The sequence below is a fragment of the Chanos chanos genome, chromosome 8 (assembly GCF_902362185.1).
Source record: "Chanos chanos chromosome 8, fChaCha1.1, whole genome shotgun sequence".
In the NCBI taxonomy this organism is placed as follows: domain Eukaryota; kingdom Metazoa; phylum Chordata; class Actinopteri; order Gonorynchiformes; family Chanidae; genus Chanos; species Chanos chanos.
The window spans coordinates 26,895,145-26,967,233 of record NC_044502.1 but is presented as its reverse complement, the minus strand read 5'-3'; the positions used below and the strand labels follow the sequence as shown (position 1 = coordinate 26,967,233).

Sequence of the window (72,089 nt, the reverse complement as noted above, 5' to 3'; positions counted from 1 at the left end):
TCTAAAATCAATTACGTCAGGGTGGATTCTCAGGAACGGGATTCTAAACGCATGTTTGCAACAACTTACATACAGACGACCGCCTCATATTCTGGGCTGTTAACCCGCGAGGGAGAAAGGGATGAATATTATTGGGTTAAGGGGCTGCATGGATTTTTGCAACTCAAAAAAAACAAACAAACAAACAAAAAACAGCTTTTCCCCCACTACGGTTTGCATCTTGAACTATCAATGGGGACGCTGTTAATTGTTATGTGCTTAGCAAAGTTAACGAATGAATTTGCAAGTTCATTATATGTTTTGTATTCCTCGCTTATTTTTTAATCCAGTCCAGATTTTATGGCAGTCCAACCGCGTGTCGCGCTCCTTCCTTTTTGGCCGAAAATTCCAACACGGAGATTGTGAGGCGTTTGCCCACTGCGTCCAAACGCACACGCACGCAGGCAAGCACGCGATGACTCACTTAACACAGTAAAGCCTGAACGGACACTCCTACCTTTTACTGCGTAAACGATCACGCGCACGTGACCACTTCTATGGAAATAAGGTGGGGGAAAATAAAAATCTTATTCAGAATCATGTCCGCTCTCTGGGTATTACCCGGAATTCGTGAAGATTGCCTAGTCTAAATTATTAGTCACTATCTAAATTATTACTCTCGTGACGTTTCCTTGGAAACATAAATGCATACGCGTAGAGCCGTACTCCTCACAGGAGAATCAAAGCTTTTGAATGAGCGCGCGTACCTTGCTTCGTGAGGAAACCTGTACATAGGCCTATGTGTAATTTACACCCTGACACAGTCCTTGCAGTGTAACATAGTATGCCCAAATGTCTATATGTTAGACCCTCAACATTTACACGGACCCAGGTCACAGTGAGAATTATCATCCAGAGACCATTTACTGCTGCAAACCATTAAGTGAGGCAAAACATTATACTGTCACAGTGGAGACCCAGAAGCTTGCAGGGTAAAAGAATGTTCTGTTAGTCCTAGCATTCCAGATCTCTTTGATCTCTTTATACTCTTCAGCGTTTGAGATTTAGAACTTCAACTCCCAGCAGAATCATCAAATGGTTCGACGATCTGGAATGGTGTTTACTGAAATTTCTGTGTACATTTGTGTCCAAGATGTAATTTCTCAATAGAAAGTGATTCCAATATTTTTTTAAAGACTTTAAATCAGAAGGTTTAAATGATTTAAAACATGGAAAAATAGCAAGAGTGTCCTCATATTTCTTAGGCAAATTCCTTCAGAACTACCTCAGACTTTCTGTAACTGTATGTTACCAGACTGGTAACAGGAGGAGAACAGAGAAGACCAGCAGAGTCAGGGGTTGATGAGGGATAAAAGTCCAACCTTTGCATGACTCTTGACCTCCAAAGGACTGAATGAATATTTCATTAATAGTCCCAATAAACTAAAGAAACCACTTAAATCTATGAGTGAGGACCATGAAGGTTGGTATTTTGGAGACATGAAAGCATAAGTGGAATTTTGATTGTATTTTCTTTTAGTAATGATCATCATCAAGGATTCATTTGCCTTCAGTACACCACCCCGGGATGAGGCAAGCAAATAGCATGGTCATAAACCAATCCCAAACACTCCACAATGATACTTATCAACAACTCACATTCTTACTACTCACATACAAAACAAAGCCTTTCCCAGTTGAGATTACCATACTCCAAATCAGCAAGGCTATATCTATTATATCTGTGAATCTTAAAACACATTTTATCAGAAAACAAGTCATTAATCAAAGCACTTTTTATTTGTCCTGATAAACCTCCCTCATAACAGGTAATGCAAAAAAACAGTGTCACACACAATAGCCTGCTAAAGTACCAAACTGAAGTTCAACTGAAACTGTTAAAATACTGTTTGGAATAAAGGACCTGTCAGAAGACACACTCTGTGGCGTTTTGTTCCTCATTAAGAACATGAAGTAACGTGAACTGCATTCCCTGCAGAAATGTTGCCGACAAACAGAGAAACCTGTTTCATTTTTTCATATGCAACATACCATCTTCTTTTATATCTTAAAGATTTAGTCTTTTCTCGCCCTCTCAGGTTTTTTTAATATTCTGCCAAACAGCCCTCCTTTAAATTTGAATACCTAGCCTGCTAGAACTCAGGTGTCTAGGTCACATCCAGGTAATTAGAAAAGTAAGACATACAACATACCTGGGCAGCCGTGGTCTAAAGGTTAGAGAACTGGGCTTGTGACCGGAGGGTTGCCAGTTTGATTCTCTGTGTGCCCTTGAGCAAGGCACTTAACCTTAATGCTCCTGGGCGCAGAGGAATGCTGCCCACTGCTCCTGCGTCTGTTGTGTGTTCACTACTGGTGTGTTGGATGGGTTAAATGCAGAGACAAATTCACTGTTCACAGTGTGTGTGTGCACAATCATGGAGACTTAACATAAACTCTCATCTTCCCCTCTTTCTTTAATAAGACACTATGCCTTACTGTCTTGTGTAGTTGTGAATCATGCCCCTCCCCCTATGCCTGATCGTCCAAACAGAAAGCACTAATTTTCCCCTCTTCAGCTCAGCAAAGATCAGTTTGACCGATTCATAACAACTGACATTCTGTCTCATTGCAATTCTATGTCCCAAGACAGATCACATAATCTCTTAGAGAAACATACAGTACTAGTCAATGGAAGGGTATACCAGAGCCTCTTCTATATCTGAGGTTTGCTTGCTTTAAGTCATAAGATTCTTTTACACAATAAACATTGAATCGAAGCTATACCCATGGCTTTTCGCAGCCGTAAACCCACTCAGACCTCGCTTTCTCAGAATCGGTGACACAGTTTAGACGTATGATTATGTGGTATGAGGTAACACGAGTCAGCAGTTAGAGTCACTGGCGGTGTAGTGGGCTGGCATCCAATCCTTGACCTAACATGGCAATAAATTTCTAATCTAATAACCACAGCATTGTCTTGTTCAGAGACATGCTTTATAATGTGGAGACCAGAGCTGGGCTGAGACTGAGACAGACAGAGAAAGATGGAGGGGGGAGGGGAGCGGGATGACAACACTCCTTTGCCTTTGGGAGACATTCAGGCATAGACTCAATTAGCACCCAGTGTGGTATGAGTTTGTTTTCCTTTGAATCTCTCTCTTTCACACACACGCACACACACTGACATCTGAGCTCCAGCACAACAGAGAGACTTCTGCCGAGTCTATTCTTTCATATAAAAATCCCTCAGGATCTGTAAAAACAAGTCTGACACTCTCCAGCTTTGACTATAAAGACATATTTGGTTGAAGGACTTGGGATTGGTGGATGTACGTGTATTTGTGTGAGTTTGTGTGTGTGTGTGTGAGGGGGAGAGAAAGAGAAAGAGAGGGAGAGAGAGAGAGAGAGAGAGAGAGAGAGAGAGAGAGGAGTCAGTTCTGTGCAGGATTTCAGCCAAATACCATTGTATTTTTGTTTTCCTTCCCTCTGCAAATACACTCCAGATGTGAAGAATTTTTTTAGAATGACCGGTGAGGTAAGGTAGATAAAAAGAGAAATAATATGGACACAACAAAGACATCACAACAGGATGTCAAATACACAGTGCCCATGCCCACACACACATAAACACACACCTGTGCAATCCCATACCAGATCCCAGTCACACATTTTGAATGACATCTTACCACAGGATTGTCTGTTCAAGCATGTGCAGATTATATTATACTTCTTCCATTAAAAAATATATATATATTATTTGGCGTATGTGTATGAATGTATGTGTGAATGTGTAAAGTAAATTGCTTCAGTTACATTTAACATACTGAAATATCTAACCTTAAAACTTGAAGAGTGAAACCTAAAACCTGCACACAGCAGGGTCACTCTAGACCTGCGTGGATGTTACTGGCTCTCTCTCTCTCTCAGCTTTTGCTATACACTGCTTTCTGCTGACTCAAATACACTGGCCTCCACTGAGCTCCTGCAAACGAATAGCTCTGAATCTCCCTTACAGAAGCGTATCCCTACAAAACGCTGATAGCAGAATTCCATACACAGCATACTCAACTCTGAGTTACCGTCTCAGCGGCCTTGGAAATGAAACCATCTATTCGCACAAACGCCTCCCAGCACGTCAGGAGTTACGAAAAACTCGAACTGCCTTAATGTGTATGACTAAATCAGGTTTTGCTTGTTTTGAGGAATAATTGTGCAACCGTCCTCAATCACTCTATGTTGTTTATGCAGTTTCAAGTGTGTATATCTAGAGGAACTCTATAGAACAGCATGCAAAAGCACACGTCTAAACAAGTGGGAAAAGCTGAGAGATGCAACGTGCATCATCTCCTCGCGGACCGGTGAAGTTCACGTTGCCATCAATAATGTATCTGGCTCCAAAAGTGGACCAAAAAAAAAAAAAACAAAAACAAAACTCCAGGCCGCAGAAAAATAACTTGTACAAGGTAACTGTTGCCATTAAGTGTGCGAATAATTTGCCGTGATTAAAAACATATTTGAGTAGACTACATTAAAGGGAACGTAATCAAATAAAGGAAAACATGAGAAATTACATAAAAGCATCACGAAAAATATGTGGCAACTTACGTAGGCTATTATGAATTTATGATCCTCTTGTCATATCCAAAGCTGCAGGCATGCCTTTTAGTTCAATATAGGCCTACTCTGGATGTTAATGAAAAGTGTAATCGTTGTCCGGATAAATCTGTCCAGTGCCAGAAACAATTTGTTGTGCATTGGCACAGTGAGCTTCATCTGGGACCCGGCGTTCATAACGGTCGCCGGGTAACTGCCCATTGTTAGGGTAATCAAGGGGCCCACGAGAAAGGACCATGGAGGGCGCTCCGCCCAGATTTAAAATCGCCTCAATATATTGAAGCGGGCGTTGCTAAGCTACCGTGAACACATGATGGATTGCAAGTGGTTATAAGCGTGAGTGCGCTGTTGACATTTTGAAAGAGCGAATAAAGAGGTAAAAACGACGGTTAGTTCACACATTATAGATGCAGGAGTAGGATTTGCATAAGCATTTGAAACCACCCATGCGTGTTCCGTTACGTTGCAATGCTGGGCTAATTGATACATATATACATGCATACACACATACACACACACACACGCACTATAGAACCACCTTCATGAAAAACTCTGTCTACCTATAGTAACAGTATAATCTGACCAAGTCTAGAGTATCAAAAATAAGAAATAAGAGGCCTGAACTCCTGGCCCACATTCTCTCAGGCTCGCACAAACACATGCAATCTATCACAGGCCACACATAAAGTGTTTACATTCAAACTTCATTAAATACACGTTCGGCTCCACAACCCGTGAAAACAAGTTAACAAAACCTCTCTGCTGGTTATGTGTTCACTCCACTGATGGGAGTGGAATAGAGAGCTTAATTCACCTTATTCTTAGTGATTATTTTAAAGCTCTATTCCCACAAAGGTATAAAATGGGTGTGAAAAAATTGTGTCACTCTTTAAACCTTTTGCCACATCAAAGGCTGTGCTGAACTGATGGATGTTTAATACCACAACTGTGAGCAACAAGGGTTTTTTAATAACAACAGCAACAACAACAGTAATAATAATAATAATAATAATAATAATAATAATAATAATAAAGGAAACTATGTGACAGTTGTGGAAAGAATCATATAAGTAAAAAAAAATCTCTCACAGCTTGGTCAAAACCACCATTAAGAGGTGGATTGTGTATGTAACCATGAGAACCTGTTTAGGCACCCATCCAAACTGGGTGACCAAGCAAGAAAGAGACTGAGCGAACAAGATGCCACAAGGCTATCTGTAACTTGGATACAGACTGTAGCTTTATGACTGAGACTTGCTAATATTGATTATGCGTATGCAAATAATAGGCTCTATGGAGCATTTCATCACTACGGTTTTTATGACAAGGTGGGGAGGAAGAAGTCACCACTCTAAAAAGATAATCTTAAAATGTGTTTAAAACACAAAAGAGATATTTAAGAGATTCCACAAGCACATTATGCAGTTTTTATTGTGTGGTCTTCTGGACAACATACTGGAATTTTTTTTTTTACCAAAAAGAATTCAAAGTGTTCTCATGCTGGGCACAACCAACACCGCTCATGCCCCAGGCACACTTGAACATCCAGGAAGAAGGCTACTGCATTGACAAGCATGAGCTCACACAGACAGGCATGGATTAGCTGTATTGAGCCAGGGAGAGTTTTAGATGGGCATTTGCACAAAATGTTCCAGTCAATTAGTGAAAAAAAAGTGATATTAGTCCAAGAATTTCTGTGAGACATAAGAGCTCAGAGGCTAATTTCACACTGATTTATTCCCCCTTCACCAGCACTTTCCGTTTTTACTGGACATACAGTTTCTTTGTGACACTGTTTATGGCAGCAAATGGGAAGTCGGCAACGTCATGCACATGAAGCATGACGCAATAAATAATACCACAAGTCAGTTGCGGTGATGTCAAACGTCAGCTGGACTGGGTTATATTTATATACTGTGCTAAACTGGACTGTAAACCTTTTATAAACAATGGGTCAAAGGCCACGAGAGGAAGGGGAACAGATACAGAAATTATACATTTTTCATTATGGTTATTTAAGGCAAGTACGTTCGATTGGGCAGCTGGTATCAGTTGCAATAAATGGGTAGGGGAAAACGGAACAGAGTTTCGAGACTATAAATAGCTGTAAAACACAAATTCGCTCAGGAAGTGTTTCCGGATATGGTTTGACCATTCATAATGATATTAATTACAGTTACATCCTAGCAGTGTCTGCCCATTTTATACGACTAGAACACCCTTTTGAACACTAATATAGACCTGTTTTATATATTCAGCGAAATAGAAAAAACGTCAAATTTCGCGAAAACGTGCGAAAAATACACTACAGTTAAAACAGTGTCCTTACAATACTCAGAGTGAGCCAAAAGCTTGGTGTAAAAAAAGAAAACCTGATGATTATTTGGGACTGGGACGTACAACCAGCGGTATTACTGTGCTACAGCCCATGACATCAAAGCTTTCCCCCACAAGGTCTCTCCAAAGGTGAACAATTTATTGTAACGGCATGTAAAGAGCATCTGACATCACCTGTCACAATACCTGGAAAATGTAAATTAATCCAATGGCAGTGTCGTTGGACAAAACGATCGCAGAGGTACCAACATGGACAAACCAGTAGCCTAGTCGACACTGCAGAAAAGAGGAATTACGCAACTAACAAGGAGGCTATGAACGTGATTAGTCGAAGAATAAACAGTGACGTTATCGCCATATAATGACAAGGCTGTTCTTTTGACTTCTTTTTCTGTGCTTGGACACCGTCCAAACCCAACAGCAAAGTTGATCAAGGTCAAAAGAATGACTTACGTCAGACTTCAAAGTCACCAATGCTGCCATTAATAAGGTTATACCAGCTTGCGAGGGGCAGCGCACCTAGTGATGTTTACCGTAAATGTCGCCCGAGTTAAGGCGTTACTACTGGCAGTTCATTATAATCATTTTGATTTTTTTCACTGAAGTTTTTGTGGTCCACATGTGTAGTGGCCTAACGGTATATCTGCAGGGGCTCCCATATTCGTGTCTGTGTGCAAAAGAGACTTCGCCTCACAAGACCAAATTGTTGCAATCAGTCTTTCGATGTTTGGTACACTGCAGTTCTGGGAGAGGGCGGAAAATAACAGAAGTACAAAGCTATCCCAAAGGTACCAAAGTTTTAAACTGCCTAATGGCACTGCCACCAGATATTAACTTACAGGATATGTACTCTAAAAAGTTTCTTTATTTGAGTCTGGACTTAAAACCAGTTGTTTTGAAACAATAAAAGTACTTCATCAAATTTGTTGAATATAACATACAAGTGATCAAAGTCCCACACAGTAACAACAAAACAACAAAGGAAAGGTAGAAAACAGATCTCTGTTGTATATTTTAATGTTTCAGAGCCCATTTTCAATTATAAGCTTTCTTATTGAGACAATCAGGCTTTTGCTTTCTTCAACTCTGACAGAGGGGTTATCCTGTTCTTCTGTGTGACACTGATGTGTAGCATATGTAGAGAGTGCAGCCAAGTGGAAAAGAGATATGAGGTGGAAGACATCCTTCTCTGAGTGGTTATTCAACAGACAAGACAAACTTCAACTAACACACTGTGTACGAAGGTAATACAAGATACAGATGAACATAAACCTAGTTTAGAAAGTGAGGGTGTGATTAACGTGAAGGATCATGAGTTTATGACAGAAACTTTCAACTTTTGGGGAAAAGAAATAAAACATACAGAACATTTTCATGGACGACTAAACTACCTAACCTAATGAATTAGTATGCCAGATCTGTGGCAGACACATTGTGGGAGGCCACATATTGGACTATATGTTGGGGACTCTCATTACAATGATATCTATAGTAGTTTCTGTGAGCCTAACTTCCTATCTCAGCTTCTCTTCTCTTTCTGTATTCAGCCCCATGGTATGTATGGGCAGAAGTCAGGGGCAGGTCAAAGGTTAAGACCCGATAGGGCACAGACCGGCTTTGGGGGGGGGGCAGAAGGAGAGAAACTGTTTTAAAACGCTTGTTAATCCGGGTCTGTGAATGATGATATGCAATTAACATTACAAGAAATAAATTACAACATATTTCAGTGACAAAGTTACAAGGCACATGTTCTCAGCAAGCAGTGAATATTATTCATAGGCCCAACCTTCACCTTAATCAGTATGCCGCTTAATAATACTCATTTAATTTTACATTCCAACACACACACACACACACACCACCAAAACCAAGATCCAACACTTTTCAGTTACAACATTAAAAAAGACAGATAAATGGAACTTAAATCACACAATACAATTTGTTTATTTTTTAAACCATGTTTTTATTATTCCTAATAGTAGATGTAGATACAACAATTCAACAAACAACTCTTTTTCTCAGTTTTTGGATCAGTAATGAAATGCTCCACAGCACACTGACCTCTTGTGGCAAAGGTCTGGTATTACAGACAAGTACCTCAAAATGAACAGCATAGATAGTAGTAATATACTTAAGTTGCAGTATTAACAGTAGTAGTAGTAATAATAATAGTAATAACAGTAGCAATAATAATAACTGAGTTATAATAAATGACAACAGATGATAGTAGTGGCATTAATAACTGAATTAGTTGAGAGTCACAAAGGGAAGAGCTGACATTCTTTTAAAAAGGATGTGTTTGTGATTTGGGTAGTTTATCAAATGTTTTTCGAAAACATGCCATCAGATAAAAATATCACATCCCCAGCTTGCCACACTTGTCTAACACTAAAAACTGGGAAGCTGTGTTTGACTTCGCCTAAATTTGATTTCAGTTCTTTTCTTTTTTTAAATATCATTTTTTCTCTCTCTCTGTGCTGTTCCTTAATGGTAGAAAAACATGGTAGCATATTGCATTGAAACCATTTCTTGCCTTCTTCAGATGCTCTAGATGCCTGTCTACTGTTCACAAAAAGCACAATGTTCAACACAAAACAGGTGAACTCTGTGTGTACCCTACAGGCCCACTCTCTCAGGGCAACCCCCACTCCAACCCCCAAAAAAACCAAAAAACAAAAACAACAACAACAAAAAAAACCCAAATAAAGCTTGCTTTTGAATTCTCTGACCTGCAAAGGGACGGTAGAGGAAAAAAAAAAAACAGCCCAAACCTGAAACGAGGAAAGCACTTAGTCCCTCAGACTCTCCTTAATGTATGCAGCCACAGAATGAGTGAGAGAGAGAGAGAGAGAGAGAGATGAAAACAATGGAATGGAGCAAAAAACAGAGACATGTGGATATCTGAGAGAAAGAGGGCAAAGTTAGATAAAGAAGGAAAGCAAAAGAGAGAGGCAGCTGAGGGAAAGACTGCATCAGAATCTTTTGTCCTCTAATGTGATGCTTAACCACAATCCAAACCATCTGCCTTACGCAGTAACACCAGCTCCTATTCCTCATTCATATGAAACCCTGAAGACTGCTCACGGGAGCCGACCACACAGGGTCAGTCAACAGCAGACAAAACTTTAAAGGGCATCAGGGTTAGCTCAAGGAACTGATCTGGGATCAGTCTTCCCTAACCCTAGCACACATTTAGAGGAAGAGAACAAAACTGGCCCAGGACCAGCACTCTGTGCCAACATCTGACTCCCAACTTCACGTATGTTCTTATGAGTGATACCTGTCAGTAAAGCAGTGAAGTACCCTCTGTAAAAAAGAGAACCAAACAAACAGACCTAATCCAGTTGACAAGGCTACTGTCCTCACAAGCGTGTGTTTTATTACTGTTATTTACTAAAGAGCAGGTCTACTAAGCCACTGCCAACACACACTCATATTTAAAGGAGGAAACCTCCACGGTAAGCCAACGTCAAACCCTCCAAAAACAACAAAATCACTGAGCTGATACAAAGAAATTCTCATCTGCCACCAGCTTGGCAGCAGCAGCAGCGACTCCTCTGCACAGCTCAGCCAATCAGAGGTTGCCTCAGCCAAAAGAACCAATCATTATCGCTTGTAGGAACTTGTGGGTAACCTATTGGCCATGCTGCTGTGGAGTGAGCCAGTCTAGACAGCTTGATTTTGTCAAATGTCCTAGACACACTGAAAAAATAGTGACTGTTCATTTCCGTTCTGGAGTTTTTGTAGGTTTCATACTCCACTCCCTCTGAGGGAGGGGCTTCACAGCACAACACCCAATGACATTCTTAGACAGTCATCCTCTTAACGGTAATGTCATGAACAGACCAAGAACATGAAGCTAACACACAAATGAACTTCTGCCTACAAAACAGACCATGCCACATCAGTTAAATGAGCAACGAATACCATGCTGTCCTACACACAAATGCAAAAATATCCTCGTTTTTTTTTTTTCCCCACTTCGCTTTCCTAAGAGGAAGGCGTAGGATAGCCACACCTCCCCGATGGCATCACTTCCAATAACCGTGGAGACAAGGCTTCCTGACCTAGAAGGGTTAAATCCTGCATGTTTTGGTCAATGTTCTCCATTTGCAGCGGAGAATAATTGGAACACTCCTCTAGAAAAATAATTGTAGTGGGAGATGAATATAATGTTTCTATTCTGGCTTACTCTGTGTGTGTGTAAGGTAAATTTTGGCCCATTGTAAGATTAGTACATCTCTCTCATTCAGTGTTGAACGTTTGTAAACCTGTTTATTCTTTTCAACCTCATGTCAATAAACCAAACCCCTGAAAATCATATGACTCAACTGTGCTTGAGAAGGGGGAATGTTTGTGTGTATGTGTGTGTGTTTGTTTATTTGAAAGGTCAAACTGAGGCCTTGATGGATAAACTAGAATAAAAACTTTAACTCCGCAGTCAACTTACGGATTCAAACCAAAGCAACAAGAAGAAACAAAGCCCACACAGCTAACTCTGTTTAGTGCTATGATTCAGAATAAACTAAAGTCCAGACTACAGCACAACACCTCAATCTCCAACCCTCAGAAACCCAAGCATGTCTTCTCTTACACATAGACCCCCTCCCTCCTTCCACAAACGCAAAGAGAGAGAGGGGGGGGGAGCGAGAGAGAGAGAGAGGGGGAGAGAGAGAGAGAGAGAGAGAGAGAGAGAGAGAGAGGGAGGGAGGGAGGGAGGGAGGGAGAGGGAGAGAAGACCCACACTGGGGTTAAGGAACATGCTCTGAGGGATAACGTATGGAAAAAAGAAAGAAAAAATCAAACCATTTTAAATGGATAAAATGTTCCCATTATGGTCTTCAAGTCATTTATTCCACACTGAGTACCCCCCCCCCCCCCCCCCCGAGAGAAAAGAACAGAGGAAAAACTAACCTCTCGTGTTGATTCCATTCCACATCGAAAATTGAAAAAAAAAGAAAAAAAAAAAACCACAACCCAGGAATTGGATGAGAGAAAAGAGAAAAACAGAATAAAATGAGGAGGGCAGCGCCCCTCCCCTTTTTTAAAATTTGAGTCCTATTTTGTTTAGTTAAATGGCCATTTTCTTCTTTAAATTCCTCTCCTTTCAAAAAGATAAATAATCATAACTGTTACATCACTGGTCATAAAAATATCAATAACAAAACATAAAGGGAAAAAGAAAAAAATCATGGTCCTTTACAAAGAAATTTACGAGAAATATCGAGAGAAAAAAAAAAGCAACGTTAGAAAGAGAGAAAGAGAGAGAAAACACAGAAAGAGAACACAATTGGGAAGAGCTCCCTCAGCCTTTGCAAACACTACGCTACAGTAAAGTCTGTTAGTAGCATGACCAATCAGTGAAATCCACTCTAAAGATGCATAGGGGTGTGAAAAAATGAACTTTCAACCTGTCTGATGTACTACTGCCACCCCCTGCCCCCCCCCCACCCCCCCACCCCCACCCCAAAAAAACCCAAAAACAAACAGAAAAATAAACTGTGTCATCCAATTGTTAAACCAACTGAGGACCCAGTAGGAAGTCTCACTCCCAATCTCACCCCTGATTGGCTGAAAGCCTTACGATGCCAGGCTTTACAGAGGAGCATCTGTTCAATGACCATTTACGAGAAAGAAAAGATTGACAGGAAAAAAAAAGTTAGAACAGAAGCGAGAAAGAGGTGTGACTTGGAGAATGTGTTACAAGGTGAAAAGAGAAGGAAAAAGAGAGAGAGAGGGCTTTTTCCTTTTTCTCTGACAGTTTCAGTATGTTTGAGTGTTGACGTTTTTTTGTTTTGGTTTTTTGTTCTGTTTGAGTTGTGGGTGCCCCCGGCCGGTGCCTGGCACGTGTATGTGTGTGTGTTTTTGAGTGGGTGTGTGTTTGAGTGAGTGTGTGTGTGTGTGGGGGGGGGGGGGGGGGGGGGGTGTGGGTTTTATTTCTTCTTGCTGAAGAAGCTGAATCGTTTCTCGCGGTCCTTTTCTTTGCCGTCTTTGCTGCGCATCGTGACCCCTCCTGTCTCTGCGGAGCTGGGGGATATGGGAGGCATGGTCATGGCCCGACTCAGGCCCTGCGGACCCCCGGGGGACCGGTCGCCTGCCCCGCCCGCCGGCATGGACGAATGGATGGCCCGGATCCACAAGGACATCTCAGCCTGACAGAAAGAGAGAGAGAGAGTGAAGAAGGAAAAAAAAGGAAACAAGAAAAAGAGCAATTAAAATGAAAATCAACACCACAAACCAAATTCAAACTGAAGCTCCAGCAGGTGAGGACAGTTTTTAAATATGCTGGTGCTGGGAGAGAGTAGATGGGACAATCAAGAAGAGTGACATGGGATTTGTTCTTCTTAAGGTAAGGTAAGACTCACCTCGTCCTTGGCCTGGAACAAATATTCCTTCCCATCTCCCAGCCTGTGAATAACAGACAGGAAAAACAGTCAGCAATTCTTTTTTCTTTTTTTTTTTTAACTTTTCATTTATGATGTGACAGGTGTTTTAGCCTCGCAGTGGCTAAAGGAAGTCTATTAACTATGAGAAAGTATATACTAGCCTATATACTTCGTATCTATATATGTATAGTACATAGTATACAATACACACAAACACACACACATATAGATAGATACATAGATAGATAGATACAGATACACAGTGTTTGTGAGAATCTGAGCACTGCTGACACTAAGGATTGTACCTTACATTACAGATCTCTCTCTATCTCTCTCCCCCCCCCTTCTCTCTCCCCCTCTCCCTCTCCGTCTTCATCTCACCGGAGTTTGAAAACGTGTTTCCTCTTCTTGTAGTCGTGAGCGACCTCACACACAGCCTCACTAAGGCTGATGGGCACCTCTCCGTGGTATGGGATACCATTGGAAGCTCCTTTGTTGTCTTTGTAGAAACCCAGACTTCCTTTCCTCAATACACAGTACACGTTCTGCCACGACCTACAAGCAGAGAGACAGAGAGAGAGAGAAGAGAAATGTCACACATTTACAGGACAGGCTGCCTGTCTGTTCAGGGCAGAAAGCAAGATAGAATTAATAATTAACTCTCTTAAAACCAGCGAGGCTGTAAAAAGTGTCATTTGGTTTTTAATAGTGCATCTGAGCCTTTAGAGTCAGTGTTCATGGGGAGTCACAGTAGCTGTGTGGCGTGACTCAGGTTAGGCTATAAACACTCTGTTCCTCATCCCAGTCTGACCTGCTGGCTGCTTTCTTGTTGTGCGACTCCATCTCCTGTTTTCGACAGAGCATGCCCTCCATTGTCTCTGAGGCCGCCTCCGCCGCTCCCTTCCCTGGCAACGTCGCCGAGGGCTCTTGTCTTGACGACGACGCCAGGCCGCTGTCCCGGCCCGGCCCATTTATGGACTCTGACTCCGAACCCTGATCCAGACAAACGGCTGTCAGAGAATTGCATCACGCACCACTGTTTTCCACTCCCAAAGGCTATCAGTCTTACCACAGCCAACTATCACCTTCATAAAATTTTAGTAGCACTTAACTGGACTCAATGCCAAGTCATCAGCAGTGGACTCTTTACTAATTAGCATTTACTATTGCTTCTTCTGGGTTCACATTAGGACAAGATGAATTTGAACTGGATTCAGATCAAATAACAGCAATAATAGCATCTTTTTTGCAGAAGTAAGACTGCTTTTTTTCAAGCCAACTTCACAATTTCATACTAATGGTCACGTACTAATATGCTTTTTCACAGGCTACTTCAAACACAAAGAGACACACTTGTAGACAGACACGGACAGAATGAAAATACATTTTGGGGAGATTTTTGATAAAGACATGGAAAACCAAGAGGGAAATAGAGAACTGGCACAAACAAAACATGGAGCACCAGGATAAACACGGAATAGCAAGACAAGAGGTGAAATACTGGGAATGACACACAACAAGTCACAAAGGAGAAAACTTATCGACCAGATTCACTGTGGCTGTGAATCGTGGGATTGGGGCGATTTTGTCACTTAACAGGCCCTGTCGGCTTCTAAATGCTTGTCTCTAACACATTCAGTCTAATTCTCCAACACATTTGTTTATTAACGTGTGAGCAGAAGTCACAGAGTTTTACAAAAGAACGTCATTGTCAAGAGCCAAGAGACAGCCTCGTTTCTGCCTCACCATCAAAATCTCTTCACTCAAGCCCAGTAAAGTCACATCTCACATGTTCATTCACCACTTCAGTAGAGGACTGCTTATATACAACATACGGATGGTCGCTTTATAAAGGTGAGGTCGCCGGAGGTGAACATGGATTTGGCAATGTCAAAAGACTAAAACACTGTATTTGCAGAGAAAACTACAGTTCTTTGAGTATATCCCACTAAATGTTACTGAATTGAAAGAGAGTCATTTACATTAGAAAATACTGATTTGTCTCCTGAGAAGACAACACTTGCTCCAAACGTACATCACCAAAATCACAAATGTATGACACTAAACAAGCTCTGTCACTTGGACGTAGACGAAACCATATAAAACAACATTAAACTATATAAAGCAACATTAAACCATATAAACTTACATGAAAAACCCATATAAAAAAACGCCATACAACACCATTCAAAGCTACGTAAACCAATACTAAAAGCAATGCATGGTACAGCAGCGGCTGGTGTGTAAGGGTGCCCTCTAGCAAGCCAAGCGCAGTACTGCACCTCCTCAGCCACTGAGCACAAGCAGAAATGGCGGGGGGGGGGGGGGGGCAGATGCTAATGCTAATGCTAGTGGCACGGCACTTGGGGTTAGTACTCACACGCTCCTGTGCCTTGTAGGATTTAGACACAGGTTTAGAGACAGCCTTAGAGACCGGCTTAGACTCCGGTTTCTTGGGCTCAGATATTGCGACAGATAGTGACTGCAGATAGAGATGTAACAAATATATGTTAATGTAGTGTTAGTCTGCGTGTTAAGTCATATTTGTGTGTTTGTGTGACATATTTTACTGAGCAGTGCGAACAACTGTCCCTTTACTAATCTTTACACTTGTAAACATATAAACTCAAACCACTTGTTCTTTTTCACACACCCACACGCACACACACACACGCGCGCGCAAAAAAACACACGTACACACAAACACATGCACTCAAATTTATCCTTCATATATGTTTACTATCATTTTGCCAAAACACAGATTAGTAAGACAACAGACAGATAAATAAGACAACAGACAGAGGAAAAGGGAAGGACAGTGAACATGAAAGCACAGAGTGTTTGACGTCACTAAGAACAAACTGTATATGGAGCTTATTATCAGTGCTGAATAATATAAACTAAAAATAAAATATTAATAACAATATTTAAAAGTCAATATTTTACTTCTGTATGATGACCAAAACAGTGTGTGTTCAAACACACAGAATCAAACACATAAACACTCACACACACACGTGCACATACACACACACACACACACACATACGCACACACACGTACACAGTAAAGCCTGACCTGTGAAGTGTCCTGGTCACTGTGTACTCCATTAACAGATACTGACTGATTCAGAGTAGTCTGGTCCAGGCTAGTCCTGAAAGAGAGAGATAGAAAGAGAGAGAGAAAAGAGAAAAAAGAGAGAGAAAAATGAGGCAAGACAAAAGAAGGAGCAGAGGGGATAGCTGTAAATAAATCAAACTTACTGAGATCCCGTTGACCCCACAGAATGGTACATTCCATAACTTACCTGGCTGCAGACTCGTGCTCTGCCTCAGAATGTACCACCTCCTCAACGGGTGGAGGTGTTGGAGGTCTCCGTGCCCTCTCCTCCTCTTCTCTCTTTCTCTGGATCTCCTGTTCTTCTAACTGGAGTGATTAGAAAACGTAAGGGTAAAACTAGACAAATTAATGAGCAGCTTTTGTGGAGTGAATGGCTACATCAGACTGGCTTTGATGTAAAAATGATGCTAATAATCAAAGCCATAGATGACTTACAGTTTAACTTGGTAACCAAAGTGAGCTTGTGTCTTTCAAAAGAGCATTTTCTTTTCCTCTTATTTTGATTACCCCAATAGACCTGACCCTCAGCTTCCCACTTGATGACCTTACACAGCTATTCTCCTGTCCACTATCCTTTGCCCTTTGCCCCCTGCAGGGGTCAAAGGCACACCCAACCCTAACGCCTTATACACACTCACCGTGGTGAGTTTCTCCAGTTGGGTGAATCTCTCCTCCCAGCCAGCGGCCAGTTTCTCAAAGGCCTCATGCCGTTTGATCAGACTCTCCACCTCGTCCACATTGGCGCCAAGATCAGCCGCCCGCACCAGGGGCTCCTGCCCCGCCAGCCACGACTCCGCCACTGAGGCGTCACGCCCGAACTGCAGCACCTCCAGCACTGTAGCACGCACAGAGAAATCGAGAGATGAAACACAGACACATACAGACACACACACTAGTTGTATACACACACGCATGCAGCTTATGTACTCAAACACAAATCTACACACATGATGTTAAACACACAAACCACATATGTTGTGTACACAAACACATACACTCCATACATGTTATGTACACAAAAACACACACACACCATGCACATTATGTACACAAACACACATACACCACGCACGTTACGTATGCCAACACACACACACACTCACCTATCTGTAGGTGATCCATCTTGTCTTGCCATTTTTGATTGATCTCAGCTCTTTTGGCCTGAAGCTGGTCCAGTTTTTCTCGGATCTACAGACCAGAGAACAACCATCACTCACACATCACATCACACATCTCCTGGTGTTTACGGCGTAACAGCTGTTTTGGATTTGTGTTTGCGGGTGTGTCTCACCTCATCTGCAGCGTAGTGGTTGTTTTTGATGAGTGTGTTGCCCATATCTGTGCACGCTGTGAAGCTGTCTGCCCGTGTCTCAATCTCACACTTTATGTCCTGATGGTTGGCAATGACCAGGCCTGCCGACGACACGTCCCTGTGACACACACACACACACACACCACACTTTAATTACAGCTCTGTTAAAGCACACACACTCCATAACACACCACCATGCTTTATTCACATGTCTGTTACAGGCCTGTGTCCTGTGAGTGGGGTTTTGTGTGTTACTGTGTGTATGTGTGTGTGTGTGTGTTAATGTGTGTGTGGGTCTATGTGGTTGTGTGTCATACCTGGGGCTGTCGTGTGACTGTATCTGCAGATTAACTCCATCCATCCACAGCATGAGGTCTCGGACCATGTTGAAAAAGCGGAACTTCTCCACCGTGTCCAATAGGAGCAGCCGTCTGGCTTGAGCGGCAGACAGAAGCCCCTCCCAGGCCTCGGTGACGGCTCTCTCGTGCCGGTGAATGTCTTCGGCCTTCTCTCCAGCGTAGGCCTTCTGTAACCGTGCGGCATCATCCTGGACCTGACTCACCTGAGACAGGAGAGGACAACCAGAGCTCAAAGCAGGGACACACAGTGCTCTCAGACAGGCCTGTTACTGTTTAAAAACCTCAGAGAAACTCATAACATATCATATGATCATTACACACAATAAAAATCATTCTCTCAAATGTGTTTCATATCACACTGATGCCCCAGCACAATCATACACTCTAACCCGTCCACTGAGTGCATGTACACACACACACACACGCACACATACTGACCTGTCCACAGGGGGCCTGGATGTCCTGTTTACACACACACACATACACACACTGACCTGTCCGCTGAGGGCCTGGATGTCAGGTTTAAACACACATACACGCATACACAAACGCCCACACACACTGACCTGTCCACTGAGGGCCTGGATGTCGTGTTCATAAGTGTTGTGCTGTCTGTGGAGGTGCTGTACGGTGTTGAGATCTCTGCCCAGGTCGGAGCTCAGCGCCTCCCGTTTCTCTCTGACACGCCCTAGCGCCTCCCGTGCGTCCTGATGGAAGCGGTGTAGCTCGTAGGAGGCGGCCAGCATCTGCGTGCGGGTGTCGATCAGCTCCAGCAGGTCGGCCCAGGCCTCGTTCAGCCCATCCTTCCACTCAGCCACACTGGCGTTCTCAGGGTGACCAGACTCAATGAGGTCATCCGCCTGTCCATTGACCGCATCCACACGCTCTTGTCCGATGGTACTGGTGTCACGAGCAAACTCACGAAACTTATCACGCAACATCTGAGAGAGAGAGAGACAGAGAGAGACAGAGAGAGAGAGAGAGAGATGAATGACGAACATAATGATGTGTCAGAGCCCCATCTTCATCTGTTACATAAAACCAATTACATTTCCACAAATTACAAATTACATTTCCACAAATTAAAATGACATAATCTTACTGTGCGTATATTTCATGTTATTATATCACACATACTCACAGAGACAATTACATTTTACTTGACAAATAAACCATCCAAACACACAGATTAGCCACCGTTCAGGTAAAGCCATCACTACAGGCAATCACTGTTTCAAATCTACTGAAATGGGAATTTAAGACAACCTACTTTCATGCAACACCGTACCCTAACAACAAAAAAGACAGACAGTAATAGTGTGTTAAAAAAAGGGACAGAAAGTTCTAGACTCTCATACAGTGACGTGCTCATAGTCCTGTCCCAGTTCGTGAGAGCCAGCGACGACTTCCCTCTCGGCAATCCACTGCTCCAGATCATCCACCTCTCTCTTCAGCTGAGTCAGTCTCAGTCGCTCCTGCAGTCTCCCTCTCCTCTCCTCCGCCAGATCCTTCAGCCCTGCATACAGCTTATCCACCTGAGCCTGCCTCAGCGTGATTCTCTCACTGAGACAGAGACAGAGAGACCGACAAAGAGAGAGAGAGCGTGAGAGAGAGACAGACAGAGACAGACAGAGAGCGTGAGAGAGAGAGAGACAGAGACAGACAGGGAGAGACAGACAGAGAGAGAGAGAAAGAGGGAGAGAGAAAGACAAAGCGAAAGAGAAAGATTGAGTGTTACTTTAGACATTAATATGAAAATTACACTAAGTACAATCTTTGTTGCAGCCATTTACTTTCACATAATGTCTAGCATTCGGTTATGTTTTAAATCTGTTTGGGAGAATCCTTCTGTTTACATGAACAAATCTGAACGTGAGGGTGTATGTGGTACCTCTCTGGGTGTTCACTGTTGACCATGAGTCGGCTGCTGTTGGCCAGCTGGTGGATGGTCTGTGCATAGTCCTCCAGGGCCTGCTCCAGGATCTGGTGTTTCTTCACCATCACTAATGCACTCTGTTCATCCTACATCACACACACACACACACACACACACACACACACACACACACACACACATACACAAAGACGATTTCAAAAATATAATTTAATATGTTTACAAAATGTAATACTTTTACAAAAACGTGGACATATTTCCTTAATCAAACTGCAATAACTCGTCCAATACAGGTACATAACTCAGGTCTCCCAGTGTTCTCCTCACACACTCCCTGGTCCCTGCCCTCCCCTACCTTCGCCTTCTCCTCAGACATCATATGGAGCTCCTGTTCTCCCATCCAGGCCTCTGCCTCCGCGGCGTCAGCGTAGAACTGCTGGGCCCGGTGGGCCTCGGCCAGCCGGCTGTGACGTTGGTCCGTCTCAGAGATCAGATGGTCCCAGGATTCCCGCAGCTCCACCAAGCGTCCGTCCAGAGCGGCCTGTCTCTCGCTGTCCACTTCCCCGTCCTGCCCGGGCACCATGCTCCTCCCGTGGGACTGGATGTCGTCAATCCTGGGCTGATGGCCCTGGATCTCCTTCTGCAAAGTCTGAGAGATGAAGAAAAAACGAAAAGTATTAAAAGGTGCAAGGGGAAAGGCCCAGCAGAATCTCCAGGTGGCTTTTAAATCTGAAAAGGGATTTGAAAAGGAGAAGACAGTAAAAGCAGAAGGCAGAGTGAGGGAGGAGTGCAGGTAGAGTGCTCTTACCTGGTTCTTTTTGATGAGTAACTGAACACTGGGTAGGTCTTTCCCATGGTCTGTGGACGTGGCCAAAGGCATTCTCTCTTTCACCCACAACTGCACCAGGACAGACAGGGAGAGTGAGAGAAAGCCAGAGAGTGTGAGAGAGAAGGAAAGAGAAAGAAAAAAAGACAGAGAGGGAAAGAGAGAGAGAGAGAAAGAGAGAGAGGGAGGAGACTTTTACATTGCATTGCCTTTAATACATCAGTTAATCAATCTTGACATTGTCCATATTAATTCATTAAAGAGTGATTTCACATCAGATTACATATTCACATGTACAATATTTACTACCACACATACCATGTCTATGTCCCTAAAACCATTAAATTCCATAGTGCAGTCTGACTCACAATCTCGTCCTCCAGGTCTCTGTTAAACTGGTGGGCTTCTTTAGACGCCAACAGGCGTTGTCTCCTTTGTCTCAGAGGATCCTGGAGCTGAGCGAAGCTGTCCGTTACTCGCTGCCGCTGTCCATCAACCTCCATAATCCCGCCCTCCTCCTGGGCCAGAGCCAAGGCCTGAGACTGCAGAGACTGCACCTCCTTCTCACGCACCTCCATCTGGTGCTCCAGCATCTGACAAAGAGAGGAAGACAGAGAGCGGGAGAGAAAGAGAGAGAAATTACCATAAAATGATTGACTACATCACTGTAACCATATTTACAGTTTCCATTATACATCTGTTTTCTCTGTTGGTGTTATTATGATCATAGCTGCCTTGTTGAATAAAAAGGGAGTGAAAGAGACGGAGAGAGTGTGAGGGAGAGAGAGAGAGAGAGAGAGAGGGAGAGAGAGGAGGAGACAGTGGAAACAAATGTAAACACATTAACTTTCATATTCTGATTAATCTCCCTGCATTGTGACTCTCCAGTCGATATAAATGTGTTACAGTAGGCCCTGAGATCAGGTCCTCTCATACATACAGAGACAGAGATGAGACAGAAACAGTCTCTAAGTCATCCCAGCTTTCACACCTGCTGCTCCTGCTCTCAACACTGGCGGCTCTATCAGTCTGATTTGTGCATGGGGACTAGGAGTGTAGTTGTTCACAGGTTCTTGATATGGGGATTTACACCCAAAAATACAGGGGCTGATCGGATATGAGGCTTCTGACCTCTGTCAGTGCTAAAGTTAGACCAGGTCAGTTAAGACTGTCTTTTGGCCTCCTGGTGAGTGTTCACACTAGCGCTAAAGCTTTTTAGAGTCAGGTCTGATAACACTGTGCTGAACTGGACTGGAATTTTAACAGAACATCATTAGCTGGATGGACAAAGATTCGCTGGGAGGTTAACAGAAACAGCTCTAGGGGAAACCCTAATTTAGCCCAATACCAAATTTATACCAAATATCCTATTGTACTGTGGTACAATCCTGGGTTTCTGGGCTTCAGTGTTATCTGCTCAGTTCAGATCTGTTATCTGATAGAGGTGTGAGAGCAGGTGTGAGGGTTCTGACTCAGACTACTGTCTAACCTGGTGTTTTTTGAGCAGGATGTTAACGCTGGTCAGGTCTTTGCCAAAGTCATCACTCTGGAGCTGGGTGGAGAGGTTCTGCAGCCAGCTGTCCAAAGCGGAGCAGCTCTGAGTGAACAGCTCAGCGCGGTTTGCATCAAACAGACACTGAGCTTTGGTCTGAGTGGTGTTCTCCAGCTCCTCCCACTGCCTCTCCAAACTCTCCAGAGTCTGAGTGACCACCGGCTCATGCTCCGGCTTCTCCTTTACCAACAACTGCCCCTCCTGAGAGAGAGAGAGAGAGAGAGAGAGAGAGAGAGAGAGAACAAGAGAAAGAAAGAGAGAGAAAGAAAGAAAGAGAGAAAGAAGGATAGATAGAAAGAAAGAGAAAGAGAGACAATTTCATGGGTCGCTGCTTGATTGTGGTTATAAAACAAAGAGTGTTAAATGCTTTACCTTTTAATGGGAGTGTCAAGTTAATTACAGTTCAAATAAAGCGTGCATCATGGCGTAATCTCTGTGGGGGAGAGTTGGGCGTACCTTGTGGATCTTGTCCAGCCAGTCTTTATTAGAGGCCAGTTCTGCCATGAAGGCCTGGTGTTTCTGCCATTTACTGTGCAAATTACGAGCCTCATCGTATGACATGTCCTGAGCCGTCAGCATCTTCTCATTAATCCACAGAGTCAGCTGCAGAGAAAGACAGGAGAGACACCAGGCAGAGAAAGACAGGAGAGACAGCAGACAGAGAAAGACAGGAGAGACAGCAGACAGAGAGGAGGGAAAGAAGAGTATCATATTCAGAGCTCTTCCATTAAAGTGGACGCAGAATGAAAGGTTGAAACCTGAATGGCTCCAATCTCATGTGGTTTTTTAAAGATAAGAGCTGTACGTGGGTCATGCGTCACATCATGGCACGTCGACTTTCTCCAGAGCTCTTACCTCTTGTCCGTCCTGGAGGAAGTGCTGGAGTTCTCTGTTGTCCTTCAGTTTAGCCAAAAGCTCACTGGCTGCCTGTTTGTTCCTCTGGTGTCTGATGAGGAGAGAAAGCGAAGGGAAAAGACATCATATACATCATACATGGCAAAGTCGTCAAGTTCTGCAAAAACTCCATACATGCAAGAGATGTTAGCACAAAGGCTGCAGTCTCAACCTTAGAGACAGATTCTAGAGGAACTGAGCGCAGAGGGATGTGACATGATGATGATGACGATGATTATGATGATGAAGGTATACAAAGAGTGAACTTCACTTAACATATGTGACATCCTAAAGAAGAGCATGAAGGGACGAGGTGGAGATTTAAGGATATAAAGATCTAAAGAGTAAACTTTATGTTACTCTAGGATCTATGTATGTATCCATCATTTCCCTCTCTCTCTCTCTTTCCCTGTGTCTGTACCTGTCCTGGATGGAGTTGACCTTCTCCTCGATCTTATCAGCGTTAGTGTTGTTATCTGACACAAGCCTGCGACCTGCGTCCACCACTCCGTTGATCTTCTCTTCACTGGCCTCCATGGTCGTCATGAAGTCCTCATGTTTCTTAATGGCCTCCAGCGCCCCCTGCAGGCTGGAGGGCATCTCAGTGTGCGACAGCACATACTCCTACAGAGAGATATTACACTGGATAAAACCACACATTCTCCTACAGAGAGACAGACATTATATTGGTTATAACAGTTACTTGTATTGCCTCCTCTCTGTCGGCCAATAGGCTGAAATTAAAAATGTGATCCATTATATACATGGAGCCTCTTGTGTGCCTGGATGATCAATCATGGACAAAGGAGGCTGGGGGGAAAGCACTGCGCAGTGTCTGTGTGAAGGTGAGGAGCATGAGGGCCTTAAGAGGAGGTAATATATTTCTGTATGACAAATGTTATTTCTATTTTGTGAGTGGGTGGATTGGGAGATCTCTAGAAGATGGGTGGGTGAAGGTTAATAAATTAATGTGACAAAAATCAGAGACGCCGATACATTAAAGGCATTGTAAAAGTCTCTCTCTCTCTCTCTCTCGCCCTCTCACCTGACTGTTGAGGAAGCTCTCAGCCTGCTTGGCATCTCTGAGGAAGGTCTGGAAGTCAAAGGCCTGGGCGAGGAGGCTGTGTCTGTTCTCCCACATGCGTCTCAGCTCGTGCCAGCCCGTGTCCAGTGCCTGGAGCCTCTGAGCCAGGAACATGTGCTGCGCGTCGGTCTGGCCCTGGGTCACCTCCTCTCCCGTAGCCCTCATCTTCTCGTAGTCCTCCCGGTAGTTGTCCACCTCGTTCTTGATGCTCTCGTGCTGGGCGAGGAGTCTCTCAGCCTCTCCCAGCGAGGTGGGGATGTCCTCCGACGCCACCGCCGTCTGGGTTCGCGAGAGCCAGGACTGGAAGTCATCCAGGTCGCGCAGGAAGCCCTGCAGTTTGGAGGCTTCGCCCAGAGACTCCTCTCGAGCTCTCATTGTGGCCTTCAGCTCCTCCCACACCTCCTGAATCTCTGCGAGGCGAGCCTGGATCTCCTTGGCCTGGTCAGGGTGCTCCTCAGCCAGCTTTTCCGCCTCCTGGCGCAGGTCGTCCAGCTTACCCTGTACAGAGAGTAGAGGAGAGGAGAGGAGCTCAGCGTGAGGCATGAGACTGATAGCACTAGGTGTTACTACTTAGGACTCAAAGGTGTTACACCTTTATCATGTGTCAAAACACTACAGTAGAAGTGGGAAAAGGATGTTGCTTAACAGTCAGAAGTGGCCACAGAGCAGAAAGCAGCCACAGAGACAACTGTCACATTTGAGTTAAAAAGGGTCATTTAAGACAATGTCGATATTTCATTGTGTTAGATGTTTGGTGAGAAGTGGAAATTTGGAGGCATCTCTTGGAGAAGAACTTTCATCAGTGTGACTGCATGATGTTTCTGGTTCATATGACAAAGTTCAACTCAGTTTGACGAAAGGCTCAGTGGTCCTGACGTGAGGGTTACTTAAGGCAACAAAACATTTTTAATAAGTGTCTCAGACAAAAGGTGTTTTGGCCACGTTACTTTCAGCTAGCACAATGCCCTGACCATCTAACCTCTGACCTCTGTCAGGGACCATAAAACAGGTACTACATCATAAAAGGAAACCACTTGTTAGTTCTGTCCACCCTAATTCTTGGTCCTTTCCAAAGTAAGCACATTTTCATACATGCATTTTTCTTATAATCTGTGTGTATCACAGCTATAAGCAACACAGCCTCTCTTTCTTTCCCCGCTCTCCTTCTCACTCTCTTTCTCTCTCTACCTGAATGGCCTCCAGGTCTCGTTCCATGCCGGTGAGTTTGCGTTGCAGTGCCATGACCCCGGCGAGGTCGTTGCCGAGGCCCTGAGTGGACTCGATGACTTTGGTCTTCTCCTTCATCCAGGTCTGGATCTCATTACACTCCAGATGGTAGTTCTGAATGTTCAGAGCGGACTCCAGAGCCTGCTTACGCTGGCTGGCCAACTGCTGGAACTCCTTCCACCTGTACACGCACACACACACACACACACACACATAAACACAGAGAGAGAGAGAGAGAGAGAGAGGTCAGTACAGAGGGTGTTCAGGAATGTGCTTCTGTGACTGTTTACCTGTTGTGTGTGAGTTTAAACAGGATGAGTATCTTTATGAGTGAACATGTTAGTGTGTTTTTACCTGTTACTGAGTTCTAAGTCAATTTGTCCAGCCTATTATCGTGTTGGTGCATATATGTGTGAGTTGAAGAATGTGTGTGTGCGTGCATGTGTGTATATTTACCTGTTATTGAGTGTTTGTTTGACCTGTCTGGGATTGTGTTGGTGTGTAAGCACGAGTTGAAAGAGAAAGAGTGTGTTTACATGAGAACGCACATGTGTGTGTGTGTGTGTGTGTGTGTGTGTGTTTACCTGTTATTGAGCTGCTCCTGTGTCTGAATTATCTGCTCTTTGTTGCGGTTGTCTGAGCTGAGCAGCTGTTCGGCCACTTGATTCACGTCGTTTATACGAGTGCCCATATTATTCATCTCTGGCTCCAGAGTCTCAAACCTACACACAAACCAGAGCCCTGCCTCAGACAAAACACACACATTTCCTACAAGACCCCCCCCCCCCCCACAACACAGTCAAAATAAAACCTCCCAACAGCCAAAACAACCTACCTACACCCCAAACAAAACACACTCCAACCAAAACACACTCATATGAACAGAAACCGTTCATAAAACACAGCCAAAATTTTCACCCCATACCTAACACAACCATCATTAACCAGATATCAACCAACACACAACAGCTGCCACCAACCAAATCCTTGTTAGTAATCCATCATTAGTAACATACCCCAACAATGACTTAATCCTGACAGAGATCATATAGTGAAATCTGTCTTTACCTGTCTTTTGTCAGTTTGGTCCATTTGAACTTGTTCCACTCGCTCTCTTTTGAGGGTCTTTCTTTTCCTATCACTATGCCTTGTTCATTTCCAGAATTTTCCCCTTGTCTCTCACCTCTGTTGGACAACTTCCAGGTCTTCCAGTTTTGTGGGAATTTCCATGCCAAGAAGCCACTGTTCTTTCTCCTCCACCCAGAGCTGACAGGCTCCTGCCTCGCTGTACATACGGTACATGGCCAGAGCGCCCTCTAGAGCCTGTCGCCGGGATGATGACAATGCCTCCAGCTCCTCATATCGCTGCTCTATGGCAGGCAGACGCCCCTCCACCTGCCGCACAGGTCAGAAGAAAGCAAATGAACGAACAAACAAACAAACAAACAAGCAAAAGAACGACTAAATGAAAGACAGGAGGAGCTGTTTCATATCAAGGTCTCAGAAAATGATCTGTTGGAACATGAGAGAGTATATATATGTGTGGTAGTGTGCATGACGGTGTAGTGAACTTGTGTCTCAGTGTGTTTATGTGTGTGGGGGAGAGGGTGTGTCTGTGTGTGGGGGAGAGGGTGTGTCTGTGTGTGGGGGAAAGGGTGTGTCTGTGTGTGTGGGAGAGGGTGTGTCTGTGTGTGGGGGAGAGAGTGTGTCTGTGTGTGTGGGGGAAAGGGTGTGTCTGTGTGTGGGGGGGAAAGGGTGTGTCTGTGTGTGGGGGAGAGGGTGTGTCTGTGTGTGTGGGGGAAAGGGTGTGTCCATGTGTACCTGCGGGGAGCGGGCGTAAGCAGCAGGCAGTGTCAGAGCCTGTTCGTGCAGGGAGTCAATGAGGGAGCGGTGGCTCTGGATCTCCTCCTCCACCTCCCTCTGTTTCCTGGCCAGAGTCTGAGTGGAGAACTCATCATGACCCACCTCCTGACTAGACACCTGAACCAGAACACACATGACACAGAGCAGACTGATATAGCACACTGTAGTCTGGATGAGAATAAGTAAACACGGAGCAACCAAACACAGAACAGAACAGAATAGAGCAGAATCCACATTACCAACTACACATGTTATAAACCTCAGAATATATGAGAACAGAACAACACACAGAAGAGAACTAAAGTGAAGAACTACATAAATAAACTGAATAAACCGAAATGAGAGCAGACCATAGAACTACACAGAAAAAAGCAGAGCACTGAGCCATGCATTCAGAATATAGTCAGACAGCACAGGTTGGGATAAAAGATAGCAGGAGAAGAGAATGCAGGATAGAGAGAGGAGTGTGGGGTGAGGTATAATGAAGAGAAGGAGAGAACGCAGGGTAGAGAGAGGAGTGTGGGGTGGGGTTTAATGAAGAGAAGAGTGTAGAGTGACAGACCTGTCTCAGAGCCTCCAGGATCCAGGCCTCCATATCGTTAGCATCCGTCTGGAACTGATGGAGAGCCACTGCCTCCTTCAGCCGCTGTTCACGCAACTGAGACGCCTACAGAGAGAGAGAGAGAGAGAGAGAGAGGGGGGGGGGGGTGAAAAGGGGAATAAAACCTTTTTTCCTTCCTTTGAAGCAGCTCATTTCCACATAATGATTCTCTCTCACATCAATTAGATCTTATATATATATATATATATATATATATATATATACATATATATACGACAAGGTTCTCTCCTCTTCCTCCTCTCCTCCTATCATCATGCTGTGTTCTTTACCTCTTCCAGATGGGCCCATTGTGCTTTGATGTCTCGGATCCTCTCCGTGACCTCCGGTGCTCCGAAGTGACCTTCCTGGATGAGAGCCTCGCCCGCGGCGATGCTGTTGCCGAGGGGACCGTAGCGTGCGGCCATCTCATCACGGAAGGCCTCGTGTTTACTGAGGAGGTGTAGCGCCGAGGAGAGGTCGCGGCCGCAGTCTGCTCCCGCCAGAATCTGCTCCTGCTCCCGGATCCACGCCGCCTCCTCCCCCAGCTCCCACAGGAACTGCCACAGACGTCTGGAGTCCTCCAGCCGAGCACGGCGCTCCCCTGCCAGCCTGCCCAACTCCTCATAGGCCTGACCCAACAGAGACACCTTCTCACTGACCAGCGCTGGCTCACAGGGCTTATAGCCTGCCACACAGCCAGGAGGGGCAGAGACAGAGAGAGAGGGAGACAGCAAGAGCGACGGTTAATGATTTTTCAACATTTACTAAAACTATATGATTTTGCTTGTATGTGTCACAAGTGCAATTAGCAACATTTAAAATAAAATCTTACCAAGAAAGCTTTACTGAATTGAGATGAAGTGAACAGAGAGAGTCACAGAGGGAAAGTGTGAGAAAGAGGGAAAGATGGAGAAAGAGAGAGAGAGAGAGAGAAACCAAAGGCAGCTGAGGCAGAAGCAGAGAGGGAGTCATGGACTACACATGTAAAAACTTCTGTGGACAAAAGGATTTGTATATTTGTGTGTGTGTGTGCGCGTGTATGTATGTGTCTGTGCATGTGCGCGTCTGTATATGTGTGTGTGTTGTATATGTATGCGTGTATGCGTATATGCGTGTGTGTGGTTGTTTGTGTGTGTGTGTGTGTGTGTGTGGTTGTGTGTGTGTTCTTACTCTGTTCGTCTGATGTGAAGCGCTGAGCTGCAGCCTGTACTGCTTTAATTCTCTCTGCCTGAGCTGAGATGTCTGATTCCACCAGAGTGTGTGTCTGCAGCAAATCCTCCACATCATGCAGGTGTTTCCCACTGTCCTGTGACTGCAGCCGACCCTGAATACACACACACATAACCACACACACACACACGGCACAGGTTAAATAAGTCCAAAAACAAAACAGGATTGAAACAGCTCCTCTGGTAATGGCATGAACATTTGTTATGTGTTTCAGACCTGTGGGGGTATAAATCTACACACACACACACACACACACACACACACACACACACTTGTTAGACAGGATAATGAGTTTGCATTTCCGAGACCCGTGGGTGGTTTCAGGTATAATATTCCTCAGAGGAAGAAAACATTAAATAAACTCTGAAGGAACTAAAGAACTCCGAACTAAAAGGGTTGATTTGTTTAACAGTCTTGCCAAATGTGAGGGGTTGCCGTGTTTCGGTGACTGATTGACACAGAGTGTATTTGGCTGTCAAAGTGAGGTTGGCAGTCGGCTGGATTTGTAGAGCAGGTGTACAGCACTGGTGTTCTGGGTCCGTCCCTCACTCTTTATCCTGTGTGTGTCTAAAGGTTTCACCTTCACAAACTACACTGTTGAACTGAGTTTCCTCCTTCGTCTTTTCCTTCAGTTGACCCAGAGACACAAAACGAGTTTGAGCAGTCTCAGTTTGTTTTCACACATTCGGTCCATGGGCTCTATGGCGTTTCAAGTGACACTGTATTAGAGGCTTGGACAGCCCCCTGATATGACGGCTCTGTGTCTACCTAGCAAGCTGTGTGTGTACAGTGAAAAAAGTACCTCATGTAGTCATTCTGATGTATGTAAATGTTAAGTCCTCCACACTGGGTGTGTTTCTCTGTGTCAGAGAGTGTCAGTATGTGTATCTATGTATATGTGTGTGTGTGTGTGTGTGTGTGTGTGTGTGTGTGTGTGAGAGAGAGAGAAAGAGGGAGAGTGTGTGAGCATGTGTGTGAGTGCCTGGTGGCAGTACCTTCATGTCTCCCATCCAGTCCATAATGTATCTCATCTCCTGTAGGAGTCTCTGGAGGTCTCTGTGGGCGTGCAGTCTCTCCCTCCGTGCTGCCAGGAGCTCCTTCAGGTACTCCCACAGCCTTAGCACGTTATCCCTGCGTGCCAGGATACGCCTTACGTCATGGTATCCCTCTGCCTCCAGTTCCCGGGCCACCGCCACCACCGCGGCTACTCTCTCACCGTACGCACCAATGTCTGTCTCAATAGCCTCATGTTTACGCGTGGCAGCCTCCACTGCACCCAGGTCAAGGCCAAAGTTATCCTGCAGGGGGCAACAAAGAGCAATTTTACATGACACCTAGTGAACTCACTCACTCATTATCTAAGCCACTTATCCTAATTAGGGTCGCGGGGGGTGCTGGAGCCTATCCCAGCATTCACTGGGCAAAAGGCGGGGGAACACCCTGCATTGAGGCACTTAGTGAACTGTGTGTTTTGGGTTTTTTTTTCTTTCAGACTTGAATCTCATGTATTCTACTACTAGTAGTAAACTGTGTGAGTGTTGATTCATTTTAAGCTTCAGGTTGAGGACAGGGAAAGATCTGAACTAAAAAACAATGGGCCCAGGTCAGGCACAGCCAGCGGCTGAGGCTTGTACTGCAAAGTTAAACAATCTGAAATGAATCGCTTAGTTCTGACAACAAACAGAATGCTTTGTTTCCTGAACTTTAGGTCTTGTTAGTACCTGTCAATATGCGCACACTCGTGTGTGTGTGTGTGTGTGTGTGCGTGCGTGTGTGGGCAGAGAGGAAGCTGTAGCTAATGTAATTACCCTAACCTTTATAATCACACTAGACAAGATTTCTGTCATTTGACATTTGCACTCCTCATCTCAAATCAGGTTCCCTGACATTTTACAGGAAGCAGATACTACGAGCGCGCTATTTTTCATCGTTACGGCTATTGTGCGCCTGATTACGAGCTATTAACCGCGTTCTCTAAACCCCGCCCACCACAGTCTTCATTGTAAAGGTCATCGTCATCATCGTAACTAAGACCCTTGACATTATGCATCATTAAAAATCTAGTTTTCTACACTCTTAACACCCCTCTGCATACGCCATCTTTCTTCCATAGTTATTTTCCTCTTTGCAATTCACTGAAACTGTGTGAGTTCTAAAAACAAATCTAACAAATTGACAATGTTGAGATAAATACTACCACAACTGGGCTTTTGGCTTTCTCTCTCTCGCTCTCTCTGTTACCTGGGAGACAAGGCGCTGGTTTTCACTCAGCCAGGTCTCTCTCATGGCGGCTTTCCTGTCAAAGCGAGCAGCCAGCATCTCCAGCTTCTCCTGACGAATCAGCTCGTTCCTCAGAGCCAACTCCCGCTCATGTTCCGCCTTCTCCAGACGCTCCCACGCCTGAGCAATCAATCACCACAAACAAACATTCTGTCAAAACGTGTGTGTGGGTCTATTTAAAGAGATTACTTCTTCCTGGTCATAAGCATTCTAACTCCAAGTGTGTGTGTGTGTGTGTGTGTGTGTACCTTGTTAATGTCATAGATGAGTTTGTGTACTGTGTTGCGTGAGTGTGTGTGTCTTGTTGATGTCATAGATGAGTTTGTGTACTCTGTTTTGTGTGTGTGTGTTTTCCGTGTTGTGAGTACCTTGTTGATGTAACAGATAACACAGCGTGTTCTGTGCATGTGTGTGTATGTGTGTGTGTGTTCTGAGCTGTGTATGTGTATGTGTATATGTTCTTTGCTGTGTTGTGCGTGTACCTTGTTGATGTAATAGATAACACAGCATGTTCTGTGTGTGTGTGCATGTGTGTGCGTGTTCTGTGTTGTGTATGTGTGTTCTGAGCTGTGAATGTGTATGTGTATGTGTATATGTTCTTTGCTGTGCTGTGCGTGTACCTTGTTGATGTAATAGATAACACATCGTGTTCTGTGTGTGTGTGTGTATGTGTGTGTGTTCTGTGTTGTGTATATGTGTGCGTGTTCTGAGCTGTGTATGTGTATGTGTATATGTTCTTTGCTGTGCTGTGCGTGTACCTTGTTGATGTAATAGATAACACATCGTGTTCTGTGTGTGTGTGCATGTGTGTGTGTTCTGTGTTGTGTATGTGTGTGCGTGTTCTGAGCTGTGTATGTGTATATGTTCTTTGCTGTGTTGTGCGTGTACCTTGTTGATGTAATAGATAACACAGCATGTTCTGTGTGTGTGTGTGTGTGTGTGTGTGTGTGTGCATGTGTGTGTGTTCTGTGTTGCGCATGTGTGTGCGTGTTCTGAGCTGTGTATGTGTACGTGTATATGTTCTATGCTGTGCTGTGCGTGTACCTTGTTGATGTCAGAGATAAGTTTGCCTTCGCGGGGCATGTAGACTTTCTGGTTGTTGGCTCTCATCTTACTCTGGATAGTGAACAGCAGGACCTCTAAATTCCCCTTCTCAGTGAACCTGTGACCGACACACACACGCACACACACAACACACACACAGACTCGTAAAATTAGAGGTGTTTTTGAAAGTCTTTTGTTTAGTGTGGGTATGTGTGTGTGCACATGTATGTGTATGTATGTATGTATGTATGTATGTATGTATGTGTCTGTGAGTGTGAGTGTGTGTGCATATGTATGTATGTATGTGTATGTGAGTGTGAGTGTGTGTGTGTGAGAGACAGCGTGTCTATGTATATGGACGTCACTCACTTGGGCGGTTTCTCCACAGTGCGGTATGTGTTGAAGGCCTGTAGTTGGTTCTGTACTGCGCTCAGTGAGTTGGCCAGCTGTCTGTCATTCAGAGTCACTATAGTCTGTTCAATCCACTGCAGCAGCTCAGATGCCAAACTCTCATACTTCTCTATCAACTGATCTGCCTCTATGGCATAGTCCAACACCTGTACATACATATATATACACATATACATACATATACAGAGAGAGAGAGAGAGAGAGAGAGAGAGAGAGAGAGAGAGAGAAAAGATCAGACTTTTGAAAGAGTTGCTCAGAATACAATCCATGACCCAATCTATAAACCAATAATTACAAAAAATAATTAATATGTGCAAGACAGGAAGAGCCTGTACACCATTTAAACTTGTATACAGATGATTTCACTAGGTGCTTTAGTGAGATTTTAATATATATCTGAAATTTGCTTAGCAGCTAATGCTTTATACACACACGCATGTGCACACACACACACTCATTGGCGTAATACATCCCTGGCCCCTTACCCTAACCTCAACCATCACAACTAAATGCCTAACCCCAACCCTTACCCTAACCTAAACCTAATTCTAACCTTAACCCTAAAACCAAGTCTTAAACCTCAAACAGCCCTCTGAAGAAGTGAGGACCAGCCAAAATGTTCTCACTTTCCCAAAATGTCCTCACTCCCAAAGGTCTAAAACTCAAACTGGTCCTCACAAGAATAGCTGTACAAATACACACACACACACACACACACACACACACGCACGCGCACGCACAAGTAGTCGCGCATGCACACACCTTTCCGATCCTCTTGCCCTCCACTGCCAGGGCTTTCATTTTACTGAAGTAGTGGTAGTATGTGGCCACATATGTAATGATGGACTTCTCATCAGGCTGGTCAACATTCACATCTGTACAGGGGAGAGAGAGGGTGAGAGAGGGAGAGAGGGTATGAGAGATGTCTGTTTGTGCGTGATAAGTTGTGACTAATTAGTTTGTGTGTAGCGTCAAGTGTCAAATGGCAGAGTGTTCCACAGTCACCGAGCTGATTGTGAGTGTAGGGGACAGCAGGATTATTATCAGTAGTGGCAGAACAGGGGAAGACAACAAGTTTGAGTGGACAGACCACGGCTGCGTGTGTGCTTGTGTGTGTGGGTGTGTGTGTGTGTGTGTCTGTGTGTGTCACTGAGTGTGTGAGTGTGTGTGTGTGTGTGTGTGTGTGTCACTGAGTGTGTGAGTGAGTGTGTGTGTGTCACTGAGTGTGTGAGTGAGTGTGTGTGTGTGCGTGTGCGTGTAACTGAGTGTGTGAGTGAGTGTGTGTGTGTGCTTGTGCATGTGGATACCTTCAGGGTCCAGTAGTTTGGTGAGGCCCAGCTCTTTCTCTGCCACGTTAAAGGCATTCTGGAGGTTATAGTGAGCATTGGACCGCTTCAGTGTGTCAAACTCAATCAGGTCAGGTCTGACAACAGACATACAAAACAAGAGACAGAAAGGGAAGGAGGGAGAGACAGAGGGAGAGAGAGAGAGAGAGAGAGACAGATGGAAAGATGAATCAAATAATACAAGGAAATTTACAGAAGAAAGACTGAGAAATATGCAGAATACAAAAACAAAGATCCTTTAGCTACTGATTTGAAACTCATTTTAAAAGACAATGTGACATTACTGCTTGCCTTCTGTGAGACACTTATGTTAAAACATGGTCAACCAAATGAAGCAAAGAATCGCCCAGCGCCTACATCTGTACTGAGATCAGTCGGTGTTTCCTTATGACCTGTCTCACTGCTCATTCACTTACTGATCAGTCAGTCAGTGTTTGCTTATGACCTGTCTCACTGCTTATTCACTTACAGATCAGTCAGTCAATGTTTGCTTATGACCTGTCTCAATGTTCATTCACTTACAGATCAGTCAGTCAATGTTTGCTTATGACCTGTCTCACTGCTCATTCACTTACAGATTGTGATCACACCAACAGTTCATATAAAGATGGACATGAAAAATACTGATATGGGAATGTTTATATTGCACTGTGCCTTGTTCTAGATTCACACAACCTCCTACATGACACGTCTAGTTATATTAAACCAACATTTCATAAAAACTAAACTTTAATCTTGTTCAATTTAGGCTCCTGCCCAGGATGTTTTGAGACAAACTGGACTCATAACAGAACTCTAGGGCTGTGCTGGGACATTTCAGTGTCTGCTAGAATCGAACAAAATCTAATAACCTTGACGTCATGTTTTGATTAGTCACATCATAGTTGAATATGCAGTCTGAGAACACGTTTACCCAGTAAACATCAGTTTGTTCGTCCCTCAATTACTTCTCAAAATCTGACTGGCTACCCCTGAATCCTATTGTAGCACCGCAAATTTATAAAACATCTTCTCCAGACACTCTTCAATGACAGTCTGCTGACTCATTAACATCCATCCGTCGCTTTCTCCCTCTCTCAATCTGTGCTGTAATTTAACAAATCACCAGCAGGGGGCCCTAATCAGCCATTTCTGGCCAACAAGCAATCTGTAGAGATGAATTTTATTTTCTTTATCTAGGTCAACTAATTCTGCCTTTTCTTCCCGTCTCATCCCTTTGCTGAGGACCGCTGCAGTCTCTAGCAGAGTGAAGAACAAAAGACACTGAATGACAAAATGGATGATGGGGAACAGATTTCAGAAGGAGAGAAAGGGACATCAGCACTGGTTTAAGACAGAGGCAGGCAATCCTATGGTGGTCTAAGAGGGACAAAAAAGGTGTCAAAGTGACAGTCCCCCATAATCACTGCTGTCATCTGCATCCTCAGTAATTAGCATGAAATTAGCATGCAGGGACAGGCGCTGCAGTCACGTAGTGGCGTTTTTCAGGACACACCACGGTTACATAACGTTTTCCGCGAGACAGGGAACACGAAACGAAGAAGAGGACAGACACATCTGAGGAGGTGACAGCACGTAGACAGAGAGAGAGACATAGGTATGTTGCGACATGAGAGAAATTGAACAGGGTTCAGAGCGAAGAATTCCCAGAATTCCCGGAATTCACATTTGTTTTGATCATACAGCTCAGAAGCGTCAGACAAAAAAGCAGCCACAGGACGATGTCAACATGTCGCCCTGGACTTTGACGCCCACTTCCACACAGTACAGATGTTTTGTCTGCTGTCGGTGCTTAGATGAATGTTTTGGAACTTTGGGTGCAGGGGATTTAGGATAATGGTTTTTAAGAACACGTTTGTTGGTCCGATTGGCGGCTGACAAATGACAGAATTCGGCTGACGGTCTCCACACATTCCGGAAAACACCCCTTGGCTCTTGAATGTGCGTAAACATGTCTACCTGTAACATTTCAGGGAGTGTGTGTGTGCGTGTCTTTGGCTGTTTTTCAAAGGGTGTTTAACCTGTTCACTTCAAAGAAGCAATTCTGTTTGAGCATTTTGAGTCATTTTGAATATATGTGCGTGTGTTTGCGTGTGCGTGACACTGTGTGTGTTACCTGTGCTTGTGCACAATGGCATTAAATGCCAGGCCGTCTCTCCAGCTGGTGGTGAAATTGTGCACGTTGACATTGGGGTATCTGCAGAGACAAGAGACTTAATCAGTGAACAGCCCTGACAGAGAAAAGAAAAACCCTCACACAGGTACAGCCTTACAGTACTGACACTGGCTTAGAGCAAGAGAGCAGAGGTCAATTCTGTTTAATCATGAATTATGCCACTGTCTCTCACTGCATCATCTTCCCCTCTCCTCCCCCTTCCCTCTGTCCCTCTCCCTCTCTCTCTCTTCCTCACTCTCTCTCTCTCTCTCTCGCTTACCCAGCAGTCTTCATCTGGCACCAGAGCAGAAGGGCGTCTTTGGCAGACTTCTTCTCCTTGTTGTCCTCTGTCTCCACACTGATGTCCTGGATCTGTGGAAAGCAGAGGGCAGCACAGTTAGTACACTCAGATCTACAGACACTTCCACTGAGGAGAGATCTGATTCTTACTGTTTTATTCAACAGACAACAAAGACAGATGTCCCCACCTTAGAGCTTTATAGCAGGTCTATGAAAGACAGGCTACAGTTTACAGAGATCTACAGACACAGACTTAGGAGTAGAAGAACTCAAATAATTTCTTCTGTTTTTATCTATACTCTTTATTAGACCATCATTGTTTCTAATGTTAGAGCAGGAATTTATAGTGTGCAGATCTTAAGCGTTTGAGCATTTATATCCACACCCACAGATATATCTAGGGCACGTTGTATCTGGTGCAAACTCTTTAAGACCACCTCAGTAGATAGACCTAAAAACAGCGTCATGATGGCCTGGTTTTTAACACACGCACACACATGCATTCACTCACTCACTCACTTGTATGCACACACACAGACACATCTACACATACAAACAAACACCTCTCACACACTGCTCATCCACTCAACATTCTAATGACAATGTCACAATCCACAATATGTTCTGACTTGTGCAGCAAAACGTAACAATTACAATTCTATAATCACGTCCTCTACACATGACAATAAATAAATCATCACCCGCAACTGATCTGAAAAGCCAATCAGAGAATACAGCTCAACTGTGCTCATTGGTTTCGATTTCGCACAAACAGAATTTAAAAAAAGTAAACAAAAAGACAGTCAGACAGTCTCTAATGCAGAGTTTATAGTACTTAAATTCTGACAAAGGAGAGAGAGCACTTCAGGAGGGACAATCAGAGCACTACCCACTTCCACAAAGATAAACAAAACAGAGTAAAGCTAGTCCAGACCCATGTCCCTTTTATGTCCCTTTGACAACATCACAACAGTAAAACTTCACTTAAACTAATCTCCCAGAACTGTTCGATTTCCCACACCATTTCATTTCATCGATTTTTTATGACGCATGTCTCTAGAGCTTAACTGCAGAACGACAGCAGGTACAGTGCTGGACTACGTACCATTCCATGACACTCATTTAGACTGCTTTCTTGACCTACATATATGCCTCCGTTTCCGAAAATGTAATCTCCGTGTTTTCAAATGCCCTTTTCTCTCATGTAACTTATATGTGTGCACTGAAAACTGTGGACTCTGTACCTGGAAGCGGAGAATAATGGTCCAAATCAGGCCAAGGGTAAGGCGATGGTTGCCGTCAACAATGTCATGAGAGCCCATGTTCTCCAAGTGAACCTTCTGTTCTTTGAGGAACTGCAGGGCCTTGTCCACGTTCTCCAAACAGTGGATACGCATTCTGCCTTTAGTAGGCTTCGGCTAGGGAGAGAGAGAGAGAGAGAGAGAGATCAAGTTTACTACTGGAAGTGAAATTGTATTTCACCAGAACAGGGCTGTCTGAGATGTGAAGTTTGAGATATGCCGGAGTACTGCTGGTTTTCTGGTCAACCCATTGCTGTTGTCTCTGACTGGCTGGAGCACACACACACCTGTCTTCCAGGTAAAATTCAGTGCCTAATTAAGGACTTTGGGCCTGAAGGACTGGCCTTTGTCATCCCTACTCTAGAGTAAGTATCGTTACACTACACAAGAGCCGCACTTAAAAGATCTGAGAGACGATGAGCAAGGAGCCCAAGGGGTAAACAATATGCGGCAATAAAATGTAAGCAAAAAGTCATAAACAAGAGAAAGTTGTGAGTGAGTAAGTGTGAATGGATGAACAGGAGAACAATCAATGGACTGGCCGATAGCCATGTGGATGGTAACTGGATAGATGGATGAATGGATGGAGGGACTGCAGGGCGGAATGACGGACACACCAGCTGTTCTCCAGAGAGCACCTCCAGGAGTCTGATGAGCATGCGTCCATCGCGCAGGTCAGTGTACAGGTCACCGATACGACAGGTGACGCGGCCCAGGTGAGAATTCACCCACTTAGTGAAGGTCTTCTTCTGTACTGCCTCGCGCTCATCTGAAACACAACGTTTACACAACGTTAAGAAAACATTCAACCGCAGACATGGATATCACACAATCCTTAGGCTCTTCTGAAGAATGTTACCTGGATGTTAATGAGCACCATTCACACACAAGCGCCAGTGCACACACACACAAACTTACAACTACATGCAAACTGTACCCTTAGCATCTCAAATACATAAGAATATGAAAACACACAAGATTTTTGTAAGGGGGGGGGGGGGCACAGTTGTACAACTGTGGGGCATCGTTACAGATGATGACGCAGATAATTCAATTGCTACTCTCTGCTGTTCCCAAAACACCACGCTTAGAGAGTAAAATTTTGGCACTTTGGAGTGGTCTGAAATTACAAATCGATATGACAGAGAAACAAGGACAGATAATAGGCTTGATACCGCTAACTGTCTGGCAGCTAGTTTCATAATTGGTGTCTATTCCCAGAACAGATTTTCAGCATGTAATACAACCACAGTGGAACACATTAGCAACAGGCAGAAATGTTAGCACTGAACATGACAAGTTCACATAAGCTTCAAAACAAAAGAGACAAAATTACTTCCAAACAACGCGTAGCAAACTATTGACCATAATATCAAAGATAAATGCTACAGGAACACACTGTTGGACTTGAGGCAATTTCAAATTGCTAGATAAAACGGCAAATAAGCAGGGAATTATGCCATAATATCAGGACAGCACTACTGTAAAACCTCCTGTACAGACCTCGACAGTTAATTGCCTTGTCGGAGCAGCTCTGCTAGCGGAAACATGAATATTAATGCCGCTATCATTTGTTAAACCGACAAACTCTAATACCGCTTTTTAAACTGCATTAAAAGCGTCAGTCAAAGCGTAAGTTGATGGATGAGTTACTCCATCTATCATAGTGGACTTCAACTCTGCAAACACCTCAGGAAAGGGAGGGCACGTTTGTTCATTTAACAAATCAGTGTACAGAAGCTGCGCGACGGCTCGCGGAAGGCTAAGGATCAAAGACCCGCCAGAGAGGCTCCGAACCCGGGTTTAAAAAAAGAAAAAATCAGCATGCTCTGAACCAGGCGTAGACAGGACAGGGTAGTGTGAAAAGGACCAGTAAACGAGAGATACAGAGGGACGCAGAGAAAGCTGTTACGGGGCGAGACAGCACTCTTTTCTTCAGATAATAGGAATTTTTTTTTTAAAGTTCTTTGTTCACAAGTTTAACATTTAAAGCCAGCTAGTTTAACTGTATTGTGGTGAAAATGCCCAAACTTGTGCAAAGCTTGTATGGAAGGGTTGAGCATTGACATATGGGTATGAGGAGTGTCAGTGCTGTGTGTGTGTGTGTGTGTGTGTGTGTGTGTGTGTGTGTGTGTGTTCGGCTACTGTTACAGGTTCTTGTCGACATATGGGAGCAGTCACTAAGCAGCTCAGGCGACAGGTGACCCAGTATTCTGTGCCATGTGATCTATTTGACCCCTATGTTCGAAGAATCGTCTCTCTCTCTCTCTCTCTCTCTCTCTCTCTCTCTCTCTCCCACAAACACACCCAAGCACACACACACACACACAGTCTTATGCTTAACTCTGTGACTTTGAGAAGTGTGTTCATTACACTGTGTTGACGAAGGTGTTGATGAAGGCCTAACAAAATTTGGTCAGGAGTTATGTGACGAGATTATGTTTTTTTGTGTCTTTATCTGTGTATTTTCCTATAGTGGAAAACAAAGACACACAAACAAACACAGATGATCATCTGGCCAAGCGCTTCACACATATTAACAGACGTTTTGTGCCATCTGGACTCCCACTGCGATGAGTGGCTGCCCAAACACACCATTAGCACGACACTGTTAGAGACCACACATCAGACCTTCTCTGGTTCAAACAGTGCAAGACTTACTGTGTCTACAATCACCCTCATGTGAGCACACACACACACACACACACACACACACACACACACACACACACACACACACACACACACACACAGAGGAGCCACTCAGACAAGTGACACATACACACAAACAGAAGACCAACAGACATTTGCTGTGAAGCCCCAGACGTGCACGCGTGCACATACACACAGACACACACAGACACACACACACACACACAGGTAGGAGCAGCTGGTAAAGTGTATGGAGAGTGACAGTAATCCTGATTGGCTCTCTGGCTGAAGTGGGGAGGGATTAGGAACCACTTACTGCAGTTTAGAGAGGGAGCTCCCCCTGTACACTTTAATGGGGTCAAGGGAGTGTGTGTGCGTGTGTGTGTGTGTTTCTCTCCTAAGGACATCAGACAACGCCCAGATTGAATTCTTGAATCTTACCTCACACTGTACCTCTGCTTGCCTAAAGCACCCAGTCTTTCTCTCTCTCTCCTTAACCTGCTTACCCTCAGCTCTCTCTCTCTCTCTCTCTCTCTATCTGCCATAGACTTTCTCTATAACTGTCTCTCCACACTTCCTCTCCACCTTTTCTCACAAACTTGTCCTCTCAGGGCAAGTGCACCCTCCACTCTCACTGTGCTGCTTTTAAGGGTTTGTAGCCGCCTCCCTTTTTCTCACTCCTGTCACCCAACCCCTCCCTGCCCACCCTCAACGTCCCCCGAAACTCAAAGCCAGGACAAAACATAACAGTTAACACCACAAAACCCACAACCGCCCTGAGCTCCCTGGCGTAAACCTTGTAACCTTAAACAACATTACACCTGTTAAAACCTGGAGATGGGTTTCTGTGAACTGGTTCAGATTGGGAGGGGGGGGGGGGGGGGGGGGGGGGGGTACAGAGGTTTGCTCTGTTTTGGTCGTAGCTGTGTCTGGCCGTGAACTCGACGGTGTTAGGAACACAGCGGATACTGACTTATCTTCGTTTATATAACCTTGCATACCATCCACTCCAAAAGTACAGCCAATCTCCCAATTGGGGGGGGGGGGGGGTGTTTTCAATGACAAACTGACCCATAACTAGCAGACAGACTTTACTTACTTTTTTTTGGACAATCATATCATAGATGTTCTGGACAACATCAGGTCAGAACTGCTTTTTAATGAGCAGAGGAGGGAAAGTTCAGTTTTGGAAAATGTTCCACTTGTTCTTAAATTAAATGAATGCTATCTCAGTTCTCTCTAATGTGCATATAGATATTAGCTCTGGCCAACGCTGCTAAAATAAATATCGCGTAACGCTATATCGTTCTCTGTTCAGATCTCCTGTATGCACAGTTTCCTACGGTGTGGCATAAGTCTTATTCAAACATACTCCTTTTCACTCTTTCACCAGCGACATTCTCTCAATTCAAATGGAATCAAGTCGTTAAGTGAACCAACAAATCCTTCCAAATACCACAGAGAAGTGTGTCTCAGAGGGGGTGTGGGGTGTGTGTGTGTGTGTGTGTGTGTGTGTGTGTGTATGGTGGGGTGACATTTGCTGTGCTATGGTAGACATGCTGGTCTTGGCCTCAGGCTTCAGGACTGTACAGTAGCCAGAATCTGTTCCCAGGTCAGTGCATCATCTAGAAACTCACAAACCCTCCAGCTACAGCCAGTAAGACAATGTCACACACAAACCTTTACCGCCACTACTTAGAGAAAGACTGGGCCCTCTCATTTAAACACAGATTATCTCTCTCTCTCTCTCTCTCTCTCTGACACACACACACACACAAAGAAGAGAGAGAAATGCTTATCTTCAGAGTGCAGCTAAGAAAACCTGTTCTACTGGTCACCTGTATTGGGAGTTTAGTGTAACAGCTAAAATGTACAGCCTGAAAAAATACACACACACACACACACACACACACCTCAAACGATTAATGGAAAAAGATAAAAACTTTAACGATTCTAAAGTTGAAACGCAAAATGTAAAGTGCTTTAAAGAAGTGTTTTAAAGATCTGTAAAATGACAAATAATAATACATTTTAAAAATCTCTCAGAAAAGGACTCATTCTTGCTCCCAAGATTTTGTCCCTTGACCCTGTGCCCTGTCTCATATCCAGATGGTCTATGGTGGAGGTGTTTTTATTTAGAAATGGCATAACTGCCAGAATGTTCTATTTCTCTGTGCTCATTAGTGGGAGTTTAAGGCAATATATCAACCAACTGCAGTGTCTCAACAAGTAAGTGTATGTGTCTGTGTGTGTGTGTGTGTGTGTGTGTGTGTGTGTGAACAAACATGTGTGTGTGTGTGTGTGTGTGTGTGTGTGTGAACATGTGTGTGAGTGAGCTAGCGAGCGAGCGAGCGAGAGAGGAGTAGGAAGATAGAGAATAAAGAGTAATAACCAAGTCAAAAGAATCTCTGCAATGTAGTCTGACCACATCACCCATGGACTCAGCAACAAGAGCTGTACCCCGGTTATCAGGGCAGAGGGCTGTGTGTGTGAGTGTGAGTGTGTGTGTGTCTGACAGAAAGAAGGAGAGAGAGAAACAGCCCCCAGCCTTGACCGGTGTCTGGAAATGGGAAAACCTTGAGCATTCCAGTGGAGATGAAAACATGCAGACACTCTTTCTTTCTTTCTTTCTTTCTTTCTCTCTCTTTTCCATCATTCTCTCTGTCTCTGTCTCTCTCTCTGTCTCTCACATGCACACACACACGCATACACACACACGCGCACACACGCGCGCACACACGCGCGCACACACGCGCGCACACACATACGCACACACACGCGCACACACACGCGCACACACACGCGCACACACACGCGCACACACACACAGCTGTTAGTAAATGTTTGCTGCACCACCCCAACTCTTCTGTTGTGCCTGTGCTGCTTTACAATGCAAATCTAAAGAGATCTAAAGTCAAGCACGGTAGACCAAGCTGGACAGACATGTGCATGCCTCCCCAACACACTCCTAATCGACTGTCCTGTGCAGCCGAGGAGCAAGCACACAGAGGCGGTTAGCACAGGCAAGAGCGGCAACCACACAGTAAATGGAAGACTAGTGGAAGAGAGCTGGTAACATCCGTATGACGGTGTAATCGGTGTAATGGGTGCTGGTAACAGAATGTGTGTGTGTGTGTGTGTGTGTGTGTGTGAGAGAGAGGGAGTGAGTAAGAATATCAGAATGTATGTTTGTGTGTGTGTGTGTGTGTGTGTGTGTGTGTGTGTGTGTGTTCTTCACCATGATGTTAAGCCCATCAATTACAGATTAACCCGAAAACACCAGCAGCTGTCAACTAGGAACAGAAAACACACACGCATACACTCAGGCACAAAAGTACACATGCACACACACACACAGACAGAGACATCTCCCACTGCCTTCAGTTCTTCAGCAGAGAGACTGACTAACCACTGAACACAGACTACTGTGATATTTTAAAGATATAAACCAAATGACTTCAACTAAGATATAAACTGTTTACAGCATAAACAGGCTTTTCACATATCACACTCAGTCATGCATTTCATTATCATCTGACTGAAGCACACAAACACACACACATACACAAAACAGGATCCTCTTCAGAGAATCATCTGACTGTGTACCCGCTCACAGACACACACACACACACACACACACACACACACACACACACACACACACACACACGTGCACGCACAAACACACGCACACAAAAAAACTCTTTCGAAACAAATGTGGAGAAAACACATTGACTTGCTGTCAGAATGCAGTCATGCATGTACACATGTACACAGAAGAGCCCTGACTCGCTCTCTCACCACATATACACACTCCATTATCAGTATACACTACAGCCGCGCCAAATTCAATAACTGCGTGACGGATTCACTGCCTCCACAAAAACATGAAAAACATGAAAAAAAAAAAAATCAAACAAAGTGTGTCTATCCTCACGCACTGTCTCTGGTCCTTCATCAGATTTATGGAAGGAAAAACAAGAGAACTATTTTAGAACATTAGTCTCTGAGCCGTGTTGGGGAAACATACAGGGATTCTGCGTGATGGGGTTTCTCAGCTCAGTCACAGACTCGACATTGGTGGCAAGTTCAACGTGGCACAATAACCGCTGTTGCAATACACAATCTGTCAAATTTACACTCTTCAGAACCTTTACAGAGTACTACAATCAATACATTACACAAAACAACAGTGTCACTGATCGTTTTTATAATTTTGATAATCTTAGTTTTCATAATCTTATACATACACACACACACACACACACACACACACTAAAGACATGAAAGGACACTGACAAATGAAACACCTGGACAACTAAAGGCATGAGCAAATGCAAACACACATTCAAAGACTGTTATACGCCATAGAGACAACAAGACTCCTGCCACACCCTGAGAGGGGGGAGGGGGGGGGAGAGATCAGATAACACTAGAGAAAGTCAGACCAGGGAAAATACAATGCGTGAAAAAGAACAGCAAAGGTCTAAGTACCAGAGATACCTGAAATTTTAAAGATGGTTATCATGGATAGATATTCAGTAATGTAAGCAGGAAACAGAGTATAAAAACAAAAAGTTCTGATGTAAATACTGTTAATACCCACAGGCACACACACGATGTTCTGGGTTTAATGGAGAATGTGACCTAACATGACACACACTGGAAGATACTCACCAGACCCACACACACACACCTGAGGCAGACAACACAGATACACATATATTAGAGTGCATCATTATAACAGCCTGTAGTGTCCTTCACCCATTACATCACAGGCATAGACACACAGACCCAGGCTACTAACAAAACTGCATCGGATGGAGTGTGTGTGTGTGTGTGTGTGTGAGCTACCCTATGTCCAAATACAGTACTGAATGGTTACTGTAACACACACATCTATGTCTCAGTCGATAGGTGCAGTCACATGAGTGGATGTGTATCATCTGGCATACACAGACTGTTCTTCCATTAGCACGTTTATGTTTCTTATTATCTCTACAGCTGTGTACATTTGTCTACATAATCTCTTACTAATAGGGAGGACAAATTCCACATTCTCATTTATACTGTTTACAGGAGATCGGGATGAGCCAACGTGCATCAATCAAACTAAAAGTCCTAAAAAATAGTCAATGCACAGTCAATGGCCAGTTTATTAGATACACCACAATGTTTATGAAAACACATGACCCCTATGGACAGCCAGTCACATGGCAGTGACTTGCTATATAAAGCAGGTAGACAGAGGCAACCATAGGTCCAGTAACTGCTCAACTGAAGGTTAGAGTGAGCAACACAGATGTCCTGTGTGTGACCTGAAGACCGGTAAGACTGGTTCAGTTGTCTTTATGGTGTCCTGGCGTCTCAAAACTTCTGTCCCTCAGAAGGATTTACAGAGATTTCTAGAGGATTTACGGACAACGGTGCAACAAACAAAAACCATCCACGCCACAGACATCCCATGTGCTAAAACAGCCTGTCAATCAGAGAGGACAGAGACAGAGCAGAAACATGCTCACATTCGGGCCACAAACAGGCCGGTAACGGCCAAACGCAGCGTGCCATCCAGCATCTCTGAACACTGAACTCACTGGTTCCTGTTGCAGCTGGACTAAAACATCAGTAAGTACATAAGTAAACACAAGAAGCAGCAGCAACTGTTGGCAGCCAATCACTAACACAACGAAACACGTGAAAAATAAAATAAATAAAATACATTTAAAATAAATAAATAAATAAATCCGCTAGTCTGTTGAGTCCTGCTGAAGGCGGCGTCCGGATTTGGTGTGAGTGGCCTGAGACCACAGACCCATCCTGTCTTGTATGAGTGGCATAGGTTGAGGGCTATGCTTTAATGGCAGTGTGAGTGGGTGTTTTTGGCAGGCGTCAAGTCTTTTAATAGAGAACCGGGAAAGTTTGACGGCCTATCTGATCGAGGCAAGCACAAGGTGCTTCCCTTAATGGCCACAATTGTTGACCCTCTTTTGTCATGTGGAAACTTCCAGAAGGATAATGAGCCACGTCATAAAACACAGTCTGTCTCTGAAAAGTTCCAGGAAGTACCCGGCGCAGATCCCAGATCTCCAACCGAGTCAGGCATCTTCAGGACCAGCTGAAATGGAGCGTTTTGCCACATGAACGTACCACCATCCAGTCTGTTACAGCCATGTGACACCAACACCTCTGCACAAACCAGCTGTCCCTCTCCACAGTAACAAACTGCAGAACCTAAGACTTAAAGACAGGTCTGTCAGAGTGCCAGCAGTACTAAATAAAGTAACTGACCGTAGTTAGACTGAGTGTAACGTATACCTTTACTGATGTTACAAAAACAGCTCCATGGATGGACAGGTCTCTCTCAGACACTTTAAAACATAACATACAATCAGCACTTTTCATTAAGTTTTATTATTTGTTCTGATTTATCATTAGCGGAGTAATGACTGATTACTGGCTGACACTCATGTCGCTGGACTATCTTCTGTCTGTGTCATTAAGTTTTCCATGGAAAACAGTCTGATAATGTTGGCACACTCTGACCCCAGATATCAAGTCGTGCATCATCAATGGTCTAGTCTGTCTGTCCTCAGACAGGTTGAAGAAACGTTCAGGAAACGTTAGGAAGAGGTTATGGAGAGATTGGTTGTGGTGAATGATTTCTATTAGTTCACACAGATAAAGAGAATATCTCTCAAGCAAGAAGGGCGTCAACTAACACACACACACACACACACACACACACACACACACACACACACACACACACACACACACACACAACTGTGCAACAGAATGGAGGAAATGAGAAAAGTGAAGAAAGCTTCCTGTATCATACACACCCAAAAATAAAATCTGCTTGGTGAAAGGACACAGAGATTGGTTGCTGAGTGTGTCTTTGTGAGGACATTTGTCATGTCAAATGCTCTACTACAAACACAAACACAAAGAGCTGACAATGGACCCTATTTCCATCTATCTGCCCATGTTCCTCATCTTACCACCTCACTGCTATAGGTCACTGTGTGTTTGCGTGTTTATAACTAAGCTTCTATCCACATAGACCCACACCTCTCATCACTAACCCTACTCCAACAATACCAGCCCCTCCAAGAATGCTGTCTCTCACACACACACACACACACACGTTGAGTGTAAACAGAGTTATTAGACAGGACATTCTGTGCACTACTAACCTATAATCCAGTGCTTATCTGTGTGTGTGTGTGTGTGTGTGTGTGTGTGTGTCAGAGAAAGAGAGAGAGTGAGTGCATGTCTGATTACAGATGTGTTTCTGTGGTTGTGGGGACTGTGGGTGTGGTTGTGAGCTGTGTGTGGTGTGTGTGTGTGTGTGTGTGTGTGGTGTGTGTGAGGACCATGTGTGCGGTTGTGAGGGCTGTGCATGTGGGTCTGTGGGGACTGTGTCTGTGTATATGCACATGTGTATGTGCGTTATTGTGAGGACAGTGTGTGTGTGTGTGTGTGTGTGTGTGTGTGTGTGTGTAGTCATGCAGACTGGTAGGAATGGCAGTATAATCCAGTAAAACATGCAAACAGAGTTAAAGACAGTGATCCTGTCTTTGTGTTTCAGGCCTTTCATCAGGCTCTGATGGACAGATACTCCACGGCTTTCATTGCTACATGCAGACACATGACACATGCAGCAGTCCCCAGTAGATGTCTCTCCCAAACTTTTTTACCGCATGATCCTGAGTGAGGGAATGAGGGAGTGAGAATGAGTGAGTGAGGACGGGAGTGAGGGAGTGAGTGACAGAGGGGGGCACGAGTGAATGGATGAGTGAGTGAGTGAGTGTGTGTGTACAGATTAGCTTTAAACCCGATCACACATACCTCGAAAGAACTCAAGTGTGACCTTAAGAGCTGACTGTTTTTTATTCTCTGTGTGTGTGTGTGTGTGCCTGTGTGTGTGTGTGTGTGTGTGAGTGAGTGAACGATGCATGCCTGTGAATAAAGATCAGAAATGTGCTGTGAGAATGTGTTCGTTTGGGTGTTTAAGTCTCTGTTATTATACGTGCTGTGTGAGATGCTGACCTGAATGTCTTAAAACCCAATGTTCAGGCAACATAACACCCATTCAGACAAACAGCAACCCAAACAGTTTTATTCAACTAAACTAAATTCAACTGTCTTAAAACGTGTGCCTGAGGTCTGGGGTGTGTGTGTGTGTGTGTGTGTGTGTGTGTGTGTGTGTGTGAGCGAGTGTGTGAGTGTGTGTGAGAGAGAGAGAGACAAACAGACAGACAGACATAATGGACCCTTCACACAATACCATGTTGACTGTAAAACTAATGAGGGTTTTAGACTGTGTCCATAATATAGTAATCATCACACACACACACACACACACACACACACACACTAAAGAAAAGATTCACAGAGAGCAGCCAGTGAACTTTGTGACTTATTAATCATTAAGTGGGGAAGTATTATAACTTTAGACAGAATTCCAAACAGCCCACGTCCCACTCCCACCTTTAACCACGGGATCCATTTTAAGCACAGTAATAACAATAAGGCTGTTCTTAGGGGAATCAAGGCTATATGACTTTATGTTTCTGGAACGTATAATTGTGATTGTCCTCCTGATAAAGCTTTTAGAATAACAAACCCTTCGGCTCCCAGAGGTGCAGTTGTATTGCTAGAATAATACATTCATTTAAATATTCTATTTTATTAATGTGACTTTCAACTCAGAACTTAGTCACGCTGAGATGACACATATGGAAACGCATGGAGAATAGACTAGTTACTAAAGAACTAACATCTCCCTCTCTCTCTCTCCCACACACACAAACACACACACACACACACACACACACACACACACACACACAGACACACAGACACAGTCTCGGGTCAAAGAGGAAAGGGGTTAAATTAAACGACAGGAATGAGGGATGAAAGGGATGAATACATTGCTCCCCATGGAAAATCTTTACTGCTCTGAGACAGGAGTAATTACACTCCTACTAACAGATGCTTCGTTTCCGCTATGGCTGCCGAACGAAAGCAGGCGCTTACTGAGTGTGTGTGTGTGTGTGTGTGATTTTTTTTTTTTTTGGTCTTTCTCTTCACCTAACTGCCTGTGGCAACCTCACCCTTTAAAAAATAACACCCTCACTAAAGCTACCAATCATCGCTGCCATGGTAACAACCTGCAGCTTTCAGAGACTCCCCAGTGCTCCCAGTCCCATTCCAGTTCACCAGTGCAGTCCAGTAAAGACCAAAGGTTCAAACACAGAGGAGATGCTAACCAAAGTGAGTCCAAAGGAAACATTCAAACATGATTCAGATGTGTTCTATAGTCTAGAGCTTCAGTAACCAGTGCAGGAGAGGAGTGGCTTACTGACAGAAAGGACTTGTTGAGGGCATGTACATATGTGTGCATATGAGTGTGTGTGTGTGTGTGTTAGGAGAGAGAGAGAGAGAGAGAGAGAAAGAAAGAAACGGAGTATATTTTGGTGTGGACGTGCGTGTGTGTGTGTGAGACTGCTTACACAGCCTGTTATTACAGCCAAAAGAGCAAGTACTCATTAACATTGCAAAAACACACACACACACACACACACACACACACACACACACACACACACAGAGCAAATGAGAGGGAGATTTTTCCATCTCAAGATGTAAGAGTGGAAACTCGTGGCCTTTGTATGTTTTAGGCTGATGTCAGTGTCTCTGAGATGATTTTAAAAAAGCTCTTGGGATGTGTTTTAAACGTTAAGTATTGTAATTCTGACACCCTGAACACGTACTGTCCTGAGAAAACCAGACGAGGAGCGCATGCAGGCCTTTAGGTTGGCAGAGATTCTGTAAGCCTCATTTTAGCTCTGGCCAAACTTGTAAAACTTCTCCCTTGATCAGTGGCTTGGTAAAAATAACACAGGGTCTAAACAAGAGTGCTCCCATCCCGAGCTTAAGTGCACCTGCCACTGAGTGTGGAACCAGTATCAAGTCCCACCAAACAAGTGACTTCACACTCCTGCACATCCTTTTTCTCATTAAACATGTCTTTTCATGCATGTCAACGCTTCACCCTGGTCATACTGTCACCACACACACAGACACACACACAGACACACAGAGTCTTACGTTAGTCACCAAACTGTCGTCAACTGTCATTTTTCAGAGTAGATTAAATTTGTCTGACACCTGGGGTCTCTTTCAGTTCACTGTAATATATCTCAAAAATCTACTGGAGATAAGTTACGATGCGGAATGTTCTGAAATTTAAGGCAGAGCCACGCAAAATAGCTAGCAGGTGGAAACTGTTTTTGGTTTTGTTTGCTTTTAAGCTGTGAGGTAGAGAGTTGGGTGATGAACACAGCATGTATGTCACCCCAGACTGCAGTGTCGAGCCGTGATGACTGAGTTACCAGAGAGTCTGAGGAGACTCCTCTGACAGCAGTAAGGAATCTGAGTGAGGGGCCCAGGGTAATGAGAAGGAAACTGGTTGAGACATAACTAACAGCAGGGGAGGACTGGGAGTAGAGTTCAGGGGTAACATCTGAGGACAGGAGCTTTGCAGAGTAACCCTCTTTCTAAAACTTTCATTTCCATTTTTCTTTCATACGCTGTGAATAACACAGCTAACAGGATTTCTAAGCAGACCAACAGAAGACCTGCTCCACAGCGGTAAAGTGAGAGAATATGGCACCCCTAAGACAGCCTGTTTTTAAGTGGTTGATACACAATCATTTGCACATGTGACAAGTTCATCGCTTCCGTTGTTTGTTTCATAAGAATATGAATCTGAATATTTCTGATGCAACCATTTACGGTCACACTATCCACCCAACTCCTCGCGGTCTGACTGTTTACGGTCGTCCCGTCTACACAACCAGCCTGGTTATGACTCTCCTGTCTTTACCGTCTGCCTGCATAAATCTGTTCTCTGCAAGGCTACTATTTACACTCTCATAAAGTCCAGTTCCCACACTGTCTGTTTCCCGGCTTACTGGACTTACTGGGACTGCTGCTGTTTATGGCTCTGGATTGTAGTTTGGATTAATGTGGATTATTAAATAAAAATGAGAACATTTGGGGTTTTTTTGCTTGTTTGTTTGTTTTTCCTCATCTGTGCATCCTCACTGAAAGCATCTTGAATGTTTTCTATTCTTCGTACACGCTGTGGAAGGGCTTGAGCCCAGAGTAGCGTCTGAAAACACAGGTACTTCCCCAGGCTACAAAAATGTATCAGCAGCACAAGTCACTGAAGCTCAGTCAAACCAGAGCGGTTCTGAAGAGGAACACAAGTCACTGAAGCTCAGTCAAACCAGAGCAGTTCTGAAGAGGAACACAAGTCATTGAAGCTCAGTCAAACCAGAGCGGTTCTGTAGAGGAACACAAGTCACTGAAGCTCAGTCAAACCAGAGCGGTTCTGAAGAGGAACACAAGTCACTGAAGCTCCTTCAAACCAGAGCAGTTCTGAAGAGGAACACAAGTCACTGAAGCTCCTTCAAACCAGAGGGGTTCTGAAGAGGAACACATGTCACTGAAGCTCCCTAAAACCAGAGCAGTTATGAAGAGGAACAGAGCCCTTTGAACACTGCCAATTGAAAATGTACTCAGTTCCAAGGTAGCTTTTAAAGATGTTTTTACAGTAACTATGGCAACCTCTGAAGAGAACCACAGAACCGATGTCTCCCAGATTACACACGGAGTGCTGTGAATGTATGAATGAGCCTGGGAGAAAGAATGGAACAGAATTGGAAGAATATCTCTCTTTTTTCCCTCTCTTAAGAACATAATGATGAGCTGCTATCTCTGACATTCAAATCTGTTTGATATAAAACAAAGAGTGCTGTTATTTCATACACAAGTGTGTGCATGCTCACACACACGCGCACACACGCACACACGCGTGCAAGCACAAACACACACCCTGACACATGCAAGCACACACACATGCAAGCACACACACAGATGTGAGTGGAGTACATGGCCCAGTTAAAGTGTTGTGTCTATTTTTGTACAGTCTGTGGGTTGAAGAATATGACTGCCCACATTTACTGCAAACGTTGTTCCATCCCACCAACACACACACAGCAACACAATACCCACTGAAACACACAGAACACAGTCCAGTGGCCAGCAGAGCACACTTCACAGGTCTAACATCTCAGCTCTCTGGAATGGCCTGACAGCCCAAATCTCTCACTCCATCAGGTTTCCTCCTCTGAAACACAAACACAACTCACTCACACACACATGCTCTCTCACTGTCTCTCTCTCTCTCTCCACACACACACACACACACACACACACACACACACACACACACACACACACACACACACACACAGTGCTCTCCACAATCTGAAGACAGTAGCTCGGTGATAAAAATGTGATGTATATAATGTGGAATTTTGAGTATACATGTGCACTTTAGAACATTACTTTCATCAAATGTCTCTGACCTTGATTGGTGGAGTGGACTGAGAGGAAACTGGCCTTTAACATCACATGTAACGCATTCATTTAAAATAGTCTTGGTCAAAGATCTCTTTTAGTCAAACATAAATATTATATAACAGATTCTTACATCATTCCATAAATTTCTCAATATCACTGTGGGGGATGGAGTGTCTATTGCATGTTGCGTTTTGTGTGTGTGTGTGTGTGTGTGTGTGTGTGTGTGTGTGTGCATGCACATGCGTTGGGGGGCTAATCCTGTGAGAAAGAATCCTATCTTTCACTACCCTTTTCTCAGAGTTTTTAGCATTATGGGAAACTTGTGCTTCCCACGAGGTGGTCAGTCCGGGCTATGTATGCGTAGGTGAACAAAACAAAACTTTCCAACAAGGGGACAGACTAACCTGAGTCCAAAACATCTTTATCTTATGTTTCCTACACAGCCCTGAGAATTAACACAGCAAAACAAACACTATCTACTACACACACACAAAATACACACACACACACACACACACACACACACACTGTTGTCTCTAAAAATATCAGACAGGAATTAAAGTATCTATCTGATAAAAAAAAAAAAAAATTCTCCACCTAAACTTTGGGTCATCAGAGAGTTTTTCTATGGTTTGTGCCTCCTTTTCTCTGGGTTTTTGGGTGGTTGCCAAAACTGTGAGGAGAAGACATCTGAAGAGCGTCTCCTATTTAACCCGAATGTAAACAGCAGCAAAAAGCCATCTGGAGAGAGCAGGTGTCAGTGGAGCGCAAAGCTTCAACTGCCCAGAGCCCTCCCCCCAAAAACACAGCACATCTGTGTGATATTCCCATGTATAGCATGGTAAATAAGACAGTAGCAAAGTCAACAGGAGAGATAGGACAGTGTGTGTGTGTGTGTGTGTGTGTGAGAGAGTGAGTGAGTGTGAGTGTGTGAGAGAGAGAGAGACAGACAGAGGAAGCCTAGTATGTGCCCACGTGCGTGTGTTTGTGTGCATGCGTGTGTGTGAGAGAGTTCAGTCAGACACAGAGCAGAGACACATCACTCTTACTGCTCAGAGTGGACTCAGACCTTACAGGGGTGTCTCTGTTTGATATGAAGCACAGGGAGGAACGAACAGTACTTAAAACATGCACTCACACTGAGAAACTCCAACGCCTACAAGTCCCATGGGGCCGTGCCTATAAACCTGACTTCCTCAACACCAACTGGGTCTGCATGCTTTCTATATCTGCTAAACGCAAATGTGTGTGTGTTTGTGTGTGTGTAAATCTCTCTGTCATCATAAGGAATCTAACAGCGACATAATTCAGCTGGTCCTGACAGCTGAAAACATTCTATACACTGCTTTGCACCTGAAAAACACACACACTCAAAGAATATCTTAAATTTCCCTAAATTCCTATTAATTTGTGTTAGAGCTAGGTGTGTATGCGCATGTGTGTAAGAGAGAGAGAGAGTCTGACGCAGTCTACTGAAATAAATAATCATGTATTTAATATGCTCGACTTTCATCCATTCTCATATTATCTCCATGGCATAAACAATGTCAGATAAACATTGCTATTTGTTTCCAGTTGGAGATACAGAGAGAGATTGCTCACTATGTCAGTGAAGCATGATAAGGCATAAGAGAGATGTGCATACACACACACACACAAACACAAGTGAAAATAAATCATTCTGACTCTACTTTTCCCCTTCAGTGATACACTGAGAGAGAGAGAGAGAGAGAGAGAGAGAGAGAGAGAGGGCTAAGACACAGGGCTAAAAGGTTTTTCATTGCTGGGGTGAGTGACATACAGGGGAACAGCCTTTCTGAGCACACACGCGCACACACACACACACACACACACACACACACACACACACATCTCTCTCGATAAACACGGCAGCAGGCTAATCAGACATCAGTCAGAATTTCAGAATGAAAAATCATACTGGACAGAAATCCATTAAAAGCTCATAGAGGGGGAAAAATACTGCAATTTCTTTCCACACAAGGCTGTAGATACACAGAGGCAGTGCCGTCTAATGCGTCTGTCTGAACCGAAACAGAGACCTTCCATTCCAAACAGTGACATGATTACTGTCTGTTAACTGTTTCAGTCACTGAAAATTCACATTACTGTCTTAATGACTACAACAGCCAGAATGCTCTACAGTATAGCATGGCCTTGGGTTCCTTGAGGGGCTATGTGTGTGCATGCACATGTGTGTACGTGTCCGTGTGTGTGCGTGTGCGTGCATGTGCATATGGTTGTGTATGTGTGTATGGTTGTGTGTATGTGTGTGTGCATGTTTATATATATATGTGTGTGTGTGTGTGTGTGTGTGTGTGTGTGTGTGTGTGTGTGTAACTGAGGTGGTAACAGTTCATTTAGCCTACATGTGAGAACGGCTCGACTCAGTGAGCTCTGGTTAAAAATGCCAATAAGTATTTGTCCTGTGTGTTTCTAACTGATAAGTGCAGGAGACAGGCGGACCAGAGGGGCTAGCTGAAACATACTAACTGGAGCAACCATTTTAACATGCAGTCTGGGATTTCAATGGTGATTTCAGAACATTTTTCAGCCATTCATAATCAGCTGATAGAGTTCTGATAAGATAAAACAGTACATAATAGGGATGATGTATTCTCAGCTGATTTAAAGACTCAGTAAAACATCTCACCTCCGTTTGCTCATCTGCTCTACAGACAGAGAGATACACTGAGAATGGAGGTAGACATGGGGACAGGGAGAAGAGGGCGGCCCGAGGAAGACTGTACTTGTGTGTGTGTGTGTGTGTGTGTGTGTGTGTGAGAGAGAGAGAGAGAGAGAGAAAGAGTGTTAGAGGGATGGTAAAACTCAACTACTACTTCTCCATGTGGCATTCTTATAAATTCTCATTCATGATGATACATCAAAATTTTAACTGAACCCATGACAACATTATTCTGAGAGATGGCTCAATATTGTTTATCACACACACAATCTTTGAAGGAGTGAACATTCATCTCCATCTCCACATATACATGTGCACACACACACACACACACACACACACACACACACACATACATACATACGTCTATAGTACTCAGTGGGTAACAAACACAAACCCTGCATACACCCTCACTCTCTCTGTCTTTCACACACGCTGCATATACATATTTGCTGAGGTAAAACTGGCTTTGCCTTTAAAAGAAGAGGCCAAAAAGTCAGCCTCAGGGCAGCCTGACCGGATTTACTAGTGCTGCAAGAGTGTGTGTGTGTGTGTGTGAGAGGGAGAGAGAGAGAGAGAGAGAGAGAGAGAGAGAGAGAGAGAGAGAGAGAGAGAGAGAGAGAGAGACCAAGGGGACAAGGAAGGAAAAAGTGAAGGGTTCAGTATTTCAAAAGAAAACAGACAAGAGGTGGGGCAGAGTGTGTGTGTGTGTGTGTGTGTGTGTGTGTGTGTGTTGTAGGGAGCTGCTGTGGGGAGGGGGGCTTATTTCAAAAGTTGAAGATATGTGACAAATTTCAGAGAGGCAAGGTGATGAAACAGAACAAATCATTAACTCCGTGTGGGTGAGTGCGTGTGGATACAAGAACTCAATCAGGCCACTTGTCAATTCTGTCCAATTGTCAAAAACATCTTTGACCAAAAGACTAATCTCTTCACTCTGAACCAACACACACCATCCCCATTAGAAGAAGATTCTGGATTGTGTGCCATCACTGAAAAGTCTTACCTAAAACAAAGCTAAGGTCTGACACTATCACACAGTGGAAACAGATGACTGACGACTACATTCTCCACACACCCCTGGACAACATCTACCAATAACAGGATTTACCAAAGACACGATCGTTTTTCTGACTTATGACATGGCACACTTGGACTCAGTCAATCCTGTAATTGCCAAAACGTCGATAGAGATCTGAACTAACCAATCACAGTCACCAATCACCAAGGTCAGAAAGTGGAATGTGGAGGATGTGTTGGTCTGGACTGACTTGGGAAAGGGGAAAGGGCTTCCCAGAGACTGGGACAGACCAAATCTGGCTTTTCTTAAACCGCAATCCATTCATACAACATATGCAATTCCTTCACACACACACACACACACACACACACACACACACAAATGATAGGGATGCGCACACACACAGACACCCGCGCACACACACACACAGAAAGTGCTGATATCAGAATTACAGATCTAATCAAGGGTGAGGGCTGGGATAAGATCAGAGAAAAAAAAAAAGAGAAGAATAGGGTGGTTCTCTCTCCTCTCAACTCAGTGTCTGAAAAACAAGTTTAAAGTGTGACACTTCTCCTGTCCACACACACACACACACACACACACACACACATAGCCTTTCATTCTTTCTGGAGTTGTGTATAACGGAAATGTGGTTGTCAAAACTATGAGGAACATGGAGTGTGTTGTGTATGAGGAAAACAAAATCACATTTTATGTATGTTGGAATGTATGTTGAAATGTATGTGGGTGTGTGTGTGTCTGATGTGCCTGTGTGTTAACAGATGAGGCTTGCCAACACATCTGTGGGTGATATGTAGTGAATACACGTGTACATGTGTGTATGTTTGGTTTGTTAACAGTGCCTGTATGTGTGTGGTTTTTACAGTACTAACCTCTGTCACTGACCCTGACCAGGGGAAAATGTGCTGTTAGCTATGGGCAGGCATGGAGGTGAGGATAAAAGAGAGGGAAAAATGCCTGACTTTTCTCCTCTCTATCACAGATGGTATCTAGGGTAACAGGACTATGACACAACCCAAAATACCTTACACAGAAATAAGGACGCTCTCCTGGAGAGTAGCAAAGGTGTCTCTCTCTCTCTCTCACCCACACACACACACACACACACACACACACACACACACACACAGGAGCAAAAATAAATCATTCTGTGCCTATTTTTCCCCTTCAGTGATACACTTAGAGAGAGAGAGAGAGAGAGAGAGAAAGAGAGAAGGAGGGAGAGAGGCCATATGGCTGTACTCTGTGTGCACTGTCTTGCATAACTTGCTCTGTCTCTTACTGCAATCCAAACGAATGAGAAACTTTGTCCTGTTGGAAGAGGAGATAAACCTTCACCTCTCCAATAAAGCCCCACGGCTTTGGGGGGGGGGGGGGGGGGGGGGGGGGGGGTTACGTGGCCAACAGGACAGACGGACCCTGAGCCCGCTAAAGAAGGGATAAAGTCATTACAGACGGTCTGAGGTAAAAAGAAGAGGCTGAAGAAGCTAGCCTTTAGGTTGCTAATGAGTGACGGACATGAGGCTGGTGCAGGAGAAGAGGAAAAGCTGAGCCCGGTAAAGAGGGTAGAGGTCGGGGAAGGAAAGGTACGGAAAGCAAGGTCTGAGGTGAGCAGGAAGGTTCTTACCTTGCAGCTGTTTAAAACGACCTTCCAGGATGTTGGAGTACTGCACCTGGTTAACGAACGCTGCAGGCGACAGGCACTGCTCGCTCTCTCTGCGCTCGTAATCCATTTCTTCCTCTCCTCTTCTCTCCCTCTCTCAATCTCTCTCTCTCTCTCCCCCACGGCTCTCTCTAAATCTTATAAAATACTTACAAAATATCTGCTAACTTTTGGCTAATCAGGTGTTTAGGCCATGACATACAAGTGCACGCTGGATTTTTCAAAAACCAAACGCAACAAAATCTCACACAGCGAAATAAAAAGGCACAAACTGTGTTGTTTTGTCTTCCCTCAAGGCCAGAGTGGTAAGAAGTCCAGTTTGGAAACAGGTATCCAGAAAAGCAGTAAAAATCTCTCTCTCTCCAAATATGAGTTGGTTTCATTTACAGACATGAAACCACGCCATGATGTTTTCATATGGCTCTCCTCTCTTCTTTCACCCTCCTGTAGACTCTCTTTTTTTTTCCCCCTTCCTCTCTTTTCTTCTTTGGGTAAATGGTGAGAATAAAAGAAAGTTTGAACAGAATGTTCTCTCTTTTTTCTACTCTCCTCTCTTTCTCTCTCTGTCCTCTAAATCCTTTGCAAAACTCCTTTCTTCTCTTCAGAGAAAGTGGAAGGCACACGCACTAAACGTACACACATACACACACACAAACCGCCTCTGCCTTCCCCTCAGAGTGTGTGCATTTGCGTGCGTACACACACACACACCTTGTTTGAGCAGTGCAGGAGAACTGGCCGCTGTTGGCTTGCTGTGCAAACACAGCTCGTTGCTCTCTCTTGCCCTCTCTCTCCCTCTCTCTCTCTCTCTCTCTCCGTTCCCGGATTTGCATAAAGGTGGGAGTAGGAGGGGCAGAGAGAGAGAGAGAGAGGGAGTGAGATAGAGAGAGGGAGGAGGTGTGGGCTGAACCATTTGAAAAGGTGTGATGGGGTTGAAGTGGGGGACGACTAAGATCGTAATCGAGTAAATTCCAGGGAGAGAAGTGAATGATGGAGAAAGAGAACAAGAGAGCAAGTGGAGAGAGAGAAGAGAGAGAGGATGAAGTGAAAAAGGATGGATGGACAATGAAGCGTATGTATAAAGGGGACTTTTATCTCTCTCTCTCTCTCTCTCTTTGCGCTCTACTGCCTGTAACAACAGTGAGACGTTAAGACAGGAAGGAAGTACTTGAGAAAGAAAGAGTCAGAAGCAACAGCAAAATCTCTCTTCCTGTCACTACAGCGAGAGTGTGAGTGAGAAAGAGAGAGAGAGAGAGAGAGAGAGAGAGAGAGAGAGAGAGAACGTGTATCTGTCAAAGCCAGAAATGACTTTTTGTCACACAAAGTAAATCAGCTGCAAGAAAAAAAATTAATAAAAAAATTTAGTTAAAATATATATGTTGTGACTCATTAGAACCTTAGCACACAAGTTCAGCCCAGTTTACAGATACCTTTATACCCTTTCAAGGCCTGCCATAAACCTCAAAATCCTCCAGACCTAAACACATCCCAACACCTTTCCAACCTCAACACACCCTGACAACCTCATAACCTTAACACACACCAAAACCTTCACAACACAGTAACATCATTTTATCACCTTGACACATCACACATTCACAACAGCACATCCCTGCAAGCTCAACCATTAACACACCCTAACATCTCTAGAACGTTAATGCACAGCAACAGTTTCAAAACCTTAACACACAGTTAAGGGCTCGTGTTGAATCAGAGAAGTGGAATATATCAGATACAACATGAGCTGGTGAAGAATGTTAAGGTGTAGCATCTTCTGACCCGCCCTGAGGGCATGTGCGTGTGTGTGCCTGTGGCATGTATTTTGATCTGACATGTTTGTATTGTTTGACAGTAGGGCAGTACAGACTTGATCTACCAGCTGTGTTCAATCTTCTCTCTCACACACATACAAACTCAAACAAAAGCCTACATACACATAAACATATAAATAGACATACACACACACACACGGACGGATGGACAAAAGCCTACAATCAATAAAGATTCATAATTTTGCACTGAGGACGTGTGTGTGTGTGTGTGTGTGTGTCTTTGTCTGTGTGTGAGGCTGTGCATTTATGTGTGTCAGTGTGTGTGTGTCAGTGTGTGTGCGTTGTGTTTTTATTAGAGGAAGTAGGATAATGAAGGACAGCAGACAGACAGCAGGGGGCTTCACTTCTCAACTGTAACCTGAGGCAAACAGGGGACAGGCTGTCAGTGCAAAAACAACAGACTGGCCAAAGCCCCAAAATTCTCATTACTACCCCCCCCTCCCTCTCTCTCTCTGAGCATGTGTCAGGGTGTGTGTAAGCTAACCTGACTAAAATCACATGTTAATTGTGGACAAAAAATAACAACTGCAAAATGATACAATCCATTGCAGAGAGAGAAGATAGAAGGAAAGAAAAAGGATGTAGAATATGACAGCAATATTGACCAATAATGTAAGGGAGAAAGAACAAAAACAAAACTCCAAAATGCAAACGCACACACCAACTAAAACACTTCCCCTGTCTGCAACACACACACACACACACACACTCTGTATCTTCCAAACCTCACTACATTCCCATGGATGAGAGAGTGTGTGGGCACACACAGATCCAAAATAACAGCAAGGATATTTCACACACATCTACTGCTAACACACTGACCCCAACACAGCTGACAGGAGGAGATCTCCACATGGAATGTGTGTGTGTGAGAGAGAGAGTCAGAGAAATACAGAAAAAGACAAGGAGAAGGAAGAGAGGGGGGGTAAAAGAGAGAGGGGGTAAAAGAGAGAGAGAGGAGCAAGAGACGGGGGGGGTAAAAGAGAGAGGGGGGTAAAAGAGAGAGAGAGGAGTAAGAGAGAGAGAGGGGGGTAAAAGAGAGAGAGAGGAGTAAGAGAGAGAGAGGGGGGTAAAAGAGAGAGAGGAGTAAGAGAGAGAGAGGGGGGTAAAAGAGAGAGAGAGGAGTAAGAGAGAGAGAGGGGGGTAAAAGAGAGAGAGGAGTAAGAGAGAGAGAGGGGGGTAAAAGAGAGAGAGAGGAGTAAGAGAGAGAGGGGGGTAAAAGAGGGAGAGAGGAGTAAGAGAGAGAGGGGGGTAAAAGAGAGAGAGAGGAGTAAGAGAGAGAGGAGTAAAAGAGGGGGGTATGAGAGAGGGGGGGGTAAAAGAGAGAGAGAAAGAGAGAGGGGGTGAGAGAGAGAGAGGAGTAAAAGAGAGAAAGAGAGAGAGAGAGAGAAAGAGAGAGAGGAGTAAAAGAGAGAAAGAGAGAGAGAGGAGTCAAAGGGAAAGAGGGGGGCCTAAGGGGAATACTTTAAGCAGTGTGGTAAAGAATGTGACCATCAAGCCCTAGCTTGTCAAACAGAGATGTTATCACATATCTCCACACACACACACACACACACACACACACACACACACACACACACACACACACAGAGTAAGCCTGGCTGCTGAGTTACACATGTCTTGTATATGAACAGAGGTCCTGTCACTCCAATCACTGTCTTGCAACGTATACTCCATGTCTATTCAGTCTGCCGCTGTCTCTGTCTGTCTCTCTGGAGAAGCATGTGTAAGTGTTTGTTGATGAGGGAGAGTGAGTTTAGACTGTGCACTGTTCCAGTGGCAAACAGGAAGTCTGCTCTTCAGAATGTCTCCCCTACAAGACATTTATTAAAGATTTAATATTATCTAATAGAAATGTGTGTGTGTGTGTGTGTGTGTGTAAGAATGACAGACTGCATAAGTTGCAATGCTGCTGCCCCCTGCTGGACAAAAATACACATTACAACCAACAACAGACACAGACACAGACTCAGACACACAGAGGGAGCAGTGCGAACAGACCTGCGAGGGCTTTGATGCGGGAGCGTTCAAACAGGCGGGCCGAGCTGTTCTCGTTGTCCCAGTCGGTCTCAGCAGCCAGATCCCAGCGGTTGTTAATATCATTGTATTGCTGCTGGATCTCCAGACTGTCAAAGTCAGTGGGCGAGATGGTGCTCATGGTTACCACGGCAACACACAGCCAACCTACCCACAAACACAGAGAAAGAGAGAGAAAGAGAGAGAGAGAAAGAGAGAGTGCATCTTAACACAGATGAATAATGCATAATTAACAGGGATTGTGACACTGTGACTGTACAACTCAGGTTTATAGCTGCACATGGAACCCTCTCAACATGTCTCTTCAGTTCAAACTTACAGGTTAATCCAACATTTGTATCTATATCTCTCAAATCTCCATTTCATCATAAATCGTACATTTGCTGTGCTTTGTGACATTTGTGTGTGTGTGTGTGTGTGTGTGTGCGCGTGCGAGTGTTATATTCAGTATGGCATCTTTTTACAGTGATCAAGTCAACCTGTCAATTAGTAAAAAGGTCAGTGTATTCATGGTACGCATGGCCAGCCCTCCTGCACTTGTAAGGTGGCTGTCATTAAGCGTCAGGACGGGTTAGGATGGAGAGTGTCAGGACAGGTTAGGATGGAGAGCGGTTGGATGGGTTAGGATAGAGAGCGGTGGGATGGGTTAGGATAGAGAGCAGTGGGATGGGTTAGGATAGAGAGCGGTGGGATGGGTTAGGATAGAGAGCGGTGGGATGGGTTAGGATAGAGAGCGGTGGGATGGGTTAGGATAGAGAGCGGTGGGATGGGTTAGGATAGAGAGCGGTGGGATGGGTTAGGATAGAGAGCAGTGGGATGGGTTAGGATAGACAGTGGTGGGATGGGTTAGGATAGAGAGCGGTGGGATGGGTTAGGATAGAGAGCAGTGGGATGGGTTAGGATGGAGAGTGGTGGGATGGGTTAGGATAGAGAGCAGTGGGATGGGTTAGGATAGAGAGCGGTGGGATGGGTTAGGATAGAGAGCGGTGGGATGGGTTAGGATGGACAGTGGTGGGATGGGTTAGGATGGACAGTGTTGGGATGGGTTAGGATAGAGAGCGGTGGGATGGGTTAGGATGGACAGTGGTGGGATGGGTTAGGATGGAGAGCAGTGGGATGGGTTAGGATAGAGAGCAGTGGGATGGGTTAGGATGTACAGTATTGGGATGGGTTAGGATGGACAGTGTTGGGATGGGTTAGGATAGAGAGTGGTGGGATGGGTTAGGATAGAGAGCGTCGGGATGGGTTAGGATAGAGAGCGGTGGGATGGGTTAGGATAGAGAGCAGTGGGATGGGTTAGGATAGAGAGCGTCGGGATGGGTTAGGATAGAGAGCAGTGGGATGGGTTAGGATAGAGAGCAGTGGGATGGGTTAGGATGGACAGTGGTGGGATGGGTTAGGATAGAGAGCAGTGGGATGGGTTAGGATAGAGAGCAGTGGGATGGGTTAGGATGGAGAGTGGTGGGATGGGTTAGGATAGAGAGCAGTGGGATGGGTTAGGATAGAGAGCAGTGGGATGGGTTAGGATGTACAGTATTGTGATGGGTTAGGATGGACAGTGTTGGGATGGGTTAGGATAGAGAGCGGTGGGATGGGTTAGGATAGAGAGTGGTGGGATGGGTTAGGATAGAGAGTGGTGGGATGGGTTAGGATAGAGAGCGGTGGGATGGGTTAGGATAGAGAGCGGTGGGATGGGTTAGGATAGAGAGCAGTGGCATATCCAATATGAATAAGGATTTACTCAAATAAAAGATGTCCCCTCTCTCACCCCCCGCCATCGGTCCCTACCCCCACGCTCCCGGCACCCTGCACGCTGCCAGCCCCTGCCCCCACCCATGCGGTTGGTCCCTGTCCTGTGGCTTTGTGTCTTGGGATCGCGCGGCAGGGAACGGCTGACGTCCCATCAGGACAGATTCTACATGATGAATATTTCAGAACCAGGAGCATTAAGAGCGCACAGAGGGCTGGCCAGAGACACTGAGGGATTGGGAAGAGCGACAGGGAAGCGTGCGCTCACACACACACACACGCACGCACGCACGCACAGAGTTCACCAGGAGCTTGGGACCAGAAGAAGGGGTATGCAGGTGGGAGTCCTGCAGATCCTAAAGCTGAAGTAAAAAGAGAGTGGGGTGGAGTGCGGTGGAGTGGGGTAGAGTGGGGTGGAGCGGGGCAGAGTGGGGTAGAGTGGGGCGGAGTGGGGTAGAGTGGGGTGGAGCGGGGTAGAGTGAGGTGGAGTGGGGTGGAGCGGGGTAGAGTGAGGTAGAGTGGGGTAGAGCGGGGTGGAGCGGGGTAGAGTGAGGTGGAGTGGGGTGGAGCGGGGTGGAGCGGGGTAGAGTGAGGTGGAGTGCGGTGGAGCGGGGTAGAGCAGGGTGGAGCGGGGTAGAGTGAGGTGGAGCGGGGTAGAGTGGGGTGGAGTGGAGTAGAGTGGGGTAGAGTGAGGTGGAGCGGGGTAGAGTGAGGTGGAGTGGGGTAGAGTGAGGTGGAGTGGGGTAGAGTGGGGTGGAGCGGGGGAGAGTGGGGCAGAGTGGGGTGGGGCAGAGTGGGGTGGAGCGGGGGAGAGTGGGGCAGAGTGGGGTGGGGCAGAGTGGGGTGGAGTGGGGCGGAGTGGGGTAGAGCGGGGTGGAGCGGGGCGGAGTGGAGTAAAGTGGGGTAGAGTGGGGCAGAGTGGGGTAGAGTGGGGTGATATAATTTGGGGTATGGTTTTGGGATTGTAGCTATATCACTATAGGAGAGGAACTCTGAGTCTCCAATTTTCCACCCTCTATCATTTTTAATGCAGATATAGCTTAACATAGACTTAACATTGTGTTAAGAGACCAGAACAATCAGTAAACCTCCCCAAAGGAGGTACACACACACACACACACACATTCACTTAGCTTAATGAAGAACTAGACGGTAGAGTGGGGTAGAGTGGGGTGGAGCGGGGTAGAGCGAGGTGGAGCGGGGGAGAGTGGGGCAGAGTGGGGTGGAGTGGAGTAGAGTGGGGTAGAGTGAGGTGGAGCGGGGTAGAGTGGGGTAGAGTGGGGTAGAGTGGGGTAGAGTGGGGTGGGGTGGGGCGGAGTGGGGTAGAGCGGGGTGGAGTGGAGTAGAGTGGGGTAGAGTGAGGTGGAGCGGGGTAGAGTGGGGTAGAGTGGGGTAGAGCGGGGTAGAGCGGGGTGGAGTGGGGTGGAGCGGGGTAGAGTGGGGTAGAGTGGGGTGGGGTGGGGCGGAGTGGGGTAGAGCGGGGTGGAGCGGGGCGGAGTGGAGTAGAGTGGGGTAGAGTGGGGCAGAGTGGGGTGATATAATTTGGGGTATGGTTTTGGGATTGTAGCTATATCACTATAGGAGAGGAACTCTGAGTCTCCAATTTTCCACCCTCTATCATTTTTAATGCAGATATAGCTTAACATAGACTTAACATTGTGTTAAGAGACCAGAACAATCAGTAAACCTCCCCAAAGGAGGTACACACACACACACACACACATTCACTTAGCTTAATGAAGAACTAGACGCAAGCAGGCTTCTTTATTTGAAAAAGGAGGCTTGACTGCATTTTAGATCAATTCTCTTTGTCTGGATCTGCTCTGTCATGCCATGCCTCTCTGATCTATGCTTTTAATGCATTAGGGTGTGTGTGTGTGTGTGTGTGTGTTTGTTAGCCAAATGTGTCCAGCTGGGGTGCTGTGAGTCATTAGGGTAGATTCTTGCCTGATGTTTTGTCAGTGAATGCTAATGCATATGTATGTGTATGTGTGTGTGTGTGTGTGTGTGTGTGTGTGTGTGTGTGCGCGTGCGCGCATGTGCCTTGTGATGTGATGATGGTGTTTTTCATTCTCCAGTGTCCCCAGGGGGTGCAGTTTTAATCCACTGGTCTCACCCCCAACTCAGTCTCCACAACAGCTCCATCAGTCAGAGCTGGGACAGCAAAGAGCTCCATTAGAGGACAGAAAAGGTCTTACAGGAACACACACACACACACAGACACACACATGCACAGACTCACGCACGCACACACGTACACCACTCTTAAACAGACCAGTGACTTTTAGAGCCATTAACTGATTAACGGTTAAAAAAATGTCGGCTGAAACAGCTAACTCCTCTTGATCGAACAAAAGCTGTTTAATTCCTCATTTGGAGGAGTTTGGTTTCAAGCTATGAAACTCATCATCTCTTTCATCTGCACATTCAGTAAACACTAGCCTTCATCTCCAAACAAACACTCTGTCCTTCAGCACAACACAACACCACAGGACAATAACACTGATACATGAGCTGAACTGTGTAACATCACACAGCATGTGAAAATTCTGTGTAAAATCAATGCATGGCCAGTTTTCTATATCATTTCTGTACAACGCAATGTCTGTGGAGTATTCAGCTGCACGCGAAACACGGGCGAATTTCCTAGACCCTGTGGAAGTAGCAGAGATATTAACGACTTGTCGGCTCTTGCCAAAACCTCAGACCAGAGAAAAAAGAAAAAGAGCAGAGGTCGGCTACCAGGTTTAGATGAGGGAAATGTTTATGACACTAAAACAACTGTACAAACCAAATTCTAAGATCTCTACACAGGTCCACGCTACCATTTGTTCTCCTCATTACTGTTTTTCTTATAACAACACACACAGGAAAACAGGCCGATCTCTAAAGATAGTGATTTTCTGGCTCTAACAAAGAGGACTCAAATCTCACAGCAGATAAAGTGTGAAAGAATTTATCAGGACTCTACACTCTAAAGGATTTGGATGGAGAGATTAATGGAGCCAAGAAAAAAAATGGGGGGGGGGGAGGGTAGACAAAGATAGCACGGTTTGCCAGGTGACGCGTTTACAATTCAGACAGTGTTTATGTGTATCTGGGTACACACATGTGACCTTCCACATACACACACACACCATTCACAAAGTTACTGTGTGCGCATGCACAGTGGGAGTATCACCATCTAGAGACTATAGCAAACAGAGCCTTCACACACACACACACACACACACACACACACACATCCCTAGGTGACAAAAAACATACCTCTTATAAAAATGTAACAAAACAAACAGGAAAAAGCATTCCCAATCTCATTAGGATATGGATTAGGAATAATCTCGGAATAGAAACCAGACAGGGAGCCATTATCTCAGGATTAAAGCTTTAGGGGAAGGCGAAACGAGGCAAGGCGAGAGAGAGGGAGAGAGAGAGAGGGAGGGAGAGAGAGAGAGAGAGCGAGGGAGAGAGAGAGAGAGGGAGGGAGAGAGAGAGAGGGAGAGACACTAACCCAGCAACACCATTCCCAAATAAAGCAAGGGTACACACCGCCACAGACACAAACTCTCCCACACCAATCAGCTCCATACATAGTGACTGGACTAGAGCAGATCTGCACTGAGTAGAGTGATCCAACACACCTACACTCAGTATACATCGCTCACTATCACACTTACCATTTGGCATTTCAAAGCCTTTTCTCCTCAGCACAGCAAAGAGACACATTTGGAAACAAAGGAATAAAATGATAGCTGGAGGTATTAAATTACGCAAGGTAATCACTATTCAATCTAAAAATGGCTTTTAACAATGACAGTAGTAAATTATGTGAACTATCAGTCGTTAAAATGCCACTGACTGTTATGCACAGACCTTGGTCCATATTAGCAGTTGATTGAGTCACTGTGAAACAGATCTGATTGGCTAACATCACACACAGACTGACTGTGATCAAATGCTTCAAACAGAGGAAGACCATGAATAGGCTGTGTGTCCCAGGCAACATGGGCAGGAACAACAGGGGTGACCATGGCAACAGAGACTTCCTGTCTCTGGAGGAGTAAGAGGTGGGTGTGCACTCCATCTGTGTGCGTCTGTCTGTATATATTTGTGTGTGTGCATGTGTGTGTGTGTCTGTTAAAGCTCTAAATAAATCACTAAGAACAGAGTGAGATACGGGCACATGAAAAGGTTTGGGGTGCAAGTGTGCATGTGCGGAAGTGTGCGTGTGTGTATGTATGTGTGTGTGTGTGTGTTAGGGAGAGAGAGACAGGATAAGATACACATCCTCCCTAAAAAAGCGAGAGGCTCAGGCATCACAGACAAGGGCAGAATAGAGACAACAAACGCCTCTCCCCATACATTTCAGAGCAGCTTGGGGGGCAGGGAAGAAAAAGAGAGGAAACACACGCCCTATTAAAAAGTGCCATATCTCCCTGAGGGCCACATTAAGCAAAGGGACATCTGACAAAAGGCTCCTCAACACTGCCCCCCTCCAAAAATGTTGTGGTCCTCAAGGGGGGTTGGGGGGAGGGGGCAACATGGCCACAGCTGGACAGAGTCAGGCATGGCACAGAGGTATCACCCAAAATCCATTTGTCAAAGTGAAAGAGAGAGGGAGAGAGACCTTAATACCTGAGGGGTCACTATTCATTTGCCATATGTGTGTGTGTGTGTGCGCGAGAGAGAGAGACAGAGAGAGAGAGAGAATGGGAGAACAAAAGAAATATGGGAGGAGAGACAAAGAGACAGATTGATTGAAAAAAGAAAAGCTGTCATTCAATGCTGCGTTCCATGAGACTAATGAGCCTCAGAACTACCTCTTTCTCAAGTCATTTTTCATTATAACGTCTGTCACACACACACACACACACATTCACACTCACACTCTTAACTCATATTCTGACAGTGCCATTCCGTGAACAATACAAGCACCCTACCCTCACCACAAATTACCCAGAGAAAATCATAAATTCAGACACACACTGACAAAGAGACACACACACATCTGGGGATATTTGTTCATTACTAAATCACACTTCAGTCAACCAGGTGACATGACTAAGAGAGAGAAGCAGTCAATATGACTTTGAGAGAATCACAGACTCTGTGTCTGTGTGTGTGTGTATACATGCTTCACCTGCCTTTGCCCATGTAGCATCTGTGTGCCAGCCTGCCTGGAGGGCCTAGACACAGACACACACCGGTTCTCACATACACACATGCATGCACAAACTCAGGCTTTCGTGTCCTAATTTCATGACGCTCAGTCAAGTATTCTTTAACCCCTCCTTTCCCCATCTCTGTCCTTTTCTTCTGCTCTTCCCCACTGTCCACTTCTCTCTCTCTCTGTATCTTTTAGTGAATGGGTGACTACACACAGCCTCTGCGGGTCATGCCATACAGACTATGGAGATCAGATGTGTGTGACTTCAGTCATGGTTTTTTTTTTGCAACAATGTGTACGTCACGGTGTGACCATTAAGACTCTGCTTTGTCATCTGGTCTGCGAAGGCACCACTGGACATCATTTGGAGGCAGGTTAGCCAGTAGGGGGTGCTACAACAACTCAATCAACAGGAACATTGTCTTTAAAGAAAACAAATTCACCACTTAACACGTTTAATTACAAATTTCTATTCAGACAAAAAAAAAGACTGGAGGTCCAAATTTAAACTTCAACAGTAAATTGCTCAGTTCAGAGGATAGAGAAAGGCATGTATATCACATGTCCAATAACAAGAGCAGGCCTTTTCTGCCTGGCCACCTGAAAAACTGTTTGATGCCCTATTTCAGGTGTGATTTGCTGCTATGAACACTTTTGAAACAGTTGTATCGCTATGTTGTTTAGAATTGTTTAGCAAAGTGGTCACTGTTTCATCCTAGGCTCCAGAGATCTGCCTGCACACACAGACACACAAACACACACACATGCACGAACACACTCATGAACAAACACACGCCATAGAACAGCTTTGTGAATTAGTCACATACGTATGCTCAGACGAGAGCTACATCCCGATTAGTGAACGACGACCTGAGCCTCATGTGAACCTTTGACCTCTTGACTTCTCAGGTCTGGAGATAAACCCCAAACAGGATGAGGGACACCACCAGAATGAAACAAACAAACAAATAAACTTTCCTGTGTGTTTCCCTCAGCACATACATCCACAGAGTTATAGAGAGTGACTGTTACAGAGACAGGGCTAGCCATACACGTACCCACACAAACACACACTCTCTCTCACACACACGCCATTTACTAAGACCAGACATCTTCTCTATCATTGGGCACAGATCGTTTGGGGGTGTGTGTGTGTGTATTATACAAAACGACAAATCCAAATGCATGCCAGTGCATGGAATGAACACACGAGACCCACTGCTGCATTACGTCAAATCAAAGGTATGTTGTAAGCATCGATGGGGATGAAGTTAAACAATTTCTTCCATTTTATTTTAAATAAAATAATTCATGTTAAGGTCCCCCGAAGCTTTCCCTGTTTATATTTCACTACAATGGAAAAGAAGACCGATTAAAACCCATGAGTCTGAGGTGGGTGAGTCATAAAACTGATGAGGCGCTTTTCCGTGAGGAGACAATCTTGAGATAATGGTATTAAATGAAGTGTTATTCATACCATCCACTGCAGCTGCTGCTGTACCAAACACACGGAACATTCGCACACAATAATGGCTGTCAAGTATTCGTCAACGTAGCGTTTTCCATTTCTAACGAAAGCTTGTAATTTCGATATAGCATAAATGTATCTTGTATCTGCCTGCAAAACAAACGCATTCGGAGAACTCGCAATGTAACAGCAGGGAGAAAAAACGGACAGCATGACCGGAGCAAGACATGGTTTCGGGATTTGAAAAAAATATATGTCACTCGCTCTTATATACGACCAAAAAAACCCCTAGGATTTAGTCAGCTGCTTTTTTCCGGTTGGAATTTTATCTAGCTGAATAAAATAAAAGGGTCGTGAATGTGACCAAACTGAAACTGAGGGCCTTTCTGCCTCTCAATTTAACCGACTGATGTTAGTAGAGTTACAGATCTCCCTTCGACACTTTCCACAAGCATGAAGTTGTCATGGTTACTCGGCATTCTGCATTCGTTAGAGAAACAGCGAATCCTCCTCTCCGGAATTAAAACGACGATCAATAATTTTTACTAAGCAATTAAGTGAAAACGTAAGAAATATAACAATGGATTATGTGGAAATTTTATCACACGCACTGGAGCGACCAATCATAATTTTAAGTAGCTCTGCTTGGAAAGATGTTCGCACTCTGGAGTCCTGACATATATCAACTACATTATTAAGACCCAGTTTCCTCCGCTAAATGATCTAGTACCTCAAAACGCGCGCGCGCACACGCCACAGAGAGAGTGTGTGTGCGGTGTCCTGATTCCAAACAGAGAGAATAATCTTTTTCAATGACATTTCAATTACAATGACGCCAAATCACGGTGACTGATCACTCACAATAAAGATTTAGGCTAGATATTGAGACAAACCAGTTTTCTTATCATGGCTGTTCTAGAACTGTTGAATCACACGTGTGCGCGTACACACGCACGCGTCCAGAAATCTATAGGATCATATTTTTCTCTCATGTATTCATTTGACACATTAATGATTAATGTGTATTTTCCACGTGATTGGGACACAACACGTTCAGTCGAACGGAAATCCAAGACAGTCCATTTCACTCAGTTATACAGACAGCATCTCTCCTTTTTAATACTCTCTCTCTCTGACTGACCTGTTTTCTACTTATCTGGCTGGTCTGTTTTTCACTGCACCAGTTCATCAGAGAGAAAGAGTAACAGAGACCAACTGCCCT

At 44.6% G+C, this 72,089-nt stretch overlaps 1 protein-coding gene across 2 annotated transcripts; it reads right to left on the bottom strand.

The window, feature by feature from the left end:
- Window positions 1–12,856: 12,856 nt before the first annotated feature.
- On the bottom strand, window positions 12,857–62,604 carry sptbn2 (spectrin, beta, non-erythrocytic 2). 2 transcript variants are annotated; one of them, XM_030782138.1, is made up of 40 exons: window positions 62,448–62,604; window positions 58,579–58,686; window positions 38,733–38,884; window positions 38,059–38,232; window positions 36,795–36,886; window positions 36,476–36,556; window positions 34,321–34,436; window positions 33,776–33,888; window positions 32,972–33,159; window positions 32,603–32,720; window positions 31,520–31,678; window positions 30,274–30,576; window positions 29,219–29,372; window positions 28,339–28,733; window positions 28,010–28,114; window positions 27,406–27,564; window positions 26,768–26,979; window positions 26,169–26,306; window positions 25,546–25,765; window positions 24,319–24,855; window positions 23,695–23,897; window positions 23,235–23,325; window positions 22,836–22,982; window positions 22,317–22,580; window positions 21,196–21,420; window positions 20,810–20,899; window positions 20,357–20,650; window positions 19,999–20,129; window positions 19,466–19,670; window positions 18,674–19,048; window positions 18,066–18,310; window positions 17,728–17,866; window positions 17,540–17,624; window positions 17,075–17,271; window positions 16,624–16,742; window positions 16,395–16,470; window positions 14,128–14,309; window positions 13,698–13,871; window positions 13,296–13,338; window positions 12,857–13,082 (listed from the first exon to the last, which is right to left on the bottom strand). In XM_030782138.1, exons 1-40 carry the CDS (start codon window positions 62,602–62,604, stop codon window positions 12,864–12,866), a joined length of 7,185 nt encoding a protein of 2,394 aa, XP_030637998.1. In that variant the 3' UTR covers window positions 12,857–12,863. The 2 variants fall into 2 exon arrangements, with proteins under 2 accessions (XP_030637998.1, XP_030637999.1); XM_030782139.1 differs by lacking the exon at window positions 58,579–58,686 and adding an exon at window positions 15,697–15,798 and having other exon boundaries at window positions 12,864–13,082.
- Window positions 62,605–72,089: the final 9,485 nt, after the last annotated feature.

Bases quoted from the DNA above. Each gene is read 5' to 3' on its own strand.
- sptbn2 (XM_030782138.1), bottom strand. From the start codon at position 62,604: ATGAGCACCATCTCGCCCACTGACTTTGACAGTCTGGAGATCCAGCAG. The intron at 36,557-36,794 runs GTAAGCGAGAGA...TTGTCTCTGCAG, and splicing joins TGCCAGATGAAGACTGCTGG to ATACCCCAATGTCAACGTGC. The intron at 33,889-34,320 runs GTATCCACATGC...TCCCCTGTACAG, and splicing joins CAAACTACTGGACCCTGAAG to ATGTGAATGTTGACCAGCCT.